The following is a 72089-nucleotide window of genomic DNA, read 5'->3' as shown; positions in this document are numbered from 1 at the left end:
AATTATTCTTTAACTAGTTATCGCCTGCGGCTTCGCTTGAATTTTAGGAATTGATCGTCATATATTAGGCATAAAAAAATCAGCTTATGAGAAAATCCTTGGAGTTTAAGCTTGTTTCATAACAAATTTCATCGAATTCGGTTTAGTGGTTTGGCCGGGAAAGAGTAACAAACAGACGTACAGACAAAGTTACTTTCGCATTTATAATATTAGTATAGATAATACGTATGATAATGTGTAATATATTATACACATTTTACGTAAAAGGAAAAAGTGAAATAATAAAAATTAAATATCAAATATTATCGTGTAGAACAAAGAAAACAAAATTAGTACCTAGTTTTGTTTTGGGCAGCGACGGCCTAGTGATTTGAATAAGTTACTTTTAATCTTTCGGAGCCGGGCGAAAACATTTTCATGCGCTTAATTTGCGTTTGTAATTTATCTCGAAACTTGTATGCATCGGATAATAATCTGCCATTTGTAAATCGACTACATTGCATTAGAGTCGCGTGGAGAAATAAGGTGTAAATTTCCTTCTTAATTATGGCTTTAGCTCAGTCGAAATTTAAATAGTTTTTAGAATTTACAGAAATCGAACACTTTTTTTTAAATTCTATTGTATTCATACAAAATACTAAATTTTAAACCGAGGACAGCAGGCAGATAGCAGCTGCTATAAAATAAATCTTATAACCATTTAAGCTCCAAATTAATATCGTGTTATAGCTTAAAGCTTAGTGAAACTCTATGTTATTACGTCGTATTGAAGTTTAGTGAATGTAGACTAAAATCGATCGCTTCATATTTGAATGCTTCTACCAATATCAATATCAGTGCGAAGTATCATATAATACCAGGGAATTTACATGCATAGCGGTTACTCGGTTTGTTTTCATAACCGAGAACCGCTTGACAGATTTGCAAATTCGTGTCACGAATTAGAATCAAAGACTAAAAGAAGTATTATAATGTAGAAATTACATACGAACCAATGTTCTACTTGAACATTTTTATACTCTTAATGTTACTCTTTAGATACGCGGTCACGTGAAACAATTTTATTTATGTAAAATCGTATCGACTCGTGTGCCGTGACGGCGAAAGACACGACTCTCTCGTATTCCACCATGACGCTCTACTTATATTATATGCGCAGTGCGTACACTAAATATACATCTTTGCTGTAATTATATTCGTATAATAATAATAATAATTAAAATACAGTATTGGAATAATTCCAAATAATCTGCACCATAGTATTAAGTTTTCAGGATGGACCAACAACTTATTTACTAATTAAGTACACAAATAAGATCATTTACTTAGCCATATCCGTAATTTTCTTTTAAAATAAAATATTTATTTTGTTATACGTCATGTTTATTTATAGTTTTATTTTAATCGATGATGCTCGACGACAAGCGTTCGAAACGGCTACCTTTTATAATGTTATATTTTAAGCATGACTTATAAAGAACCCACGACTTGTTTAGACAGTTGCCCACGTTGAAAGTATCTCTAGTAACATGAATCTTGTGTGACTTCAGAATGTCACGTGACCGTCTGTAGTCGCGCGAAGCTGTGCGTTGGTGAATATACATTTGTTTGTCAATTGTATTTTATATAATAACAATGATTGAGGTAATTATTTAAGTTTTTCGATTATAAGTTAATCAATCATAAGAATCAATATGAAACAAAATAAGGATATTGGAATCGTAGCAACTAATTGCAAATCGTTAAATGGTCTGAATACCGCTTTGATGTTCAAGTATTCGGATATCGCGGTAAGCTTATTCAGTGTCAATAAAACGAATGTTTTGCTTTTAACTTATTCTAAACACCATTTACCGATTTTAATTCATTCAGTTTTATTTTTAAACGAGCTGTGCCCCAGACTTCGTTCGCGTTTGAATTTAACAAAAAAGTTATTGTTGTAGCCTAAGTTACTCCTTATTACATCAGCTATCTGCCAGTGAAAGTCCCATTAAAATCAGTTTAGCCGTTCCAGAGATTAGCCGGAACAAACAGATAGACAGACAGACAAAAATTGAAAAAGATGTTGTTTTGGTATATGTATAGATAAACATCTATATAACATAATTCCTATTTGTTTTAATTCTTGGTCATAGTTACTCATATAAAATTTTACTGCCTTAACTCGTATAACAGCGTAGGGTTTGAACGAACTGAAAAGAAAATAGCTCGTCAAACAGTTCAGCTATAGCACACCTAGAACGTGAAGCGGCTTGCCCTTTTATCGTCTGGAAATTAACCACAAACCACTGAGCTTTAATTATTTCTAACAACTTCAAATTACTTATATGATAATTATTTTTTTCCATTACCATAATAACGTTATAAAAAGGGCAAACTTTTATGTTCTCTGATATGTTGTCGCCATTTAAAATTATAATAAAAATGTATTCGGTACGAAGTTGGCTAGCCTGTTTTGACAAGTGGCGAGATCTGCACCGAGCTTAGTTCGCGTGATCGACAGATGCTGAATTCACTTTATTCGGCGCCTTAGCGAAGGAAACATTACAGGAGAGGCGTTTTGGGTTTAAGTAAAACTGGTCGTTGGTATCATTTTTATTTATATAAACATAGTTATTTTTAAGATTGTGATTGTGTGGATAATTTGCGAATTAAAGTATAATAAGTCAAACGTTTTGTATATTGATTTGGAGTTGTAAAGTGTAATATGTTTGAAAATAATATATGTCGTAATTTAAAGTGAAACTTATTAGTGTTGGAGATTAAATAAATGAGTGTTTAACATTGTTGTTTTTAGATATTTTATTAAGTAACTTTTATTTTTTGTAAATTACATAAGAAAATAATATAGCTTTAATAGCTCCAATATATTAGAGCTCTAATTGTAATGGTTATAATAAATAATTAGTAGATATATTTTGGAAAAGTGTCTTTATGTGATTCAAAATGATCTCTAACTGTCTTTTTCAACGTTATTATGAATAATATATTTAATGTTTATCTAGTTATGTCTATATTTTATGTATTTAATAACTAGGTCAAATAAAATTTAATATTTTTTTAAAAATGAGATACTTATGCAGACTCTTCTATAAAAAAAATTAAAGTTTGGTGTATTTTATTGGTGTGTAGCTTTTTATAGATATTAATCACCTAAACTAATTATTAAATAAGAAACTAAATAATAAAAACTTTGTTTCTAATGCAAACAATTTTTGGACATTTATGTAAGTATACATGTCAAATATACCTAAACCTATTCATTCGATCACATACCGTGTCCTTGAAATAGCCAATCATATTGCGCTTGTCCGCCAAATTTGTCAAAGAAACAAAATGTTCAATACGCGACGTCGCTTCGCGTAATCTGTGGATAAGGGAGGTTCAGTAATGATAACAATTTCATACAAAAGTTATGTAAAAAATACGGACTGTAAGTGTCCGTTGGTTTGGACTACGCTGCTCTAATGCAGATTGGTGGATACACGTAGCAGCTTATTCATCCATCACATGCAGGTTTCCTTACGATGTTTTCGATCGTCTAATATTCACATATTTGGATGTCCACCGAGCCATCCCAGCCATCTGGGTTTATTATTATGTGACTAAGAACAAATCAATAAATTAATTTGAATTAGGTGCTTCACATTGAAAGATTCTGTAAAACCACATTCCGTTTCTTAAGTTTTCCAGTCTCGGATGTCACGATGCCAGAATTAATACATGATGATAATTATGATGATATATAAAAGAGCCGAGATGGCCCAGTAGTTAGAACGCGTGCATCTTAACCGATGATTTCGGGTTCAAAACCAGGCAGGCAACACTGAATTTTCATGTGCTCAATTTGTGTTTATAATTCATCTCGTGCTCGGCGGTGAAGGGAAACATCGTGAGGAAACCTGCATGTGTCTAATTTGAAGGAAATTCTACCACATTTGTATTCCAGCAACCCGCATTGGAGCAGCGTGGTGGAATATGCTCTAGAGGCCTTAGCCCAGCCGTAGGAAATTTACAGGCAGCTAATGTAATGTAAAAAAAATGTATGATAATTATAAAACGTATTTTAACACTTGTCTTCAGTACATTATATAAATATTAAATACACTATATTACTGTTAACGGTAGAATACAAGGATATACATCAAACGTTTATCGTAATAGATTTAACTCTTTTGATGTTCACAGCCTGTTAAACTCCCAGTCGGCATGATTTTCTTATATATGCTTAAACCAAACCTTTTAAATCGTATGAAAATCTATTTGATATTTATTGAGTTTATCGCGTTCAGGCAGAGAGAAAAACAGGCACATACGATCGATAGTGTCGATGCAATTTAGTCCCTTGGTTGACATTGTAAAATTTTGGACAAATTACTTAAAGAAAACATCGAAGAATTTACAGAAGAATAATTAGTAGGAAATTATAAAGCCGTTAGTCTATTAAAAAAAATCATTCAACTAATAAATAACTACACTATTTACTCTTGCGAGCATACTGATATTTTGAACACGATTATAATTACGTATGTTCGAAAATTCACCTACTACATACATATGTAAATTAGTTACATTAGAATATTCAAATATATGTAAGAGCCGTCTAATTAACAAGTTTAAGTTGTCGCCCTAATTTGTGCGTGTATAAATGGTACATATGAATTTCCCAATCTCAAATTCAATTAGCTATTTCTTGCTCATTTCGCAAAAATATCTTATTGGATAAAACATGAGCGATTGACGACCTCCGTGGTCGAGTAGTGTGTACACCGGTTTACATGGGTACGCCACTCCGAGGTCCCGGGTTCGATTCCCGGCCGAGTCGATGTAGAAAAACTTCATTAGTTTTCTATGTTGTCTTGGGTCTGGGTATTTGTGGTACCGTCGTTACTTCTGATGTCCATAACACAAGTGCTTTAGCTACTTACATTGGGATCAGAGTAATGTATGTGATGTTGTCCAATATTTATTTATTTATTTATGAGCGCTTTAGCTTTAGGGGTCTAAGGTAGTCTAAGAACGAGCTAAAATTGTATCTTAAAAAAAGTACTCGTTAAAAAAATATGATTGTAAACCAAAACAAACGCTATTGGTGTTCCACAAGGAGGAATCCTTGAAACACTTTTCTTTCAAATATATATAAATAACCTACCAAACATAAATGACTTTTAGTGACTGATGTATTGTTAGCCCTGTCAAAGTGAAAAACATGTGACGTGAAATGTGAAATGTTATATACAGCCAAAATAGTAACATACATTATATCGGTCTAGTGATAATAACACAAAATACATTCAATTTGTTAACAATAACAGGAGAAAGAAGCTGTACCTAAAATTTCAATTATTGTATTTTTAGAAAGAAAACTTGATCACATCGACAAGGTTATTTAATACAACTTTGAAAAAAGATAAACTCATATTATTATACAATATGGATATAAAAAAGATATCGTAGCTTTGACTTTTGAGACGGTCCTCGTTTAGAAATACGTCATATCTTAATGAATTATTCAATGTTTATTTTTTTAAGTTTTTGAATTATACATTTATGCATGTATTATAAGTCTAGTAATAATTATACAAAAAAGAATGACAATCTGTTCCTCGAAAAAATAAATGCTCGATTCAGAGCAAAGCAAATACGGTTTTAACCTCGTCATGTATTTTGATAATCTGTAAAATATTTTTTTATTTACAATTAAAAAAAAATTAAAGATCCAAATTGTATTTTTTAAATTCTCATAATCGCCCGAAACGTTGACACTGTAAGAATTACGAAATATTACCTACAATGCGCCAATTACATTAACACACATACCTTTCAAATCTATATTAATAAATTTAGCGATAGAATAATTGTGCCTACTAAAACAAGCTTGCACAAAGCTCTACCATCGAGTGAAAATTCCACCTGTACACAAATATTGCAGATTTTTATCCGACACATGTAAATTTCCTCCCAATATTTGTCATGCAAATGGCGATATTTAACTGCATTCATATGTAGAGATTAAAATTGTAAACGGCTTAATTTTCACTTGCATGTAGGAATAAATATATAATGAGTTTTCTTGTCAGGCATAATACAAGTCTTGAAAATTTTAGATCCTCACATTTTTACTTATAACTTCAGAACATTAAGATTTCTAGGAAAATAATATTGCTTTTAAAATAATTCGAAATGAATAAAATTCTGATCATAATCTGAGAATCTAAAGAAAGTAAAACTATTTCTAGTTTTGTAATATTTAATCAGCCCACAGATCTGTATTGCTTTTTCTATTTAATAGAGAATCATTAAGTCGGCAACCTAAAATGTCTTTAAATTAATTTAGGACATTTTAGTTTCTTTTTTTTATGTTAAAATGAAATGGATTTAATAGTAAAAAAAAAATCGTCTTCAATATCAAATATCTTATACGTATATATAAAAATTAAGTTTGTATTGCTATTTGAGATTAATAGACTTCTAAAATATAGTATTTTAGTATAATATTGACATTATTGTAACTCGGCCCTCGATAGCATCAATTTCTTTACCGTTGAAACAATTGCCATTTGCAATATTCGAGTATTTAATCAAAAACGTCATGCAATGAAGATAATTAATGTCGATTCTATGTGTGTTTTGTGTATGTGATTTAATAATTTTCTTATAAAATTCTGTAAGTTAATAAAATCATAACGTTTTTGCAATTATGGTACAAGGAGTTAATTTTGATTCTTACAGCTATACCGATGTCTATAAACAAAACTATCCTTGTACCTTCATGTTAGACTATTCAGTCTGCAAGATAACAAATATACGTAGTCTACGTAAATTAAATGGTAAGAAACGACGAACTGTTATTGTGCAAGATATCTTACATAGAATATAATTTTGATTGAAGAAAGAAAATTTTAGATAAATGTCATTACACGAATGAGAATAGTGAAAGCTTACATATGTTACTGTTTTGGCAAATAGCCAGAGAGCGTCTTGAGAACAACCTCATTCTGTCGAACCATTAAGTTGAAACATTATTCTTAATTTTTATCTCCAATTAAATAAAATTTAAGCTGATTTGGCCTACTACTTTGAAATCATAAAATTGGGGCCAAAGGCACTGTATTTTCATGCAACTTATTTGTGTTTATAATTCAGCTCGTGTTCGGTGATGAGGGAAAATAACGTAAGGAAGCCTGCTTGTTTTGACTAGAACTAAACCCTACCATCAAGTGCAAGTATTAATTAAGGTTGAGTTGAAAGCTAATTTGTTGTACATCCAGAATTAAACTATAAATTAATGTTATTTTGCAGCATAGTTATTCTAATTGTGCGTCAGTGCCAATATTACCTGAAGAATTAAAAGAGAAGACCCTTCTATCACTACACATAAAACAAAAAATATATATTATTTAAAAATCATGATCGCGTGGAATGGTGGCAAGAATGCCAGCAGCAATTCCGATCCTTTGGGCAAAAAATTAACCAGCTCTCCTGTCATCGATGGAAACCATAAGGCCAGGTGAATAATTAATATATTACTTATTTTCATAAGATACTTTGCTTGCATGATAAGGATGGATCTATTATTATTATATCTAGTGTTACGATACATTTGAAAATGACATTTTTATTAGAAGATTGTTTTTACTTAGGCCACTTTTTTGTCTTATTTACTTATGAACTACATATGTTTAAAAAAAACAATTCTAAGCAAAAACGCGTTATTCATGGAGTCTGTAACGATTTTTTTTTAATTATAAATATATGTACCGAATAAATTAATAACATTTTTTAAAATTGTTTTTTAGATTTTGGATTTGTTGGATGGATTTGTCCATATGTACATATTTCATGATTCGCGTCAAAAATACGTCTCTATATATAAAGCAACGTAAACGCAAACGAAATAACTAGGTGAACTCGTAACGTATGTATATGTAATCTGAATCACAAAGAACATAAAAAAAAATTACATCGGATACGCATCCATGTGTGTAAACGTTACGTAAAAGTCATTATTTCTACGTTTTCTTTGACAGGATCTACAGCAGTTGATAGATCATAGGAAATGGAGCTATTTGTTTGATTTCCAAGACTTTTGTTCTTAACGCCTTAAGCAAGTGATTTATGATAATGGTTGGAAATATTACATGAAATATCTCATAGGGAACAAAGTCTGTTCTTTGTTAGACATTTTAGCAATTATATTTGAAATAGGATGCTAACTTTTTGTCAACATGGTTTGAACAGCTTAGTTTAGTTTTTACTTCGTGGTAGTTTTGAAGAGCGAATGTTATTGGTATATACAGGGACAGTGAATATTCATTCTCAGTTTACAAGACTCGTTAATATTTCTTACAGTGCCAAAGTCTATGTACGACAATGACCACTTACCATCAGGTGCGTCACCAGTATGCCTTCTCATTTTAAAATAAATAATGTTTTTTTCAGCTTAACTGACAATTTACGGCAGCATGAAGAGAGCCGATTTAATCTTATTCTGATTTTGATCGATTCGAAGTTTTCCAAGCCACAATTTAGTGTCAAAATATAATAAATTACGCCTAAACGACGCTAATGGCCTACGAAATAATGAAGAGTTTTCATTTTGTGGTTTATCTCGGAGAAGTTTCGACTATTCCACGAACCTTAAACGTACGGTAATAAAAATGGCTATAGTTAAACTTCCACTGTTAAAAAGTACCAACTACAACTTTTAACTTACTTTAATCAATTACCGCTGATATTACAGACTTTAAGGAAACCTGTATTTAAATTATTGGTCTAATGGTTTTTGAAGCAGTAGATCCCGAGGCCCTGGGCTCAGTCCCCGAGTCTAGCTAGTAAAATGTTTTGGTTTTCCCCGTCTAGAATCGGTCAGGAGTACATCGTATTAAATATAGTACCGAAAGCCAATTTACCTATCCTATATTGATTTATTAAACGTAATTTTTGTACAGAAGAAGAATTTAAACTTATTCTAACATGCGTACGCATCCACCTATAGGTATGCTGTCCAAAACTATTACTAAGACTATCAGTTATTCAGTGTAGTTTTACTTTAATTGCAGAAATGAAAACTAATTGAATATGAATTTATTTTTTAATTCATCGCAGTAGACAAATATAGAATTGTGGTTGCAAACCTGAAAAAACCTCGCTAAAAAGATATTTCCAGCAAGTGTAAAAGCCGTAATAATAATATTTCCTGGATTTGATAAACAGCTAGATTATTTGTAAAATGCTACCATTTAGTAGATAGGTTTATATTTATAAAACATAGGTAATTATATTATGTACATTTTTTTATTATATTATAAATAAATAAACAATATTTTGCAGCTATAATTTACCTGGAATGCCACTTTTAATAATACAAACACTATTATTTGTTAATTTATTAAATTGTACTTATTACCTTATATATATATACAGCCAATATCACAGTTAAATTCAGCAGCTAAAATTGTTCCTTGGAACATTCCCCGTGCTGTATAAAATGCAGAGTGATCCAACATATCTACGCAACGCCAAAGCAGGTTGGACCGGGCTTGATCGTCGACAATTCAAGCCACTCTGCGTTGAATACGGTCAACGGTACTGGGGAGTAGTACTCCATGTGAGGCCGAATATGCGGCTTACGGTCTCCCCCTTCAAGCCTGTTGAAGGTACGAGAGCAGATATCACTTCTGAGAAAGCGCAAACCCTAGTTGTTGGTACAAAAGTGGTGAAATGTTCCAGTTTGTATCTTAGGTAGGAAATGAAAGTGGAATTACCCGGAGAGGATTGCTTCTTCTGGTGACAGGAGAAGGGCTGCTTTATTTTTTGGCCAGACTAACGGAATTGCGATTCATCGGGGCTGCTGACATTCCTGCCACCATTTCACGTGGTCATGTTTTGTACAGTGACTTTTTTTAATATTTATTTGTGCATAATTAAGGCTGTATGTTCATATTTTTTATGACTTTTGAGATTAAAACTATCTACTTCGGATTTTTTGTTATAAAGTATTTTCAATTAACTATCAAATTTTCTTACCTAATTTAATTTTAAGGCAAATGAAAAACGATCAGTTCAGATCAGAAGCTATGACCTTTCGTTACACTTTTATCTACCGCCTAACCTTTACAAACCGATCTCAGCGATACAATATTAATGCTCAGTTGCATAACTAAAATGACCCAGTTATTATTTAAATATCTTTAAAAACCCTAACGATTGCGTCACATTGTATCGTTTTCGTAGATATTAAAAATTGCTTTTGAATAATATTTGTGGTATCACATTTAACAGTTACCGATATCAAGGTTGGTTAAATGTGGCTCTTTATAAAATATTTAAAGCGGATATGTGGTTATAATAGTGCAAGTGCATACAATATTCACTCTCACAGCGAATTCAACTAAGAACAGTGAATTGAGTAGAAATTATGCATGATTGTCTCGTTGGTTTATTGGACTGCCGATCCCGAAGACCTGGGTTTAGACTTCAGCTTGGGTGGGCAGTATCAAGTTTCTGGGGTTTTATGTTAAGAATTATCAATGAATCCGGATTCTGGACGTTGGAAGTGTACTATATTTGCCATCCCATCGGATAATCAGAATGCGCCTGTGTTTGCCTAACACTTTCGAACTATAATATGCTCTGCGTAGTTCTTGACTTGCTACTACTTTCTGGTCTTTCTTCAGATTGACTGCCGTCATTTTATATGTTTAAAGTGCCTCGTTAGTCTAAAAGCTAGCTTATATGACTACGGATCTCGTGTGAATGTTCTATTTTTTTTTTTATGTTAGAGATGGCAAACGAGCAGGAGGCTCACCTGATGGAAAATGACTACCACCGCCCATGGACATCTGCAACGCCGGGGGGCTTGCAGGTGCGTTGCCGGCCTATCAGGAAGGAGTACGCTCTTTTCTTGAAGGTTCCCAAGTCGTATCGGTTCGGAAAAACCGCCGGCGAAAGCTGGTTCCACAAAGTGGTTGTGCGAGGCAGAAAATATATTAATAATCTATATTAATATTGTGTAATAAATTTAGGAAAATGTCAAGATGAGCTATTTTATCATATAAAAGTGCATATAGTAGAACAATATACGTTAAATTTATTTATTTACGTACGTTTCGTTATGTACGTACGGTCTACATTTGTAGCTATTTAGCGTGAACATCATGTTAGTTACTTCAAATTTTAGAACTGTGTGTTTATTATTGAACGCCTATACCCAATTTCATGCTTATGGTGTTGGCTGTTCAAGAGTGTACTAACCGGGAGCGAACCCTGAGCACGGTAGCTATGCCAGGGCAGCATTTAAGGCGGCCTTTCAGATTTGAACGCGTATACAAAATTTTGTGTCCGTTCTGTTAAGGAGTTCGCTCGCTAGGAGCAAACCCCGAGGGCAGCTGTCAAGTTATTTAAACTTATAACTATCTAACATAAATAATAAATTATTAATACACAATATTGTCTCTATACTATTAATAGTTGAGGAGTTCTTTCGTTTGGAGCCAATTCTGTGTGTGTCAGGTTATTATTATCATAGAAATCCATGTTTTCAAAATTTAACCAATAAATAAATGCTTTTAAATTCAATTTTTATTACATTCTAAATATATATATAATTATAAGAATAGATTCAACAACAGATTTCATGAATAATCATGAATGTCAAGTTTCAGAGATAATGTAAATCAGATACTTCTAGGTATGAACACTTTCAGATTACTGAAATATAAAAATATTATGAGGTTAAGAAAAAACACACATACTTATCCAAATAAATTGATACAAATATCAACGATTTATTTGCCTCTAAATCATCTGTAGCAACAGTTCTTCAAATTACATTCATATATTTATGAATTTGACTTCTATTTATTAATAATAGTTGTTTTAATAGTCATGAAATGGGTGTACAAACTAAATATTATTAAATATAAATATATTATAGTCAATTTAATTATTCTGTTTCATCACCACCGCAAACATACCTCATATTGTACTTCATCGAATATTGATTCAAAATTGTTGATATCAATTTTTAATGCATTGATACCATTTTCATTTGTTTAATGTTCTGTCGTCACATCATTAGAAACACACTCCTTATCATATACTTCTAATAAAGCTATCACAGCTCAGTAATAGCTCTCTCGTCTCCAACAACCTCGTTAACTCGATGTCCAACTTACAGAATAGTTTACAATGCAATGTGATATTACATTCTACGAGATGTTCGCTTAATATCGTTTATGAGTACTGTATGTTTTTTCACGTTCCATATTATATAAAAAAGAATGTTTTGTATTTGCGATCAATACCATACCATTCATGACTTGCGAGTTCGTACGACGGCTGTTCACACTTTCGTAAACATTCCTGGTATACCGTAAACGTAAAATAGGCGTTGTAGTGGTGGTGGATGTAGCAGTTAATTATGTATGTAAAAGCTTGAATAGACATTACGATCCACAACCATTATCAGCTATTCCTAACTGAATCCAATAAAGTATTCTGTAAAATTGAATTGAAACTCAACGCAAGAACTCAACGGAATTTGATCGTGTTCTATTAGAAAGTGACCTAATTTATTGACTACATTATATTACGTCTGTAATAAACATAACTGCGGGGTTGCATAAGACCTTCAGGCATTCGATTTCAAAATGCTTAGCTGATGAACAATATGCCACATGTGAGAAACTAAGAAGGACGTTAAGAATTGGGTCAGTATTCGAGTATTCCTTACCATTCTCACCATATATTCTGCCGCCAAGCAGCAATACTTAGCGATACTTACTTGAAGAGTGAGTGACAAGGGACATATTAACATCTCAGTTCCCTAAGTTGGTATTGGTAATGTAAGGGATTGTCTAAATTTCTTACGGTACCAATATCTATGGGTAATATTGATCATGTATTATAAGATGTCCCGTCCGTCCATAAAATTTAAACGTCTTGTGATCTCCTTCAAATAATGGCATACAAATAGCCTGTATATCATAGCTATTGTCATATGATTGTTCCCGTATTACACTATATACTAGAAGCTTATATTAACAGGTATAGTATGAAACAGATACTAGTAAGTTGGATAACCCCTTTTGTGCGAGGTACAGACATTTTTATCGTAGGGCGAGACGTTCAAAAAGGATACAAGCAGCTGAGTTACATCGATTTTCAATTGATACGATCAATTTGGACTTTTAAAAACGGACATGCTTGCTGATCAACTAAAAAGGAGCCTTACCACAAAAAAAAAACTATATTTACTTGGTGGTAGAGTAGGGGTTTGTGCTTTGTGCTGGGTAGGTACCACCTACTCATCAGATATTCTGCCTCCAAGCAGCAATTCTTGGTATTGTTGTGTTCTGGTTTGAAAGGTGATTGAACCAGAGTAACTACAGGCACAAGGGTCATACATTTTAGTTCCCAAAGTTAGTGGTGCATTGGCGAAGTATGGGATGGTTAATATCTCTAACAGCGTCAATGTCTATGGGCGGTGGTGACCACTTAACATCAGGTGCTCGTTTGCCGGATTTTAGGATATGCAGTGTTTGTTATTATGGTATATTGTGTCAATGTTAGAAGAATAGTTTTATTATCAGTTTTTTTTTAATAAAAAAATAACGTCGAAATTTTTAAAGTGTCACCCAGTATCTAGTATTTCTATATGCCATATTCACGTCAAAAAAACTCACGTCAATTTTCGAAAGCCGAAAAAATGACGATCGACCATTCTGTACCAAAGTTCAGCTAGAAAAAATAATTGAGTTTGGGTTTTATATCAAGTTTCGATGTTAGACTGTTTGTAGTTGAGCTTGACAGTTTAGATATTAAATTGCTAAAGACTTGTTACGAAATAAAATAAAAATGCAGCAGTAAATCATGTTACTGTTTGTGGATTCTAGTGAGATCTATACTAAGTAAAACTTTCTTTTAGGAAAACGAAACATCTTAAGAATAAAAAAAAGTAAAAAAAAAAGTGGTATAAGTGAGATTCGAATCGAATCAATTACATGTAACTATTAAATGAAATGATTTTGATACAACAATGTACCACTTGTGTTACACGAGAAAATCGGCTGTTGTTGTTGTTATTTGGTCAAACTCAACTATTTAAGATATTTCATTTACACAATCATCGCGTTGCGTAGAAAGACAGATAAGATATTATTGAGCCACCGACTGTAATACAAAAATACTAACTAAACTGTAAACAATTATGAGTTTTGTTCTTAAAACGCTCTTAAAGATTTCTTAAATATCTGCTGTTAAATTGTTGCTGCTGAGCTACTATCCTTGAAACGTAATGAACAAAGCATTGCTTTTAGCGATAGAATGACTAAATGAACGTTTAATTACTGTCGTAGTGGCCGTAGAGCAGATGTAATAGTAAGTTCAATGCTCACCTATTAGATGGTCTAAGTGTTTGTATTTTGTCTGTGGTAGGCTTTGGAGCAAACTCGTCTAAGTAAGTCATCATCATCATCCTCCTGCCCTTATCCCAATTTTACTTGGGGTCGGCGCAGCATGTCTTCTTCTTCCATACTTCTCTGTCGGACGTCATCTCACTAGTAACATTCTTTCTAACCATATCGTCTTTCACACAATCCGTCCATCGTTTCTTGGGTCGTCCCCTACCTCTATATCCATCCACATCCATTTTCAAAACCTTTCTCACAACATGGTCATCATTCCTCCGCATAACATGCCCATACCAACACAGCCGGTTTCCAGATAGCTTCTCGGTTACCGGTGCCACTTTCAAACTTCCTCTTATGTACTCATTCCTTACTCTATCCATTCGCGTAACACCACACATTCCTCTCAGCATTCTCATCTCCGCCACATGCAATTGTCTTTCAGTCATCCCTTTTATAGCCCAACACTCTGATCCATATAGAACAGCAGGTCTGACCATGGTCTTATAGATCTTCCCCTTAAGTTTAAGAGGAATACTGGGGTCACAAATTATTCCCGTAACCTGCCGCCATTTCATCCACCCTGTGTTAATCCTGTGCTTCACCGTTCGATCTATTTCGCCATCGCCTTGAATGAGTGAACCGAGATACCGGAAGTCGGAGCAGACTGGAAGGGCCACGCCATCAAGCGCTATGGCTTCAGGATCGGAGAGACCGCCGAAGTCGCAGAACATATATTCAGTCTTCGTTCTACTGATTTTCAAGCCAACATTCTCCAATTTCTGTTCCAATCTGCTCTGGATCTCAGGTCCGTCTTCATTAACCAGTACAATGTCGTCGGCAAAAAGCATAAGCATCACCAACTAATTACGAATACTATAACTAAACAGTACTTAGTATTTTCGTGTTCTCGCTTTAAGGTTGAGTAGTCCAGTTTAAAGATTTACTTTACATATAGAAATGTCCTTTGTAATCGCTTAATATAAACTGTTTGTGTACTCTCATATGGACTATTCTCATATGCAGGTTAACGTACAACCTGCATATGAAAATACTTCATCATTATATCTGTCCGGTGTCCAGTTCTGTACAGTTATTTTAACTCGATGGTTTAAGACAATACTCACAAAAAACTGAAAGTCTTTGGTGGTACCGAAAAGTGTTGCGTTACGCTGAGCCAAAAAACGACGAATTACGGTGATATGTAGGTAAAAATTAACGCACTATGTATATAGTATTATAGTACTAATATATTTTAAGTTATATACTGCCCAGGTTTCAAAATTCAAAGTCCATTAACTCTTTATTATAAGATCTAATTTTGAGATAAAATTAATTGAATCGATATGATTATCGTTAACAAATTAGCGTTAATTTAACACCTTATGGTTGATTGATCAAACTCAATAGGCTGTTTAGTCTAATCGTTTAGGTTATATTAATTAAATTACTAAATGTCTTAACAGTCAGTATGATATTCGATAATTGGAATATAATTGAGGTAAAACCATTTATGTAACGTTTCGATTAAAAGGGGGATGTATTGAACCAGGGCTGATGAGGTTAAAACCTTTTCAAAGAGTTCCAGTGGTGTTACAGCATCTCTTTGAATTTGGACATAAATATACATACATTAGCAGCCTGTAAATTTCTTCCTGCTGGGCTAAGGCCTCCACTCCCTTTGAGGAGAAGGTTTGGAGCATATTCCACCATGCTACTCCAATGTGAGTCGGTGGAATACACATGTGGCAGAATTTCGTTGAAATTAGACATATGCAGGTTTCCTCGCGATTTTTTCCTTCACCGCCAAGCACGAGATGAATTATAAACACAAAAACACATGAAAATTCAGTGGTGCCTGCCTGGGTTTGAACCTGAAATCATCGGTTAAGATGCACGCGTTCTAACTACTGGGCAAACTCGGCTCATAAATATACAATAAATATAAATAAGTACGGTATAGATGATTTTGAGCTTTTACCCCGGCTCCTTCTCATTTACTAAAAACTTTTCGTTTACTTTTAAGCGAGGCCAGCTTTATGTGGCTCTGTCACGTGTTCTCACTGCAAAATAATATATGCTCTAATCCCCGACGGCACTTCGTGTAATATATATTACGTAGTTAGACAAATATATCATAACTTTTTAACATTACAAGATTAAATTATAAATTTACATACACAGATGTGTCAACCATAAAATACCTCTACTTTTGAGGCATAAAGTCATGCGAACGGAGTCGCGAGCACCAGCTAGTTTCATAAATCAATAATCTGGTGATAAATAAATCTTTGTAACTAAAAAAAATAAATGTAAAGTTTTAAAAATATTTACGTAAGACCGCTTCGGTGGGTTCAGTGAGTGTGGGTGGTGGTGAATATTACTATATATTTTTATTCACGAAATTTCAGTTCATAGGTACGGATTTTCTCTCTCGATGATTTGAAGTTCAGTATTGCTCAGTACTTATTCCTTAAAGGCCGGCAACGCACCTGCAACCCCCCTGGTGTTGCAGATGTCCATGGCGGTGGTAATCACTTTCCATCAGATGAGCCTCCTGCTCGTTTGCCCCTACAAAATAAAAAAAATCACTTTCCATCAGATGAGCCTCCTGCTCGTTTGCCCCTACAAAATAAAAAAAAAAACTTTCCATCACATGAGCCTCCTGCTCGTTTGCCCCTACAAAATAAAAAAAAAAAAATTGCTCCCAATTATACGAAACTTGTATGTTTGATTAAGATCCACGTATCCTAAATAGAGTAAGCTATTATATCGTAATATTAATATACAATATTCACATTTTTTAAATAAAAAACATCATGTTTTACTTGGTGGTAGGGTTACATTTTACAAGTCTCTCTGGATAGGCTCCCGCATTCGTGTAGCCCTCGCCATTCCTATCACATAATATTCTACCGCCTAACAGAAATACTGAGTATTGTTAAGTTCCGGTTTGAAGGGTAAGAGAATCATTGTAACTACAGGCACCAAGGATATAAGAACTTAGTTCCCAAGGTTGGTGGCGCATTGGTGATATGAGGAACGATTAATAGTTATAATTAGTTGCTTTTTTTTTATTTCTTATACTTTTTATAATTGTGTCATGTCCTAATAAACATTTCTTTCTTTCTTTCTAATATTTCTTACAGTATCAAGTTCTAAGTGTAGGGATGACCGCTTACCGTCAAGTGACCTATTTACCGATTCTCCAAGCCATGACATAAAAAATACGAAAAGATAACTTAATAGGTCATGCTGATTAGATCAGGTGTTTTCCACGAACAAAAATATATATATATATTTATTATTATTATTCGATTCCACAAATTATTATCGAATTTATACGTATCTTATTTGTGAATTAAATACAACAAAAATGTCGAATAATTCAATCGGTTTGTTTATTCGAGTGTATTCGAATAACTATCACTGACGACTTCAATTATAGAATGTGAAAACCAGGCACGTAGCGACCGATCGACGCGATTCAGTGCGGTTCTGCGGTTGCACGCCTTTAGTTTACTTGAACAAAACACAATCGACACGACCAGTTACGGGTGTTATTGAATTCGTTAAAAAAATATATTTATGTTTCTTATAAAGATTTTTTTCTTTTATATTACGATCGTAGACGAGTCAACCTAATTTATAAAACAGTAGTGCCTTAGTCTATATTTTAGCCTTTAAGCCTTATTGATATTGTAACAAGTATTCATGTAATATATTGCTTATTTAGATTCAAGATGGCGCATTGGTTTTGATGAATTATAACCGATGATTTCGAATTTAACGCAAGGAGGTATCACTGATTTTTTGTGTGCTTTTGTATTTAAAATTCATTTCATGCTCAGCGGTGAAAAAATCCAATATTAGACGTTTTTTTTTTTCATATTGACTTTCAGCCGCATTGGAGTAGTGATGAAAGAAGCCTCCAGGCTTCTCAAAAGGACAGGATACCTTTGCTCGGTAGTGTATTTACAAGCTAGTACTTTACTTAAAAAGGTGGAGCTTTTTCTAGTTACTATATATATCCTGATGCTCTGGGTTCAAGCTTCATGAGACCGATAAAAAGTTATTGAGGTTTTCCATCGAAGTCTGTAGACTCCCTGTGCTTTGGTAAACAAGTAAAGTCTTTGGTCCTGCGATTAAAATTGTTCCCTTGGGGGGCGATTTTTCGTGGCATCATATTATGTGAATGAGGGAAAAAAGAGTGCACAATTGCACACACACTTGTGCAATTTAATTTGTCGTAGTGTTGTATAGATTGATGCTGTGACCGAAATCGGGACGATTTTATCATCATGATTAGGTGATGGGGCTAGATCGATATTGAATAAAATAACAAAATTTTAGGTATATTCCATAATTTAATGTATGTACTAAAAAAACAATTGCGTAATTGTGATACTCGTAATATTGCAAGGGACAAACATAAACTAATTACTCTTGTTACTCTGGATAATGTATACGGATGTACAACAGGGTCCCCGAAAACATTAAAAGTTGCTAAATTTATGAAAATTGTTAGACAACGCTTTTTTGCAATAAGTTATGCAATTATAGATTTTATGGATAGTGTTCACCTTCGAAACGAAATAATCACCTCCTGGCTGTTTCTATCTCATATCGAAAAATAATGAAAACACACTGTACTTCTTTTGCTGGTTCTGACCGGTGGTAGTGTTTAAGTTGACAGTAAATAAGTACGTGTAATGCTTCTATACAAATGATTTAGAATTTGTATTTATTAAAATAATGACATCTAGTTGCCTTTTTATATATAAAAAAATATGTATTTTAAGCCCTGCAATAAATTTTCTTTTTATTCATCCAGACATAATTACGCCATAACCATTAAGATTACATTTATATTTTGCGAATTATTATACTACTATTAAAATATTGCTCGATTAAAATACATAAACATTAAAAAATAAACCTTATCAACTAAAAATACAGTTCAAAATCGATAAACGATTTCGTGTCCAATCCACGTAAAATATTGGTCCTATAAAAGAATCATGAACTCGCAAAAATATAATATCGCTGAAAGCAATCGCCCGGTTAATTAATTAACCCAAAAGCGACCACTATCGGTGCGTCAGTGGTTGGGTCGTAGAGACCCTTATTAATTTTACACCACTTTTTCCACTCCAATCTCTTAATCGATTGCTGTAACGAGATTCCAGCATATATTATTTATGGGTTAGGTTTTACAGAGATTGATTCATTTTTTTTTTTTGTGATTTCGGCCTCCATTCTTCTATATTGAAAAAGTTTTTATGTTACAGATTAAGTAATCACTATAATAAAAGGCCTGAAGACTTTAAAGCATAATGGTATGACCTCGATGTAGTTATAAATAATACCTTTATGAAGGTGAATTGTAACATTAAAATATATAAGCTGGAATAACCTTCGATAAATTGGATTATAACATGCCTTAACTTAATTCTGAGGTAAATTTATAATCTTTCGAATAAAAGCATTTATTTTTAATAAGAAAATAAAGTGAAACCGCAAAAATGAGTACATTAATTTTCTTTACCAATTTATCTTTAATTGGTTACTCAATGTGACGTCTACTGTCATGTTAAATTGCCAATAACGTCATAATTATAAACTAAAAGAAAAACTTTTAACACAAAGTTTTCGTCTCCGCAAAGTCGCAATTCCGCAAAACAGTTAGCTTTGCCGATTAACCAATTTTAATGATATAACCATACTGATAAACAATGCACATTAAAAAATAAAATATTATAAAAATTATAATAAAAATGATGATAAAAAGTGTAGACTTGACATTTTTTATTTAAACATAAGTATGTTTAAATAATTCGTTATTGGAAAAACTAACTCTAAAATACTGAGGTTTCTTCAAATCTAATTGATTCATGTAAAATGACGATTCAAAAATACTTGTAATAATTGACTTACTTGAATAAAGTATATTTTGTTTTTTCATGGCGATATTTCACCGAAGTCTGTGAAAGTACTTTAAGATGTTTTACAAATGAACAGATTAGTACAAAGCTAATGAAGCTTATTGGCTTGGCTTTATTTTAAATGGTACTTAGGATATAATTTTAAGAGTGAATTTATAGGACTAAACTAAAGTACCGTAAATGAAATTCAAGCATTGATCGATAGATGTCGCTAGTTTAGTATATCAATAATTTCTAAAATAAGCAAATCAATTTATTATATAATGAAAGCACCATTTTAACTGTATTTGTATTTAGATAATGAAGACTTCTTATTACAAAATATGAACAACTGTATAATATTGCAATTGAATTAAGAAATTGCTTCTAAACTTAGCAAAAGAATACTTTGTAACGAAAATACTTTTTTTATATATTCATTCACACTAGCTAGCGTCCGTGAATTTGTTTGGCGTTTCCAGTGGTTAGAACGCGTTAATAGATGATCGCGAGCGAGTTCGACCCCAAGCACCACTTATATTTTATAAGATTCGTTCGTGTTTATAATTCATCTCGTGCTCAGTGGAAAAAGCAAGCGTGGGGGAACACGGGAACACGGGAGCGTCACATTAGAGCAGCGTGGTAGAAAATCTTCTCCTCATAAAACGATGCTTTATATCTATATTTAATATTATAAAGAGGAAAACTTTGTTTGTTTGGTTGTAATGAATAGGCTCAAAAACTACAGGACCGATTTAAAAAAATCTTTCAGCATTCGAAAGCTACATTATCCACGATTAACATAGGCTAAATTTTAATTTGAAATAAATAGGGTTCCGTAAGATATTTGGGTTTTTCGCATTCAAGGTGTAAAAAATGAACCAAAAAAGTTACTTATTTTGCGTACGCTGCCTAAACTATAAAAGATAAAACCATAAAATGTTCAAATTAATTGTAGATCTTATAAATATCTACAAAAAAGTCCGCGACACACAACACCGATCTATGTCGAGTGAAGCACAACAACCATTTTTTTATTTAAAAATCTTGATTTTTTTTGGACTACATTTAAATTCATTTATTTTACTAATGCTCTTAATCCTTATCAAAATAATTTCTGCCAGGAATGAAACAGTCAACGAAAATAACAATTTAATTATGCAGAAAGTACCGGGTGAAGTTAAGTGCTATAAATCCATAGACACCGTCACTAACATCGAGGTCACAGTGCACTACCCCCAGGAATTTTTAAATTCTCTTAACCCCGCTGGGCTACCACCTCATGAACTGTCGTTAAAAGTTGGCAGGCCGATAATGCTTCTCAGAAATTTAAACCCCCCCAACATGTGTAAGGGCACGAGACTTCTTATAAAGGAGCTAAAAGATAATTTAATAGTAGCGAAGATTATTATCACCGGCCCTGCAGCTGGTGAATTAGCTCATATACCAAGAATACCCATGATTCCTACTGATTTGCTTATATAAAATATAAAAGGCTCCATTTTCCAGTAAAAATTCTTTTGCACTAACGATAAAAAAATCCCAGGGCCAAACATGCAAATTAGTAGGAATTGATTTACGAAAGGAATGTTTTACGCATGGGCAACTTTACGTTGCTCTATCACGGGCCGGGGCTCCCGACCATCAGTATATTTTGTTACCTGAAAATAATTTGACATCAAATGTTGTGTATAGAGAAGCTCTACAATAATCGCTTTAGTTATCTATCCTAAAACAACGGGTTGCGCTCCGGGACTGCCGGCAGAAATGAAAACTTAGTATTAATTACATTTAAATATTTTCATCATTAACAACTTTAACATCTACTTAACGAAAATCTATGCAGCCTGCGGATAATGATTGCGTTATCGATGTTAGTGTCGGTGTCTGTGAATTGACCTGGGAATAATTTTGCTGACCGTGTCTTTCCTGGGTAGGCTTTATGCAGCGGTAACCGATATCCACGCGGGCGGAGCCGCGGGCGACCGCTATTAAACATATAGCTTTGAATTTTCAATAAATATTCAATGTACACCTACAGATTCGGTCGATTTACTCCTTTATTGTATGTATAGAAAAAAATTGTCGGTAAATAAGTTTACAAAATCAAAAATCAAGTCAACAAATAGTTATTATGTAAATAGATATTATATCTATTTACATAATAACTATTTACATGACATCCATGATCTGTATAGTGTTATAAAGTTTTCATAATTTTCGCAAAGTTTAAAAAGTTCATCTTCTTTTTTTTTATGGCATTGGTTGGCGGACGTGCCACCGCCTATAGACAAAGGCGCTGTAAGAAATATTAACCATTCCTTACATCACCTATGCGCCACCAACCTTGGGAACCAAGATGTTATGTCCCTTGTGCCTGTGATTACACTGGCTCACTCTGAATTTACATGTGCTTAATTTGTGTTTATAATTCATCTCGAGCTCGGCGGTGAAGGAATACATCGTAAGGAAACCTGCATGTGTCTAATTTCAAAGAAATTCTACCATTGTGTATCCACCAACCCACATTGTAGCAGCGTGGTGAAATAAGCTTCACCACGCAGCTTCTCCTCAAAGGGAGAGGAGGCCTTAGCCCAGTAGTGGGAAATATACTGTTATTACTGTTTAGTATTTAGTTACTGTTATTCTTATTAAAAAAAAACACAAATTTCAAAAGTCTTATTAACATAAAATAACAATATAAAATAACAGTTTGCTTAAACAAAACCAAATACGAAATCATGAAAAAAAAACTTCCAACAAACTGCGTCGAAATTCAATCCCGGGCCAATTTCGATTTAATTTATAGTTACCGAATTGAGTAATAGCAGTTGACGCAAAAACCGACTGAATATACGCAAATTGACCACTGAAGAGTAAATTCGCTTTTAAATTCGAAATGCATATATAACGAGCCTAAATTTAACACAATTATTGGATATGTTTTTATTTTTATTCGTTTTACTTTAAGCTTATTTTAAAATATACAGCCTAAGCTTTATACAAATTCTATTGTAATAATTTTACCAAAAAGGTTTTATATCTCCCACGAAAAAGGGTGTTATCAATTTATACTGATTCATTGTTTTTTTTAAGTGATGTATGATCTTTATTTATTTGTTTTAGTATGAGAGTGTTACTAGAAGCTGAATGAAGTGCTGTTGTTTTAGTTTAATACCTTATCTTGAAGTAAAGTTTTTATATTAATAAATTAATAATCAAAATATTTTCTTTCGATTCAAGTAGGCTTTAGCACTTTTGAATCGTAATTTTATAAAAATTTTACTAAATATAAAACTACTACTGGTTCTACTTTCAAGGATTATGCTAAGCACTGGTTCTATGGCTCCGTAAGAAAATTTAATCATTCCTTAGATCACCAATGCACCACCAATCTCGGAGACTAACATATTATGCTCGATATGTCTGTAATTACACTGGTTCAGTCACCCTTCAAACCGTAACACAATTACTAAGTACAAAGTATTGCTGCTTGGTGGTAGAACAACTTATGAATAGGTACCTACCCAGGTGGGCTTGCAGAAAGCCTTCCCAATTAACCAATTAATTCATCATCATTGTAATATTATTAATAATACACATTTTATTGTTTGGTTTGAATGGTGAGTGAGCCGGTATAACGGCAATGTCTAATTACAATATTAGTAAAGACTATTTTTAATGAGCCGAGATGGCCCAGTGGTTAGAACGCGTGCATCTTAACCGATGATTGTGGGTTCAAACCCAATCAAGCACCACTGAATTTTCATGTGGTTAATTTGTGTTTATAATTCATCTCGTGGTCGGCGGTGAAGGAAAATATCGTGAGGAAACCTGCATGTGTCTAATTTCAACGAAATTCTGCCAAATGTGTATTCCACCAACGCATTGGAGCAGCGTGGTGGAATATGCTCCAAACCTTTTCCTCAAAAGGGAGAGGAGGCCTTAGCCCAGTAGTGGGAAATTTACAGGCTGTTGATGAAAAGACTATTTAAATAGTATCAATCCTTTTCCAACATGTCGATAATATTATCATTTTGATATACATTTAGATATCCAATACCTATATTTTATAAGGTTTTTAATATAAAGCTATCACCGGTTCAGAAAGTAGTTTCTATGAGTAAAACCATTTAAAATTTCAGTAGTGACTATTACATCGATATGATCATTAACAAAACTTGCACTGTTAAACATATATACGTATAAACTAAGTAATTTCAAACCTTTGCTTCGGAGTATTCAAGTAAAATCCAACAATGGGCTGAGATTTTTTTCCCCTTATATTCTCAACTTGGCAAAGTTAAGAAAAACATAAAACACGATATGATTGAGCAGAATCAATGCATTATCGTATAATAAAAACACAACAGAATTACGGCGGAACATTGTACAGTTTAAGAAAATATTGAATATATATTGTTCGTAACTTATAAAGTATATTTTTAAGAACATTTATCTAAATATCGTACCAATTCAGCTAAAATTACCAAGTCCTCATATAACAATTTTGCGTTATAAATGACGTAAAACCCGCCAATTTGTTCTTAAATTTTCAGACTTATTTTCATGTTAATACATAATATTCTTTTCATTTATATTATTAAGAAATTAATTTGGCTTTTATAACCCTTGCAACCAAATGAAAATCAGTATAAGTTCTTTTAAAATTGCTTTACTGTGGGAAACAAATCACAAACTCGGAAAGTAAATAAATTAAGGAAATAAATAAATTACTTTAGTTTTGCGTCATTGTTGCAAAAAAATATGACTCTTTCGACTTTGTACTCATGTAGAATTATTCTGGATAGGGCACGTGTCTATTTGCACGAGAACACAAATATTAAAATATACCTGTGTTACAAATTAAGATTAAAAATAAATGTTTAAAATCTTGCATCTCACATTTCTCGAAAGAAACACTCTCTACAGGGATGATATACGTCATATATTTGAAATCCATCTCAGTTCTGAAAACTATTAAAAGCAAGAATATTTTATGCAATGCAAGCTATATCATACGTTTTACTTCTGAAGAGATATTTGCCAAGGGATGGAAGACCTCGTCTTGTTATCATCAAAGATTTTCATCTTAAAAATATACATATATAAGCTCTAGTCTGAGAATAATTTTTTGTTTGCTTATATTACATTATATTATAATGCTATAACCGTCAAAGATTCATACTAAAAATAAATGAAAGGTCATCAAAATCAATCTTGAAATATCTTCCCATCGCTGCCAAAAAACTATCTTTAACTTCTTTTGTTTATAGCATAGCTAGACGGACTGGGAAATGGGTCAACTGCTGGTCCACCACTGTCCATATCAGTGCCGTAAGAAATTTAAAAATTCCTTATATCGGCAATGCGTCGGCTCTCTCATCCCTCAAATCGAAACACAACAATTCCAAGTATTGCTGTTTGGCGGTAGAAAATGATGAGAGGTAGGTACTAATCCTACCCAGACAGTAGCACAAAGCCCTACAGCCAAATGAAATTAAACAAAACATACATTTCTCTTCATTGTATTTGTCTTAATCCCATAATGCAGTAGAACATGGTTTATTCACCGATCTCTAGCGAGATTGACGCATCGTTTACTCCGAGCCCAACCGTTCTCATTCCGTTTCAGAGCACTAATGATAACCGTCCGCGTTCTTGAGATCGCGGATTTCATTTGAATATATCATAAAATGTTATAGCATTCGGTTTAAGTAATAAGAGTTTATATATATTATTATTTGACTTCCATGCTATGAGAGCAAATTAAAAATCGAATCTGATTAAATCGTTACATTTTGCAAAGTCTATATAAAATGATTACTGTCTTGCCACACTTAATTATTTTAATAAGCGGGGTAGGTCTTCATAAGAATTTTCCACTAAACAGCAATACGTAGCATTGTTGTGTTTCGGTTCAATGGGTGTTTGAGCCGGGGTAACTACAGGTTCAATCGACATAACATCTTAGTTCCGCATTAGCGACGTAATGTTAATATTTTTTGCAGTGCCAATGGGTATGATCGATAGAGATCACTCATCGTGATGGCTCATTTGCCAGTACGCTTAACTATTTGAAATTTTATATAAATGATAGATAAGGCATTTTTTCACAAAATCAAATAATAGTTTTAAGTATTAGCAAACGTAGAACTAACCTTTTTATTGGTACAATTACAAATGACATCTTATGAATTTTGAATTAATAAATTATAATGAATTTATTTTTTTCTTGTAACTTAAGCCACAAACAATATCTTTTGTTCTTTCTTGTTGCAATATCGCTATGACAACCAGTGTAGCTAGAAACCTTGAATTCTTGACACAGCATTGTAATAGACGAATCTCAATTTATTTCTTTAGACAATGAGGTGTCTTGTAATCTTGGTTTATCCAGACTAATATACATCTTGATTCTAGTTGTAAAATTTTGGAACGTCCGCATCTTTTGTTTTGCGATTTTTTGTTGCGGTATAATTACTGTTAAACGCCTCGGTACGATAAATATTATTGCTTAGTAAATATATATTTTACTAGTTTACCGCCCAGTTGGGGAGTGGTGGTAGGTACATTTTTCCAAAATAAACAGTAGCCTATGTGCTTTTCTAGACTATAATCTATCCATGTGTCAAATTTCATCCAGATCCGTTCGTTCTTTCTGGTGCGAATGAATGACAAACATCCATCCATTCAAACTTTTGCAGTAGTCTTTTTAAAAATTAATTAAAAAAGAGGAATAATCACTACGTTCTAACTTCTTATCAAGCGACATGTCATATTATTTGTTTAATGAAATGGAGAGTTTAAATTTTTTATGCTATCAATATTTTTACTATACCAAAATTAGAAATTGCAAATGTCACCAATATTACCCAAGCTCGAGTATGTGGACGGCGGACGGGACAAAAAAAAAGTAAAAAGTATAAAAATTCGTTAATAAATCCGTTTACACAATATTTTATTTAACGCTTTATTACACGTACCAGCAAAAAACAAATATACAAAACATGTCAAAGATTACTTATTATAAAAGGCAAGCTTATCCTTTGAAGAGATTTCTTCGACCCAAAAAGGAAGGAATAAAATACAGATAAGATAGAATATCTGATGAGTGGTACCTACCCAGGAAGGTTTTTACAAAGCCACCATATGAATAAAATATATTTTATCGTATAGGCTTATTAAAGGGAGTCTTAGGTCAGTCAATTTAAACAAAGTAATTACTTTCTCTAACAATTATTTATTATAACAATTTATGGTTGTGTCCTCGTTGAGCGCTCAGACCAGAATGCCTCCCGTTATCCAGCCGTTCTCAACTATGATCAAGTCCTCGCTGTGATTGGCGAACGCTTCTGATTGGCTATCGCAAATTAGTCAAATTAACATCCAATAATCGAAATATTAACTGATCGTATAAAAACACAATGTTTTACATACTAACAAAATACATAACAATTTTAACAAGTATATCTATTTAAACCTTACATTATATTTAGTCACCTAATAATATATATATATTATTAAACATGTAAGTTGGATACATTTTCGTTCTGTATTAGTACGGTAAGTGTGCTTCAATCAAATATAATTGTTTTCGAAGTAATTTACATTGTTCTAAATTACAAATAGCATTGCCGTTTAATTCAGTCTGCTAGTAGCAGATGCCAGTTGATATAAAAATTACATAACTAATAAACTAAGTTTAATTACTGATGATAATAACACTAAATTTTGGTTATATACGGCTGAAACGGCCTTCTTAGCTCACAATATTGTCATACTATACATTATATACTACTTCCTTCTAAGTTTGCATAAAAATGAATTAAAAATTAATAGAATTTTCAATTGACGATATCAATAAAAAATGTTATTTAAAGAAATCAATATTAATATATATTACAATAAAAATTATCATAAAGTAAAATAAACTAGCCTTGATTAGATTATTTTAATTGCGTATGTAATTAGACAATAGATTAATTCGACTTTATTAATTGTGAACCTATAGGCTAATTATTGTAAAGCGCCATCTAAACATAAACTCCGGAAGTAACATACAACGTCGTACAGCGCCTTTACTGAAAACATGAAGATCCCAGCAGTTGAAATATTCTTAATATTCTGAAATCTATAATAATTATTTTTATTAAAAATATATATGAAGGACTTAAATAAGTATATATGAATCATAATTAATGATTCGTTAGCTACCAATCCGGCAGGAGTAAGGTTCTATATACGACTTATAAATTGAAAAACAAACCCACTAATAAATTATTATTTTTTCCGGCTAGCTTAGTTGAAGTTCCCGGTTATTCTCCTCTTTTATTTTATTAATGTTATTACATGTATAATACTCATAAATATTCCTCTTGTGTCAATATATTTAGGGATGAAAATCGCATTAAAATTAGTTGCATAGTTTAAAAGATTAAGCGTACAGACAACGGAAAGCAACTTTGTTTATCATACAAATCATGGCTATGTGAAAATATTAAACTTCGCAGAATATTTTCTATAATACGATTAATCCAGAAGTTAATCACTTTACTTATGATGTGATTTATGATGTTTTAAATTTTATTAAACATCACTTTAATCGTATTATATACTTTTTAAAACTAGTTTTATAGAATAACGTTATTAATAAGTACTAAAGGTTTCGAATATAATAAATATCTGGTGTTCACATATGAATAGTAACACCAGTTACTATTCATATGTGAAGACGCAATTACGATTGAAATATAAAGATGTTTTATTTAGTCTTAAAAAAGCTTAAATTCTGATCCACATTATAATTTTAAATCGACCTAAAAATTAATGACTTATTTTTTTGTGTCGAAATATTGTATGTTTATTATTCTAGTAGTAAATTAAAATGAAATTTTCGAAGTATAGAATATTATACCTAGCATAGTATCACTTTTAACCCAGCTTAGCTTCTTAAGTTATGCCGCACTACGCCTTGCAAGCTGGGCCTTCCATCGTATGATACACAAAGGAATTCCTATTACATCTTGCATCCAAGAAACAATTGTATCGTTGGAGAAGGTAATACATTTTTTAAAATTAGAATTTTTATATTACATTAATGACAATATATAAATCTAAACAATATTTGCACTTAAGTAATTCAAAACATCACTTAAAATATTTCTATATGTAATACTAGTTAGTGGATGCTTATGTTCAAAATGTCACTTTTCTAGAGTCAGTAGTGTTAGCTGTGCATTAATAATATTCGAACAATGTCTCAATCAAGATGGCAAAATAAACAGGATTCAGATCACAGGTGAAATATGGATAAGGATAATTATTGGCAATAGCGATAAAAAAACTATCGTTACGAGCTGACGGATATAATATAAGACAATTACAGAACCAAAATGTCGATAAATAGTTATATTAAATATAGTCTAAGTTCTGATATCTTGTATTGGGTACAGATATTTATATTTGGCGTAATCGAATCCAGGTAAGTCTCGATTAGAAGGTATTGACGTGTACCAAGAACAAGGTAATATTGTTTATGGTACTAGAGTCGAGCGACTATAATATATTTTGATAGGAAAAAAATAAATATAAAAAGTTATATAGTCACTAACAACAATAATAATATAATTATTGTATTATTTGACTGAATAGCGCAAATATTTTTATTCCTACTCAACTTTGGTGTCGTTAACACGTATTGGTCACAAAAATAGTAATTACTTTAAATATCATCTATTGATGATATTTAAAGGTATATGGCAAAGAGTTTAAGCATAGAAATTACAAAGTATTCAATGGAAATACCATAAAATATAAACACTTCTGAAACACAAGTAATATGGTCTGAATTATTTACATATAACTATTAAATGTTGCATTGTAATATTTCGGTTCATCACCTATAACGTTATCACAATACACGTTATCGCTTCGTTAGGAAAACATGTTTACATTAACAGTCTTAATTAAACTACCAATTTAGGTTACCCATTATATAATATGTGATTTTCCTGCATCGTATAAGGGGAGGACAGATTTGAAATAGCTTTTAAGATTAATGTATTGCTAATATACTTGAACATTGCTCTTAAAAATATGGAGTAAATGCTATAACAGTATAAGAGTATTGTTTTCTTTAATTAGAAACTAGTTGTTATCCGCGGTTTCACTCGCGTTTTAGGGGTTGCTCATCAGGGGTTAGACATAGCCTATGTCCTTTCTGGGGGTTCAAGCTTGCTTCGTACCATTCATCAAATTGGGTTCAGTAATTTGTCTGTGAAAGAATATCTGACTGACAGACAGAGCTACTTTTGTACCTATTTATAATATTATCATAGATATTTTTTTAAATTATTGTTCGTTTAAAAATGTTAAAAAGTTAAAGTTTCAAAGTGGCTAAGAGTGTCTAACGCGTCGCGTTCTGTATAAATGAAATGTAAATTCAGCAACGGATCGCAGCTATAAATTCAACTCATATTTGATTTCATGAATGATTTTATTCCAAGTATCGTTTGGAAAAACCGTAATGACAGTCGCATATTTCGGTCAGTTTTAGTTCCAAAGGTTCACCTCTTATCTTGATTTATTTTTCGGTCATAGCGTCAATATTCATAATTAAAAATATAAATAATGCCAACAAATAATAATAATAATCATACATTTCAGTTATAACGTATTATTCAGTTTGAGCTCTGGTATAAAGATATATATTCAGAATTCCAGATACTAATGTTAAGTCTAAGATAAGCCTAACCATTGAAAAGTTTCATAAATATATGTTTGATTCTATAATTATTTCAAAAATAAAAATACAATTATTTCATACCTTAAATGATTATTGAATTCTTCTATTATATTTATGCCCAAAGTCTTCACGATCCCCAGTATTTTTTATTATTTCTCTACACGTTTTCCTCTATACACGAAGTAGACACAACTCATGATGATAATATATTTAAATGGGTTTTCTTAGCGTACAATATAGAATAAAAGTAAAACCAAAATTATCAAGATTGCCAAGATAGATTTTATCAAGGGACTCGATCATCAAAATTATTAAATTCGGGTTAAAGACACTGTTTCTTAGTACATCAGGAGTAAGACATGTCTGTGGCTTAGTTGGAGGCGTTTGGCATGAAAACGTTGACAGTATGCTGTGCCAGCATTGAACATGTCTAATGAAACCACAGAATAGAAGCAATATAGAAGTGGCGCGTGTTGTTAATTTAATTTTGCCACGAATTTAATGTATATTTAGACAGATGGACGGTATTTCGCATACAGACGTTGACACTGTAAATAGTTAATCATTTTTTACTTTTTCAAATTAGCGCCAATTTTGTGCTTTAGGGGGTGATATTGTATATGCCATTAGTTCTTGCTTGATATTTATATTCTTGCTTGAAATTGTCGACCTCGATTAAGACAAAATTAAAGTCCACCTTGAAAAAAAAGGGTTGAATGTTTTTTGATATAACTCGGCTATGCGTCGTGATACAGGAGTTCCGACAAAATATTTTTGGTTGCTTCATTTACGTTCTACTATTTAGGTCCTATATATTTTTAACCTACCGTTGATGGTTATTGAGATATCGAGCTCGTTATACCTACCGTTATTCATTGTCCAACTATGTAAATTCCTAAAATTTCAAGTTTCAATTTGAAGGCAACTTTTTTTTATATGTAGCGTTTGTGTAATATGTTTCTGTGGCAAAAAACTTATCACAACGTTTTACGCCTTGCTGTGTATATAATACACATTACTATATAATTTTATGAATGACTTATGATTGTCTTTTTGCCCTCTAAATTTAAAATATTTTATTTATTTCCCGTTTGAGATGACAATTTTACCTCTGTATATGTTCTGTGAACGAAAATGTAAGCTTAGTACACTTATGTGTAGGACATTTCGCTTTCCATCTAAACGGGAATTTTAGGCTAATTTTATTTTATTTCACACTTTCAACTTACGTGGGATATGACTTTTTACAAAACAATTTTTATAAAAACTTAGTTTAAGTAGCGCTGAGTCTCGTCGGCTTTACACATTTATTACATAAAATAGTACTTATCGCTTTTATATAATAAATTTAATTCTAACAACTGCTGACGCTACTTATCTAATAGCGTCACCAGTTACATAAATAATAATTGTAAAAAAATATTTTTTTTTTTACTAATTATTATTAGTATTATAGTATTTTTTATAATAATTATAATCACATTATATACATACATAAATATACTAAAAAAGTACTTAAGGAAAACATCGAATGTTTTTTCAAAACACCATTTTATACGAGGCGAAAGATACTCGAAATTTTATATGCCAATTAAATAAACATTAATAATATTCTAAAAAAAATAACACAGTACACAGTTGTTCAAAAGCTAAGTTTCAAATGCAAAATACATTAATAAAATAATAATTTCAACATCATAGTATAGTACCCCTGGTGGGACTCGAACCCACAATCCCCGGCTTAGGAGGCCGATGCCTTATCCATTAGGCCACAGGGGCTTCTGATAATACATATGAATATGTAGCCTGTAATTTTTTATCGGTCACTTTTAAAAGGGCTGCTCTGAAGACAGGGATGCTAGTTAATTTATCGTTCTTTTAATAGACATTGCAATTCAATTAAAAATCATTGCCATCATCTACACTGTCATACTTTGCACAGTAACTTATATTAATCTATAAACATTATATTTTTATAGATAAAAGTACCATTTAATTAATGAAATAAATATAGCTTTCTGTCTATCAAAATTAAAGTTTTTACCATAATCACACTCGGAATAATATTATGTGAATAATAATCATCATCGTCGGAACCAGCCGAAAAATGTTTCCTGGTGAACAAAGGCCACCCCCCAGGATTTGGAGCGTCCCACACACGAGGGGCCGATCAAGCACTTCAATAGTTTCTTGCAACTCTTACAAGATCGTCAGTACAAGTTTAGGGAGACGTGCCCACGTGGCATCTATTTGAGACATCATATTTTTAGAGATATCACTTATTTATCTATTTATAAACTTTATACCAAAAAATACAATAGTACATCATCATAACGCAGAATATACAGCAATTCAAAAGCATGCAAAAGCGGTCTTATATTTTCCCACCAATTTTTGTGACAGAAATTTATCTATAAAATATAAAGGAATAAGATAATCTTAAAATAGTTAAAATAAAATAACTATTATCAACATTTTACCTTCATCGTCATCTTTATCAGCAAATCTCAATTCACTGCTGGACATAGGCATAATCCAAATTGCAACAAAGTTCCCGATATTTTCACCTTGCCCACCCAGAGAGGTCTTACCACATTCTTCAGGTCGTTGATCCACCAGCCAGGGAGGAGTCCTATGTTATATTTGGCAAATCCATGGTCTCCACTCTTGGTCTGTCTGCTAATCACTCATACTCTCTCGATAACTGGTGTTCTCCGGATAACCTTGTTTTTAATTTTATCTTTTAAATATACTCAGAGTATAGCTCATAATAAAGCACGTGAATCGACCTCTCATTTGTGAACTAGACACCGTAAGTACATCCACGATTCGATTCGGCTATGTCATGGCAAACAAATTGGTTCAATGATAAAATAAAATTATTAAAAAGGATTAGTTTGATTCTATCTTATTTTGAGTTTTAGAACAAACCGAATTTTAAGTTAAACAATTATATTCAATAACTGATATTACGTAACGGAATAAACAGTAAAAATAAATATTAACTTATATTTGTTCCATTTAATTGTAACGATTAAAACCCAATTCAACATGAAGCATGCGTTCTGCTTATTATTTAAAACAAAGAACACTATCCTCTAATAATCCCCTAAAAAATGTTATGTTTTTTGTAGGTAGGGTTAGATAGAGCTTTGCGTGGATCTGTGTGATTAGTTACTGGGCATTCAGAAATATTTCTAATGAAGCTCCTAGTTTCAACCCCGAGTCAGCCATTAAAAAGTAATTGAGTTTCACCATCAAAATATTCTAGTAAGTAAGAAAGAACGTAAAGCCGTTGGTCATGTGTCTAAACTCTCTTTTATCGTGTCAGATCGCTGTTTCAACAGATTTCGAGAGTGATGACATAGAAATTTTTCGTCTGTTTGCACATACACTTCTTCACCATAACGTTTTCTCAGTTCTGCTCAGGGTGCTCAGCATAAATATTAGCGCTGTAAGAATTATTAATAACAATTCAATGTAATGTCAATATACCAACAATCACGGAAAAAAGATAAATATTTTATTATAATATTAAACAAAAGTAATCAATCATAACATTGAATATTAATCAAAGCAGACAAAATTTTCGAATCGAAAATCATCAAGTGTTTTCAAGATAAACGAGGCAAAATAAACAGAAACGAACTTTGATATAACAATTGAACATTACGAAATCTCTATAAAATATATTGTTGAAACTAATAGTACTAAACTTGAATATAAAGTAATATTTAAACGTTAAGTTAATAAAATATATTAATTAATTAAAAAAAACAGCATGGTTGATAGATCGCGCATACTACCCCTGGTGGGACTCGAACCCACAGTCCCCGGCTTAGGAGGCCGATGCCTTATCCATTAGGCCACAGGGGCTGATAACTTTTCTCATGAATTTGTTTGTTCTTATCGGCTTTTTTTATAAATATCCTCCATGTCATAGGGAAGCCTCCCTATGACATGAAACCTAGAATTCTAAGTATAATTTCACAGGTTCATATTTGGTAAAACAGGGATAACAGTTTGTGTGCTATAGATTAATTATAAATTTCGTGCGGGTAAATCCGCAGGTCCAGCTAGTTATATATAATATATGATAGTTTTTATCGGAGACAAATCGTATATATAACGCGAGTCACGTGACGAAAACCTTTTCCTCGTCTGTCAGATATGAAAAATATTGCTATGTAAAATTTATTGCTTCTGTTATTCCGTAATATGTTATAAATTTATCATATTTACGTGCAGAATTTACTCTTTATTTGTGATATACTCTATGCCATTTTAAGCTCACTGATATATATGGGAAGTAAATGATGATTTTAATAATAAGCAATATCCATTATTCTAAAAAATCTGTGGCTATGGTTTAGGAGTCTTTAACGCCGTATTGAATGATTTGCAATGTTAAGCCATAGTGAAAATAATTTATTTATCAAAGGACTTACTTATAAACTTTACTTACGGGGTTATTTGTTAAAGAATCTTGTGTCTTCCTATTTCAAATGTTAAATCACTGATAGCAGTAACATAGTAAGCAGTCTTTAACTAACAAACCTGTTAATAGAGTTCATAAAAAAGGCAGTAATTATTATCATACAATATCTTTTTTTAATGAGAATGATTGAAACGTGACGGACGAAATCAGGCAAGAGGAAAGAGTGTAATTTTTTGCTTTATAAAAGTATTTACTTTTGTATATAGGTATGTATGTCTTCAGCATCTTTTCCTCATTCTGATCTTTAAGGTAAATGTAACTTTGAGTCCAAGTTATTAATTCTTTATCCTTTCATCCGAGGCATAATTGCTTATCCACTGATTGAGTTATCATTCAACTTGTATTATGATTTATGTAAGGTGTATAGATTATTCTGGAACAAGCTGTTTATATGTCCAATATATTTGAAAAAAAAAAATGAAAAACTTGCTTATGTCAAATGACATGACATGTGTATTCTATAACTCGTAATTAAATAACTAAATATATATATTGGACAACATCACATACATTACTCTGATCCCAATGTAAGTAGCTAAAGCACTCGTGTTATGGAAAATCAGAAGTAACGACGGTACCACAAACACCCAGACCCGAGGCAACATAGAAAACCAATGAACTTTTTCTACATCGACTCGGCCGGGAATCGAACCCGGGACCTCGGAGCGGCGTACCCATGAAAACCGGTGTACACACTACTCGACCACGGAGGTCGTCGAAATATTGCACATCACATTCAGAATTAACACTTCTTCACCGTTTCCCAGTAATGTCATATAAGTAAATATGTTATGTCACTGGTAAATAGGATACCTGACGATAAGTGGACACCACAGCCCATATACTGGTACTGTACAAAAATATTAATTTTTTGATAACTAAAATTTTATAGCCGTCTGGTTGTTAGTTACAATAATTCTAATTTCTCGTAGACCAATATTTATTTTGTTACTCTATTAAGTATTTTTATACTATATTTTAAATATATTTGTCAAAATAATAATATTTTAAAACTAAATAGAGTCATATTCGTTATTATAAACACTCCTCTCATTAAACGAATTACAATTGAAGAGGAAAGATAACGATCCATTTTTATGTGAAATAAACCTAACGTATTTATATATTTTGATGATTCAATGATATCTTTATAATAGTTGTTTGGTATACAAGCTTAAAATATTTCGTTCAATGTTTTAGGGTTTATATTTAGGTCTGTTGCACCTGGATAACGAATTTGAACGTTTCTGGCCAAAGCTGAGCTTAAGTCTCCCAAGAAAGCCGTTTCACAACATACGTGTAAATTTTCCTCTAATGCCTTTTGCCACCAGTGGTTACCAACATTTTCATGTGCTTTAAAGTTTAAATTACATAAAAAATAATATTAAATTCATACATGGTAATTTGTAAGCAAAATGAAAATAAATTTGTAAAAAATTTGAAAATAAATGTACATATAAGTATACACTACATAAGTACATGATTTATTCACTGGAAACATTTAATAACTATTTACAAAAATAGGAATATTAAAAAATGTAATATTTTTCTTGTTAAGGTAAAGGAGCATTATTCACAATGATGCTTTGCACGACTCAGAACTCAGAGAGTGATCATTAGATCGAAAAAAATATATTCGCCTCATCTTGGCAAATATTTTTATTATACTCTTGTTAGTTTGTATATCGTTGTACAAATACTGCAATGTCTCAGAATTCTGAATTCTGTACTTTAAAAAAATATTAAATGTGATACAAGGAAAACATCAATATATCGCAAAAAGTTTTCTCGTCGATCGAGTGTGAAATCTTAAAACACTCCTGTTTTGCGAAAAAAATCACACACTGAGATTTTTTTAATACATACGTTTTAACAATTGTAGGTCTTGCGGATAGCTCTATTACTCGAAGTCGTTTAACTAATAAAAAACAAAAGACTGGTTTTGTATATATGTAATAGTATTATTTCGTTTAACTATTGAGATTTGACAATAAATAAAATTTTGATTTAATTTCGATTGAATGAGCGTTATGGACTTTTAGATATTTCAAATTATACAATTGTTGCATAATGCTACCCATCTTATATTTGCTGCGGAACGTAATTACACGTATATATCGCAAACATAAGGACCGTTCTAATCACTTCCAGTTCCATTTCATTCTTTGAATCTACTTATTTAAAGTCATATAAAATTAAACGATACGCTGAAGATATTTTAAAATATAAAACGTCTTAATGCAACAGGCTAATACTTTATAATTAAATTTGAAAACAAAACAAACTGTTGAGAGCAACCGACAAGTCTACAACGCAGTTTTATTTAAAGTCTTTGAAACCGCAGTAGCGACAGATTTAGATGTAATTTCAGAGAGGATTTCAGAATTTCCTAGCAGAGACAATGTTTTACGTGTTACAACAAATTATGTTTGTTTGTATATAGTTTTAAACTGTCCTGAAGTAAATTCAAGGCGAAGTTAGTTCGTTTGTTATGTTGATTTTACAATCGTAACAGATTTCTTTAAGTTTCGTTTGTAAAAAACGTCGTAATTATGAGCTGTATAAGATTTATTTTAAGAATATATTTATAATTCAAAGGCTTTTAATAGCATTCTGTTTCGGTCACTGTCAGTGGTTTATCTATCCGTTAGCGCTAACGGCTACCTTATCGATAGCTTTTGAAATTGATTCCGTGCAACGTAAGATAATCTCAGTTTGAATTAAGATCAACGTAACTGACTAATGTGTATTAATTTGTTCTATAACTACATTATCTTGTTAGTGATTGAGTATTATTCCATCAAATATTTAGTGGATAAATATCAAAAACTAAATAATATAAGCTCGTATATATTATAAATCATTTAAAATAGTTAAGTGACTTTTTAACAGTACTCTCAATAAATCTATATACTTCAATTAGTAATTTGATATGAAAATTAACCCTTTAAAATAATAATTCAAAAGTGCTTGTAAGAGCCTACTAGAAAAAAGTTTAATCTGATTTAGATTATTTTAACACAAGTAATTAGAGAACCTCACTTCGTATCTTATTCGTCGGAGAGCCGAGATAGCTCAGTGGTTAGAACGCATGCATCTTAACCGATGATTACGGATTCAAACCCGGGCAAGCATCACTGAATTTTCATGCGCTTTATTTGTGTTTATAATTCATCTCGTGCTCGGCGGTGAAGGAAAACATCGTGAGGAAATCTGCATGTGTCTAATTTCAACGAAATTCTGCTACATTTGTATCAAGCGCATTGGAGGACCTTATGATATGATATGTTCCAAACCTTCTACTCAAAGGGAGAGGAGGCCTTCGCCCAGCAGAGGAAAATTTACAGGCTGTAAATGTTGTAATGTAAAAAATCTCATTTGTCAAATATGGAAAGCCGACTAGTTGTGATTTAAATTCGTTATTAATATAATATATTTATAGTCAAACTTTTTCAAGTTTTTCAACTTTTTTATAATTTAACATAAGTAAGCAGACTGGCTATTTACCTGGTAAGTCACTACTCATAGATATTGGCTATGAGATTATTAACGACTAGTTTTCGCTTTCGGCTTCGCCCATGTGTGTGTATGGTGGGTGCTAGATACATTTGACCGAGATAAAAACAACCAATGTGCTACTCCGAAAACGAGATCTTAAATACTTTGGCAGAGAATTTGGACTGTTCCATATTTAAATATTGGCTCTCAGTGCAACAGGAGGAAAATAAAAAAATAGACCTTATTTCATTTTTATTGACATAGTGGACTTTATTTAACGTGTTTTTAATTGTTAATTTAAATAAAAATTAAATTATTATAATAGCAAACCATCCAAATTTCACATTTATAATATTAGAAATATTCGTTACAACGATAGACTCGACCAACTGCAATTCAAATGTTTCAATTCTCTCGTAGTTATACTGGTTAACTCGCCTATCAAACGGGAACACAAGAATACTAAATAATACTATTTGGCTGTACCTACTCTGGCACAAAGTCCTAATACCTAGTACAAAATTTGTTTCTTACAGAATGGCCCTTTTATGATAGCTCTCTCTCTGAACATCAGAGAGTGCTTTACGGCCGAATATTTTTTATGGCCTCACTGCGGTAACGATTATTATTAACATATTCTCGTTAGTTGATTCAACTATTTAGCAATTTTTGCTTCAAAATTAAATTTTACAAAAGATAACAAACAAGAATAAATATAAATTGGTTCATAAATGATGATTTCTGAGGTAACAAACGAAAAACACTAGTGGGTCGCCCGCGAAACTTCACGTTTATTCAATAGAATTTTAGGAATTTCGAAACCTATGACAGGTTTTTAAATTTGTTAAATCGTAACAATTTAGTTTGCAATCAATTGAAATCAAGAATCCTTATCCTCTATATTCCTTTTTTCTGCACATCTATAATGGATCTTTTACGTGAAGATATCGTCCCATAATAACTGGGACAAAAATCGGCTTAAGCTATTAATATGTAAGATATACAACTGAATTGATAACCTGGTTATTTTATTAAAGTCATTTAACACACGAACAATTTAAGTATATATATCTGAACGACCAAAGTCGACAATACAGTGATATGCGATCTTGATTATAAAAATTATAATATTTAAATGACACACGTACCAAAATAGCATATAACGTTAAGCGATTTCAATCATCTAGCGAGTGACATACGCAGTAAGTTCTTAGAGAATAACAATGCCATTCGTAATGTATTGCCAGTGCATTTGATTATCGAGAACAAACAGACTGATCTAATGTAAACTGGCCGAGCCTCCGTTATCAGTGTCATGTGTCAGCAAATGTACTTAGGATTGAATCATTCGAAGCCTTGAAACTGGCGATGAATATATTTTACAGAGCATAATGACATTTCGGAAATTGTGGAATTAATGGTATGGCATTCCAAAAGGACTAAAAAGAGTTCATACAGCGACGGTTTTAGGTCTAAATCCACGACCTCGGGATGTGCAGAATTATAAGCTAGCCATTATACGAACGAAGCAATCACAGTTCTAAATGCACAACTTAATCATTTATGTGTTTTTAATCAGCTCGTGTTCCAACAGCAATAAAGTAAGCTATCGTAAATAAGCTTAGCCTTGTCTCAGGTTTAAAACTTGGTAAATTTTTCGTAGAAAAATATAAAGTAGCATGCCAGGTAAGCTTATCTGGATTTTATTTATTTACCAACAATTTTATAATCAGATATTAAATATTTTTGTTGTTGTGGTTAGGCTATGAACATTCATACCATTGGAATTTAATATCATACGTAATGTACTGCATTGGCCGGCAGTGCATTGACATAATTGATGAGTCATCCATTCAGCGAAGCTCGTTCAATGAAAATATTCATCAGATTCGATTCACTATTAGCGAAGATATCTCGTAATATTAACACGAGGATTAAGGATTCATCTAGATTCAGTGTATCAGCGCAATATAATGACAGCGCAGCCGCGCGTGTTTCCGCCACATATTACAAATTTACAGACAAACGCAGGGATATAGCGGTTTGTATTGTCTAATGACTGAAAAACTGTGAACGTTGTAAGACATTCTGTAGTATATTTAGTATGCGAAGCCGGGGCGGGTCGCTAGTGTTATATAATTTGTGTAATACTTATCGATTAAATATAAGCTGATGTTTTTAAATATGAATTGAGTTATCATGTACAAAAGTTACAACCTAAATGTAAATGATCCGCCAGCATAATGCAACCGATCGTGTGCGCGCCCGCTCGACATTCCAACAGGTTATAACATTTAGAATATTAGTTATGTGCGTGGCAGCGCTCACTTAGGATGCGTCCTGAATGCAAGCATAATACAATAGTTCGTACATTTCGAGTGGTATTTTGGTAATGGTATTTTTATTGTTGTACATACCTATATACAATAATAAGGAATGACCCTTTTTTTAAACCTAAAAATAAAGTATATTTTTTTATTACTAAAAATTGCTGTTTAACAAGTAATCACCCGCAGTTTCGCTTGCATTTTAGGGGTTAGTCGTCTGGCGTCAGGCGTCAAAAAGAACGCCTATGTCCTTCCTTGGAGTTCAAGCTTGCTTCATACCTTAACAAATAAAGAGCAGACAGACAGAAAACGTTACTTTCATTTACAATATCAGTATAGATGATTAAGTGGTACCTACCAAGAAGGTCTTGCACAAAGCGCTGTCACAAAATAAACTACTGATCATTATGTTATTTTTACTTAAAATCGCTTAGTTCCTGGCGTGATATTGTTCAATTGTATTCTATGTGGCTATCTACGGGTGATCCAATCTGACTGATCTATACATACAGCACATTTCAGTAAGAGGTTAGGTTTGTTTATTTTTTTTAATTGCTATAAACATTCATTGGTAAAAAGTTAAAATACAATATTATATCGACTGAAGTTAACCTAATTCGGTTTATCCGAGAAATAATCGTATCAAATGGGTCAAGAGCAATAATTAAATATACGTTTTTGATCTTGTATTGCGTATTTGAAGCGAAAAGTATGTAATATTGAGAAACGGTAAAAATGTATAATTATTTAACTTAAAAGTAAAACAAATATACTACTAATGTTCTTTAATATTCTTAGAATACGAGTTTTAGTATGTTATATCTGACGTTTAATTAAAAAACACATAAAAATTATATTTAAATATTTTATTCATACTAAGATCGATAATTCGTTATATTTGAAATAAAATTATTTGACACGGCTTATTCTAATTAGTGTGTTATTACAGGTGTTCCCCGAACTAAATATTTTCTATTAATATACTCCGGAAGTAGACAGCGGGAAGTCTTGTCCGATACAATGTTACTTACTAACTGCGAGGACTGTCAATGTCGTTACCAATTACTTACTAAAGCGAGTAAGTCGAAATCGATATTCGAATTGTGTTAAAAGTTTTATCCTGGATTATTGCCGGAATGGATTGATATACGTTCTGAAAGGGTTGCAAAATCATGAAATCATTACATATTATAAAACAAAGTGGCTTACCGGTTCATGTGTATGGTTAGATCTTTAAAATTACACAAGGCATTTTGAGCATTTTTTTTTTTTAAATATTTTTATATAATGCTTGCCCTGGTCTGAACCCGCAATCGTCGGATACGAATCACGTCGTCTAGGCTCGTATGTACAATGAGTTGATTATTCTAGAAAATAAGATTTTCGATCAGATCTAGCGTTAGGATAAAAATTAACCGTTCTTATTGCAATACACAGCGAAAATGTGTAATTCTTTTTCGACATCTGTCTTTCCTGGGCATTCTAAGGCTGGGCCTAAGCGTTGTATGTCAATCATGATTAAAAAAAATTATAATAATAGAGGCGTCGTTGGTCGTCCGATTGGAATGAGAAAGCTTTTGCTATATATTTTTTTTTTAAATAATAGACACAATCAAATAAATTAACACCGATTGAGAATAATTAATAAATGACAAGACATTAAATTGATGTCAATAACCTCGTGTGAATAAAAACAATAACAAAATGTATGTTTAAATAATGTTATATTAAACCGTTTAGAATAGAAAGAGATATTGAGAAAGATAAAGAGAAGGAAAGGTCACCCGGAGGGGGCATAACGGTTTTTCCTTACGTGACGATTTCTGCCAGTTCAATCGACTATAAGCCGCGTAAAAGAACTTTATTCCTATAAATATACAACCTTTGAGAATAATAAGTAAATGGCAATGACTGAAACAAGTTGGTTTATATATATATATAAATAATAATAATAAATATTGGACAACATCACATACATTACTCTGTTCCCATTGTAAGTAGCTAAAGCACTTGTGTTATGGAAAATCAGAAGTAACGACGGTACCACAAACACCCCGACCCAAGACAACATAGAAAACTAATGAACTTTTTCTACATCGACTCGGCCGGGAATCGAACCCGGGACCTCTGAGTAGCGTACCCATGAAAACCGGTATACACACTACTCGACCACGGAGGTCGTCAAATAAAAATAGTATTATATAGATATAATTGTATACAATAGAAAAAATTAGAGAGAAATGTCGCCATTTCAAAAACTAAGTTATATGATTTGGACCCTTATTAATTCATAGGTTAATATCGCTTGTATTTGTATTGTATTTATCATTTAAAAACAAACTTAAAACCATTATGTGACAGTGGATAACAGGTTACCTTCTCAAACTGTGTTGTAAACACTCAAAAAGTCTAATAATATAGATCGAAGTTTCTTTATAAAAGTTGAGAGTCCCGAGTATTTTGATCGTTGCAACGGAGACTTAAATCTCCTTGTTATTTTTTGTACATTTTCGTTGGAGCTATTAAAGAAGTTCATGGTTGAGATTTTTTTCTTCTAAAACTGAGAAACAAAAATATATACCAGATGTTGTTTTAATTTACCAATAGTTCTATATAAAATAATAATAGGTATGTAGAACATGATTCTGTACAATTCGAGTAATTTTGAATACTTGTAACAGTAATTTGGGTTGTCTGGAAGAGATGGCTAATTAGCCATAAGGCTGCCCATTGTACGACACATGAAATATATACTATTTTAATTTTAAGATTTTGTATTTTGTGTTTATGGTGTACAATAAAGAATAAATAAATAAATAGAAATAAATAATTTCGAAGGCTTCTGATCTACACTGAAATTATGAAAAGGTAGAATTTGTTTGTTTGTATGAACCGATTCTAAAAAAATTGCACAGATGGAAAGCTACATTACTCCTCAGTAGTGTAAGATACAAATTATATTTATATTATTACATTTTCTTTATAATTAATAATTGTAACCGTATAAATCCGTTCGGGTCACGAGTCTTTTAAACTATATTCATACATATAGTAAAATTATATCTGATTGATATATATAGATGATATTTGAGAAAAACTATTACATTGGGGATCTACTGACACAATAAATCATATAAAAAATATTTTTAGAATTTTTGTCTGTTTGTCTGGTGTTTGTTACTGCTAATCTCATTAGGATACGGTAACTAAAAAAAAATAATTAAATTATATGTCATTTTAAAGAATTCCATCTATGTAAATATTTATTGGCAAAATTTCGTCAAGTTGATTTAGCTGAAACTTTGGTTAACAATAGTTTCTACAACGGTGATAAAAACTTGGTATAAGCACAAAGTTAAAAAAAGCTATCATTGATGTAGTCGACGTATTAAATGGGGTTCAGCTTAGGCTGGTATAACTTAGTATTTGTAAATATTGATCATAAAAATCCCTCGAAGAAATTCGAACCTCGTCCCGAATCTTAATAGATTTGTGAACTCTCAAAAAAAGAGGTACATCGGCAACAATTGCAAACACCTAAAGATAACTATGAATCCGTCAGAGTGAGGAATTATTAATTAGCTGAGAAAGAAAGATTAAATGAAACACAGTCACGAAACTCTAGAAACTTCCATTGTTCCATGGTTTACCAAAGATAAATCAAGCTTTTTGTATCCGTTTAAGATTCAGCTCGATTTAGAACGTACATAAATATTTCAAGAAACAATGCTTAGGTTTTGTGTGATTGTCTACGGGTGATCCAATATGACAGATCTATACATACAAAATTGTGAAAGAGGTTAGGTTTGTTTATTTTTTTTAATCGTTATAAACATTCATTGATACAAAGTTATAATATAATACTATATCGATTGGTTAACCTAATTAGGCTTATCCGAGAAATAGTCGTACTAAATAGAGCAACGCACCTGCAAGCCCCCCGGTGTTGCCCGGTGTCCATGGGCAGTGGTAGTCACTTTCCATCAGGTGAGCCTCCTGCTCGTTTGCCACCTATGACATAAAAAAAAATCAAATAGGGATCTTATAATATCGGAAGAATGCACTGTGGCAAACCGTAAAGCAGTTGACTCTATCTATTATAACACGTAGAATCAGGGTACGCTTACGCTTACCTCGCTAGGTTAAAATATTTTTAAAAAGTTCCAGTCTGTGGTGTTCTGTATATACTCTGTATCTGGTAATAAATATACGAGCGCGAATCTGAGGTAATGAAAATGGACAAGAGTTTTCGGATTACCTGGTACGTACGACGAACTCCCTCGAGTCCGCCACTGGAGGCTGGGCGTCAACGAAGCTGACGCCCTACGGCGGATAAGATTTAATATATTTTGATATGAATATTTTGACCCTAAGCAACGTAGATGATATAGATTTTATCTCGATCAACAGAGTTCTGAAACAGGACGATTTGACTAACTTTCCAGTTGCTTTTACTGAATCACTGAGCGCTCCCGGCCTGCCAGCTCATAAGATTAATTGAAAAATAAGCGTACCTATAATAAACCTTCATAAAAATGAAGCCCCCTAAAGCTATGTAACGGTACTAGATTAAAAGTGACCAATTTACAAAGTCACGTGATAGACGCAGAGATTTTGACAGGGTGCGGTGCGGGTGAATATATGTTTATACTCCAAGTATACAATACAAAAACTTTTCGTTTACTTCTATACCGTTCATAGAGAAGCGGCCAGCTTTATGTGGCTCTGTCGCATGTTAACAACTCCAGAAAACTTATAGCTTTAATCTCCAATAGCACGACGTGTAATATCGTGAACAGGAAAGCAGTTACTATTATGATAATTAATAATTGTTATTGTAATCACAACTCACTAATTCTACCCTTTGTTTTCACATAACGTTTTACTAACAAGATTAACTAATAAAATCAAAATATCTAATTGTCACTACTTCTAGTAACGTACTTCTATAACTTTTAAATTGCTAAGCTGATTTTTATCGAACACCGCGAAGAACTCGAAGAATTCTCAAATAAGTCAGAATGATCAATTCATGCGTTCATGAACTACGATGTCACGATAGACACACATATTGACAAATATATCAAACTTATAACAACCCCATTTGGTGTCTAAACCCACGCGAACGAAGTCGCGGGTACCAGTTATTTTGTTAATAAAGTAAAATATTCATTTTTTACACTTACTATACTATACATATGCAAATATAAGTAGTATAATGTATAATATAAATGACAAGTGCAAATGATAGTACATTATCTCAAAAGATATACATATTATGTACGTCATAAAAGATTATTTAAGATAAAACGATCAAAATTTTATTAAGCTCAAATTTCAAATTTATCAGTGGAAAATTTACAGACTTTAATTTTCACTATGTATTTTTTTAGAAACCATCAACTGAAATAACTGTAGAATGAGGTGAACGTCTACACAGCTGTTACAATCTCATAGTTCTATATAGGTGATCAACATTCGATTGTATTAGACAAGCGCTGCATGTTTTACAAAACTTTGATAAAATTGTTGGATAGATTTTAAAATTAAAACAGACGCTATTTTTCCTAGTAAGTGCTGATAGTATTTATTAATTGATGCAAACGGCGATGCGATAGTCTGTTCGATAACCGGAACACGTTAGATTGCTTATCAATACTAAAATTTTATGTACTATAAATTTATACGTTACAAGTTTTACATACGTTTATAACTCTAAGTTTACTTGGCGACACTCGGACATTTCCAACAATAATCGGCATATTATATTCAATGCATTTACACAGAACCATAATGATTTATATGCCTAAAGCTTTTGCATAAATCTGTCCATACCTTGGTAAAAACCGTATGAAAATCTATTATAGGTAGATAGGTTGTTTTTGAATTAAGTAACAGTAGGAACGAGATGGAAAATATCGTAAGGAATATGTAGAATTTAATTATGCCACATTGTGTATCCAGCGAATGCAGCTTCTTGGAATATACTTCAAACCTCCTCAAGAGCAAAGAACGAATATAATATGCGAAGTAAAGGTACATAATTTGCTACTTAAAATATAAATTATTATTTCTAACCGACTTCAGAAAACGATTCGAATTTGACCGTTTTTATGTATGTTAACTAAGAATTCCGTCATATATGAACTGATTTGGAAAAATATGTTTAATTTAGGACGGCGTACTTCCCGATTGGGCTCATATTTCTCATGGGCTCGACTTTCGCCCGCGACTTCAATCGCGTAGAAGTTGAAAATATTTTTAAAGTCTAACCTACATTAAGGAGCTGTATTAGTTACATCATGCTACAAAATGACAAGGTCTTATAATCTTAGTATGTAGGTAACTTATTATTTTGTAGAACATGATCATAGTTTGTTGCGTAGTCTTTTTAAAACTATGATATCTCCTCAAATATTTATTGATATAAATTGTTGTAAGGGTATGTTTTTAAAACGCCTACGCAAATAATACATCATTCTAGAATTATATTGATTACCATAAAAAAAGGTTACAGTGAGCCAACCTTAAAAGATAGAAGTATGCTATCGCATACTATTTTTTAGATTTTTTAAAGGGAAAAATTCTGTCATATTTGATTTTTGCGAAACTTTAACCGTTTAGGCATCCCACGAAACGGAAGCTCTCAAAAGGAATAATTTTCCCCCGTTTTTGCGGCATTTTTCATTTATACTCCTCTCCTTTTGGTCGTAGCGTGATGGTATATTATGTAGCCTAAAGCCTTCGTCGATATATGGACTATCTAACATTTAAACATTTTTTCAAATCGAACCAGTAGTTTCTGAGATTAGCACGTATAACCAAACAAACAAACACACATAAGCTTAAAGATATTAGTATAGATTTATGTTTGATGACCTCCGTGGTCGAGTAATGTGTACACATGTCCCAGGTTCGATTCCTGGCAAAGTCGATGTAGAAAAAGTTTTCTATGTTGTCTTGGGGTTGGGTGTTTGTGGTACCGTCGTTACTTCTGATTTTCCATAACACAAGTGCTTTAACTACTTACATCGGGATCAGAGTAATGTATGTGATGTTTTCCAATATTTATATTTAAAATTTATATACTCAGAGTATTATTTGAATATTTTTTTTTTGTTAATTAAAATTTAATGTATATTTTGTTTTTCTAGTAAAACAGCAAATGTTCAAACAATCTATTGTCTTTCGTCCAGTAAAAAAAAAAAACAATGCTTATCATGAAAATTACAAAATATAGTTTATTCGCATAAATGAAACAGCTATGCACGGTAGCGCAACAAATAAGCTTACGGTCCAAGCCGGGATATCGTTTGTCATACAATTAGGTACCAGCGCGCTCCCAACCTTGTTAGTGGCTGGGAAGATATATATTCACTGGAACTGGCTTTATATTTATATTTAATATAATATAATGTATTTATTTAATAAGCCATTTCAAATTTAATAGATCGCAATGACCACTTAAACTTGAAATTCAACAAGTATTCTTTTATTTTTAACGTAATGATATCGTTCGGACCAATATTGGCCTTAAAGTTGGCCATCTTGGCCGTGTAATGTATCTCTGCGTCATTTTTTTCTCATTATCTGATGAGACGGTTATCTGACATGACTGGTGATAGATCTCTAGAAATGAAGTGACCCCTATGTCAATCAGCAAATTTCAGCAAGGTTGCTTTATTTTAATATATATTAAAAAATTATAAGTTCTTTAATAAATTAGTAGATTTTTTTTATATAAGTTAACAATAAGTATTTTACATGATTGATTTTATTATTTAAAGGTTAGCCTACTAGTCGTAAGCTAACTTTATTATTAATAATAACAAACGTTGTAAGATCATAATTGTTTATTAACAATTATTAATTAAGATGATTTTATTGCTAAGAGAAAAATTGTATTTAAGATTGCACCGAGTTCAGACATTTTTGTGGTACATATTAAATCCCTTTAAATAAAAACTAAATTAGTTAATTCTCCGCCTGAAGCTTTTACATTACTTTTAAAACTTCACTGGCTTCGTAAATAATTATATTATTATAAAATCTACGAATCAATTCTAGAAGAAAACATAAAATTATACGTCGTTTATTTTACTTTATTTTTACACACTTATCATAATGGAGATTTTTAAAAGCCTTCAGAACTATAATTTTTAGTCCAGGCGGTCTTAAAACAGTTGCTTAATCTGTTATTTAATAAATTTTGTTATATAAAATAAAATGAAATTCTTTAATTTCTGTAGGAAATTAATAGATTATTTTTTAACTGACCTGACCTTTTAATTTTTGAAGCTGACCTTCGATGAGTTGAGTAATAATTAAATGAGTTGAGTATTAATTAAATAATTTTTATTTAATTTTCTATTAAATAACAATGACTTTCCGCCTATTTTTAAATTAAAGTAGAGTAGTTTACTTGTTTGTAAGGCTTCATACAAGTATGCTTGGGTACCACCTAGTCATCAGAAATACAGCAGAATACCAAACAGCAAGCAGCATTGTTAGGTTCCGGCTTGAAGGGTGTGCGAGCCGATATGACTAAAAGCACAAGATACATTTCACGTCCTAGATCCTAAGTTTCATGTAAATAAATAAATAAATAAATAAATAAACAGGTTATCAGTTTTAAGATATACATTAAGGTTTAAGATTTGTTTTGTATGAAATTATTTTAGGTAGTGCCTTTATTATTATATACTATATACATAACTGAAGATACATAAAATTAATGATAGTGGTACATTTTGCACGTAACTGTGTGTAAAATATACAAAAACAAACGTAGAGTGAAACTTTTAAAAGAAATAAACCGTAAAGTCACATCCATACGCAAACTTTCTGCGAAAGTGGTCTCATAAAACTTCTCAGTTTAGTTCCCGCACTAAAAACCAAGTTGTGAAATATTTTTACAGAGTGAAAATTAAGTTTAAAACTGCTTGTTTAAAAGCGAAATTTTACGTCACAGCAATTTGACGCTTGCATAATTATCGCTGGAGTAACTGCGCTTTGTGGTGCCGAAAATCAAATGGGAAATAATTTTAAAAATTCCATTCGTAAATGCGAGTCATTTACATGAAATATGGATATTTATAATCTATTTAGTGCATATATCTTATGTCTGTAATTTTTACCAAAAAAATAATAATAAGAACATAATTATTTTTCTATGAGAAAACTTCAATTGAATAATATTATGACATGAATAAGCTCCAATTGCCTCTACGCAATAGGAAATAAAGCCCAGTATTGCGACGTCTAAGGACGTTTAATTTTATATACATATTTCAATAAAAAACCCAAATCAAAATTGTAAGACACAACCACATAATACGTTCTAAATGAATATGTCAGATTTTAAAGTCAACGTATGGCTGGTGGATCTGCAATATCAAATGAACTGATGAATCTACGAGTACGAATTCATCGTATTTTCAATGAAAACTTAAATTTGACTATGGAAAACATGTAGAGCAAGCATTCATTTCATAGCTTTGGTCAAAAGTGGAACATTAAAGGCCACAGTTATATAAAAAAAAACTAGTTATCGTCCGCGACTTTTTTCGTGTTTTTGATTTCCTTGGAGTTCAAGCTTGCTTTATACCAAAATTTCAAAAAAATCGGTTCAATGTTTTGGTCTTGAAAGAGCAACAGACAGATATAGTTACTTTCGTAGTAATAATTATTTACATAGTAAATTTGATCTTTAATCCTATTATAGTATAAAACTGAAAATCTTTAAAATACGCGGTAGCCGTATTTACACCCGCTTCATCTTTTTCTGACATATTTATGTTTCCACGCCTGCTCTATAACTCTTTAATGCTATTTGCTTTTTGTCGTAAACACACTATGAATAAAGTATTTTCTATTCGTTTCGTTTTGTTTTCAATATTGAAATTCACTAGCTCTTGAATTTATTGCCGTTGGACTCTATTGGAGTCATTATTTTTGCATTACTATGTATGATTTTTAAAATATGGACGTTTGAGAACGTAGTCACTGTGATCTGATAAGAATCGAAAGTACGTTCTCCAATTTCGATGCACAATAATACATTCAATATATGTAATTTGGCCAAGGTTGTTTTATGTACACTTTCTGCCTCGCACAACCACTCTGTGGAACCAGCTTTCGCCGGCGGTTTTTCCGAACCGATACGACTTAGGAACCTTCAAGAAAAGAGCGTACTCTTTCCTGAAAGGCCGGCAACGCACCTGCAAGCCCCCCGGTGTTGCAGATGTCCATGGGCGGTGGTAGTCACTTTCCATCAGGTGAGCCTCCTGCTCGTTTGCCACCTATGACATAAAAAAAAAAAATGTGAATTCCTCAGGTATCTTAGTATCCGGTTTCTAATGGAAGTCGCATTGGACATGCAAAATGGAAAAAAAAAAAAAAAATATCCCGCTGAGTTTCTTTCGCCGGTTCTTCTCAGGTCCGAGGTGCTAAATTCCGAACCGGTGGTAGATTTTTGACAATCAATAAGCAAGTGTAAACACTTCTATATTGAATAAAGATTTTTGATTTGATTTGATTTTGATTTGCCTCGAAGTTCTTTTACGTAGCTTGCAGTAGAGTGAACTGGCAGAAATCGTCTTGTAAGGAAAAAGCGTTGTGATTCTTCTAGACTACCTTTCCTTCTCTTTTTATTTCTTGTTCTTCCTGTTTTTTTTTATATGGTTTCATATAATATTATTTTTTATTTAACAATTTTGTCATTGTCATTGTGTCTGTTATTTCGTACATAATACATATATATCGAAAGCAATCTCGTTCCAACCTGGTGTTCAACGACAGCACGCGTTTTTTTTAAATATCACACCAAATCACTTAAAAGCAATCAAGCTCACAAGCCGCCCATTTCGAATATTGAGAAAACTAACTAACGGGGTTTTCCATGTAAATTCATCATTACTAAATCTAAGGAGAAAAATAATTACATCTAAATTCAATGTTTGAGAATAGTGTCTTTGGTTATCTCTTCTTCCACTAACGACAACAAAACCATACCATGATGTCATCACGGTTAGCAGAACAACAATTAAAAATCGGGCTTTGAAATATAAGTTCACAATATCGCATTTAACATGCGTGTAAAAATATATATTATTGTATACTAAAAAATAAAATTAATTTGAGTATATTTTCTTATATTCTTAAACCTAATGAAGACAGAAATGATATTTACAAATAGAATACCTAGACTGTTAACAATAGTGTATTAACAAAATATTACAAAGATGTTTTACTATAATAATATTATTAATACAACAAAATATTACATAATTAAACGATAGAAGCCAGAAGAGGTTCATACATAATGTTATGTGGTGATCAATGATCAAAGAATATCAAAGCTTCCGGCCAAGATACGAGTCTTATTATTGTAACGTGTAATTATTAAGAATGAGCAAGTAAAAATCGAACGGAATTTTCTCAACTTAACGACAGTGATTTTATTTAAAAATCGATAACAAAATTATGAGACGCATTCGAATAAGTGGCAAAATTTAAAAGAATCCTTTTTATTGCTCATTTCTATGCCACTTACAGCTTTAATCAATTGCATTAATTACATTTTCTGTCGGGCGTGTTGTTTGAGAAATTCTTGCACTCGTCAAATAAAACGATGTCATATCAAATTCAACTTTAATGTACTAGAAATAAGCTTGTAATTCCTCTGAATTCATATCGTATAAAGGACAATTTTATTTTAATCGTTCGTATCGAGCAATCGAACAGCACCACAGACAATGAGGTGTAATTACTTCGTCCTCACTGTGACAGATTTTTTTTTTCTTTCAGTCCTAGTGGCGTGTAAAAATGGTTCAATAAAAGCTTAAAATGTGCTGTGTTGGATTTAATTTCAATCACAAATACTTTTTATATCTCGATATTTTTATTTAAAGATTAAATATAATTTAATAGGCCTTTTACGAACACTGACCATGTGAATTAAAAAAAAATTTTTTTGAATTATCTTATTAGTATTGATCTAATTATTATATTACTCGTAAGAAGAAGAACCATTAATGTTGTATACAGATACATTTTACAAAAAAAACAAAGAGGATTTGCAACGCAACGCAATACATAAATTGTACTAAGAACCGAGATTGCTTACATATACGAATTTTATCCCAAAATTATAATCAGTTTCAACTTTTATATTCATCATCGTCATCCTCCTGCCCTTATCCCAATTTTATTTGGGGTCGGCGCAGCATTTCTTCTTCTATACTTCTATGTCTGACGTCATCTTACGAGTAATATTCTTTCTAAACATATCGTATTTGATTCTGTTATTTTCCTTTATTACTCGTATGAGTAATAAAGGATTTCACCTGCGTCATTACCCCACCTGGCTGGAGGGCGCTTTACGCTGCAATGCTCAGTCTCCAATGTTTGACTCCTTTCCTCCAAATACCAACGTTCCTTGTAAATTTTTATTACATCTTATTTATATGAAACTGGTTTCCAGACTCGACTTTGCCCGCGTTCGTGTCTAGTTTCCGTTTGCCCACAGTACATTTAAAAGCGAGTATGAAAGATTTCATCGCAAACGTTTAAGTATTTAAGATATAAAAAGTAACAAACAAACCTATAAACGATCTCATTTTCGCATTTATAATATTAGGATCAGTAAGCCACGTGTTAATATCCCCGTGAGCAGAATGTAACTGGTGTAATACTTGAGACAAAAAAATTACTCGGTTTAAATAAATACGAATATGAACTGCTTCATATAAATCTACAAAAAACAGATATATCCATTAATAATTCCGAATAGTGCATTTCCCTGTGCTGTGTGTGCGGAATCCATGATTTATATCGACTGCAGCGTTTGATAGACGGCGCAATTTATTACCGTCTCTGAGGGAACGTCTCTGATCTTCGGAAGCAATTACTTGGAATTATATTTTTTCTCTTTTAAAATATTTTTTTTATAGATTCGTTTAATTTCGTAATGTAGGTTTTTAATATATTTTGTAATCATTTATTATTCAACCGACAAGGTTACAAATCTTGGTTACTTTACAAAATAAATTTGAGGAACTATACTTTTTATTGTCTATACAATAAGGGTGTAATTAATTACACTTAGGTTTTGTTTTAATCTAATTTCATAAAATATACTTATAAATAACTAGCTGTGCCCGTGACTTCGTGCACGTTTGAATTTAACAAAAAAAAATATTGTACAGTTTGCAGATTTTACTGTAACTTAACAATTATGTATTAGGCAGCTTTAGTGATATTAAGTCGTTTTTGGGAGGAACGCGACGTGACGGCAGCGCGAGGCCTGCGCGCTGTACTGGACAGTATTTAGATATTGCAGCGTGTCTTTATTATTATTTTATATATAATTTTAAATTAAAGGTAGCATAAGTTACTCCCTGTTACATAAGCTATCTGGCAAGCAGGCAGGCAGGTAGGCAGGCAGGCAATCATTTAACAAACTATTTCGAATTTGTTCCAGATCTATGAAATCACCTTACATAGTAAAAGCCATTATTTTTTTAATTTAATTTATTTAACCCATTAACAACTTAGCTTAATACTAATATTTTCAATAAATACATATATGAATTATTTTACAAGGTTATACCTTGTAGTAGAAAATGTAACTCTAAGTTGTTAAAAATAATGTATAAAACAAAGCAACAACTGTATAATATGTGTACCTATTATATTTTACACATAAATACGGATTGGTGTGAATTACACAAAGGAATGTGCATAAGGTATATTTGTTTTATAAATATACATTAAATTTCGACAGAATGACTAAATTGTAGTTAGCTTAGTCATTCTAAAAAAAACGAAGCGTAAATTATACTAGAACTCATGGTATACGAAATTTACATCCTGTTGTAAAGTAAAAATACAATTTTTCATTTTATTACAAGCCGTATTCACCTGCCAGCGATTTATTTTTAAAGATCTTTTGACTAGTCGAGACTCAAATGAAAAGGTGGCTTAAACTACTAAGGTTTCGATACTCACTATCAAGTCACACTTATTTCTTTAAATATAAAAAAAAAAGTATTTTCAAAAATATTATATAAATTACTAACATTATCTAAAACGGGATATTTACCATGTTTTTTATTTTTCACCACTGTCACTGTGACACGGTAGTGGTAACCAGTGTTTACGCAGCAAACGTACGAGAAAGGAGGTAGTCCGATATGGACACTTCTAATGCCGTCAACATCTACCCGCAAACGTCAGTCTCGTGAACAAGACATTCGTAGATAATGTCGAAATATCGAGCTCCACCAAATAAAAATAAAAAACATGGTAAATATCCCGTTTTAGATAATGTTAGTAATAAAAATAACCATGTTAATTTAAAATCTTATTATATAAATATACGAGAACAAAATATCTAGTAATAATTAATATATAGAATTAGTTAATTTTATAGATTTTTATTCTTGGAACTACGCTGATAATTTACTTGCACTTTTTAGGCAGTGAATACTTGATCACATATGATAGTCGAATATTTAATTATTTTTAAAAAAATTTTGAAATAAAAAAACAATGAATAAACTTTAACTTGTATATTTAAAATAAGTTCTTATTCAGTTCCAAAAATATTTTGGATTGCCAGATAGGCGAACAAAATAAGACATACTTTTTATGTCATTTCGGTATGCGGACAGGTCAATGGACCGTCTGTTAGTAAGTGGTCACCACTGTTCATAGATATTGCTATTGTAAGAAATAATAATAATTCCTCATATTATTACTGAGGCGCCACCAAACTTGGTGTTACACTGTAAACTGTAGTTACTCACCCTTCAAACGAGAACACATCAATAGTTAGTACTACTGTTTGGCGGTACATTAAAATATAATCAATACACAATATCTGCTATGTTAATTTTAAGATTTTTATTGTATTGATCAAGTGGTGTTCGAATTATGTAATTAATAGATTGGATTGATATATATTTATTACTTTTATTGAAACTGATATGTTGTTAAGTATTTATTTATAATTTGGTTATGGAAATAATTATCTTATATTCTCAATGACAGCCTTGCTCCGAAAAATCTACGCTTTGCCTCGAAATATATTGTTGAACAGTTTTATTTAGACTATGTGGATAATTAATTTAATTTTTCGTTCTGGTTTGACATATTAACATGGGATTTGGTTTTGTTTAATACTAAATAAAAATATATTGTCAATGTCTTTAATAGGAACATCGACATTTTACATAAAAATAAGCGTTTTGCTAAATTTTACGTAATAAGATTAGATAATAGAAAAATCGAGAAAATCATACAATTAGTTCGTTTATGTTTATTATTTTTTGTACATTATATGTATGGCAATAGATTGATTGATTGATAATAACAGGGTTGTAAAAACCTTTATCGTGAACCAAATGAGTTTCAAATAGAAAGTAAAGTGAGTTTCAATAGTAGGGACTCTCGTCTTTTATCAGAATACGTAATAATGAAATTTTTTATTACTTGTTTTACGTTACTTGTGTGGTCACATTTTTCCAGTTTACTTTGTAACTTTTATTTGTTTTAAACATCGTGTACAAGCACTTTATAATTTAATTCTTCTTTGCATTTGTATTTCTTCTTTTATCATTTAAAACATTAAGCTTCGAAGAGCAGGGTTAATAAATAGAAGTATATATTTTTATAAATATAATAAAATATTAACAGCGACATTTTATTTTACAGTATCTACCAAGCGAAAATAACGAACGTTTTTGTGGGCGATGAAAAAATATTTAACTCATAATTTTCATGCTATATTGGTAGGCGGACTGGCAAATCAATGCTCCACCAACCTTTGAAACTAAGACATTATATACCTTGTGCCTGTAGTAAACTGGGCCAATCATCCATCAAGGAGAAACATAACAATATAAAGCGTAGAATATAAAGCTTAGCGGTAGAATTTGTGAAGTATGTGTGTCTACCTAGACGCGCTTGCACAAAGCCCTACCACCAGAACTATTATGGGTAATGGCACAGGATCTTTAATTCCAATATTATACTTTAAATAAATGATAACCTATAACCTCCTGACTTATTTCTGCCACGACGTTTATTCTAAATATATTAACCTCACAAGTGTATGCTCGGTATTATTTGGTTTCCCATCTATTTTTACATAACTATTACTATAATAACAGATAATATAAAATAAAATCATACACAGAGTAATACAAAATTATTGAAAATCAAACACGACTCGCTCGAAATAAATTAATGTAAACATTATATTACGATTTCATTGGATAAAGAAAATAGCTGTTAACATTCGTAACTATGTGAGACCTTATAATTTAAGTAATAAAATTATAATTGTATAACGTAATCAAAATATTTTAATTCGTTTTAAAAATATGTATATAAAAATATGCGACGTCAAAATAACATAAATAACAAACCACATAATCCAACCTAATTAAAAGTGTACTCGGAATCGTAAATCGGGAAACAATCCATCACGACCGGAAAGAGTTCAGACGCAGAGCCAACGCCCTCACATGGCTCTACCCGGGATTTAAAACCTGGACCTTGAGATTCCAATCTACTCGGTAGTAGTACATGCTCGTCTGGGTAGGTATAATCCAACCATCACATATTTTACAGCCACGCAGCAATACGTTGTATTGTGGTGTTTCGGTTTGAAGGGTGAGAGCAATTGTAACTCTATAGCTGACTCATTGTGCTGAGTATTATTAACTAAAACTAAGTACTAACCTAAAATATTCATATACCAAAGTTGGCAGTGCATGAGTTTTATACGGGATGGTAATATTCCTTACGGCTCAAAATCTTTGTGCGGTGATGACTACTTATATTATAATTTTTTTTATATAAAATATCGGATACGCTTTTTTTTGGAAAAATAAGTTAAGTTTATAAATTTTGAAACGTCCACTTTTACGATTTTTCCTTTCATTACGTCTAAAGAAATACATAATTATATTTATTAACTAACTATTCTATTCACTCAGTTTACTTAACGAGACTGACATAGATCGTCAGACTGAGTTGACTCAAGCCACAAACTCACTGCAGGCAAGTTGCAGCTCAGAGTTAATTGTTTTCATCAACAACTTAAAGTTTTTACCACAAGCGCCGGCAAATTGCCTCCGAAACAATGAAAGTAAAAACTGTAAATTAGATTTGTATTGAAATTTATTAAGTTTGTTTCGAATTGCTTTAACGTTTGTTTGATTACAATTTGACCATTTTGTTTCATTTTGTTTTGTATATAATTTTGTTGGTAAAGTATATATGTAATAGTTGTTAATAAATAGATACGATTTTCAAAATTATATATATTTTCGTATGCTTTCTAATCTTTTTTAAAAATAGAGATATCTTGTGATGTAACATTGTTATATTAAGGCATAGCCAATAAAGTGTAAATAAGAAAAAGTTATTATTTGTATGTCTATATATTTATTTACTTACATAAACATTGTAAAAAGGGACTAATAGATGACATATTTTTAAGTGAGTGAGACTTACATTTCAAGTGAAATGAGGCATTTATTTTATTAGAGATATTGATCAAACCGCCTCGTTGCCATAGTGGTTATACATAAGGTTGCAGATTCCGATCTCCGAGGTTCAAACCCAAGCCGTGCCGATAAGAAGTTATTAGGTTTTCCTATAAAATAATTCTCAATAACAGTCCAGAGTTAGGCAATTATAAGTGTGTACATATCTATGCCTCGGAAAACACGTAAAGTTTGTGTGTGAAGTATTTTCAGTTCCATCGGATTATGAGAGGGGGGGGATAGAGAGTGCACTGTTACGCACAAACTTGTGCACTATATGTCTTGGGAATCGGTTAGGACGACACTTACACAAACTGATCTAACTGATTCTGTTATAGTTATTTTAGCAACCAGAAGAGGTTGTTTTGATTGGAGGTGTTGTTGATTGGATAAAATAATGAATAGTTTTTTTGTTAAACTTTTAGTTTTATTGATACCGGACACATTTTTTGTTACGATGCAAAATCAGAATGGGAGACAAGAAAAAAAAGAGTATATACATATAATATTGTGCGAGATATTTTTTCAACGCTATAATAGATGGCGCTACGTGTATTTACGTATTTATTTATAAGATTATAAAATTTACCCAATTACAACAGAGGTAACACACAAAAAAGCGGCCAAGTTCGAGTCGGACTCGCCCATGAAGGGTTCCGTAGCAGCAAGTTACAAGGTTTATGTTTATAAAATTAAATGTTTTTTTTTTTTTTATATTTGAGTTGATTGGTAAATTGCGGTTTACGATTTATGAAAATAAAAAAAATAAAAAAAAAAAACTACTTACTAGATCTCGGTCAAACCAATTTTGTGTGGAAGTTTAAATAGTAATGTACATCATATATTTGTTTTAGTTTTCTAATTCTCTTATTTTAGAAGTTACAGGGGGGGGGGGGACATACGTTTTACGACTTTGGAAGTGTCTCTCGCGCAAACTAATCAGTTTAGAAAAAAATATCTTAGAAACCTCGATATCATTTTTGAAAGCCTATTCATAGATACCCCACCCGTACGGGCTTGATGAAAAAAAATTTTTTGGGGTGTGAATTTTAAGTATGGGAAACCCCCAACATTTATTGTTTTTTTTCTATTTTTGTGTGAAAATCTTAATGCGGCTTATATAATACATCTACTTATCAAATTTAATCTGTATAGTTCTTATAGTTTCGGAAAAAAGTGGCTGTGATATACGGACGGACAGACAGACAGACATGACGAATCTATAAGGGTTCCGTCTTTTGCCATTTGTCTACGGAACCCTAAAAACAACATGCCGCAGCCTTGCCTAATTTTTATTGTCATTACAACTGAACTGTACGACATTCAGTAATTCACTAATAAATGTTCAAAATACAAATGTAAAACTAAATAACAAAAAAATAGCAAAACGAAATGGCTCACGTATACCAAGCAAATGCGAAGAGGTCCGGTCCGTGCGATGTCGGGAGAAGGAAGGCCCCAATCATCGCTAAGCACCGTCCTTTCATATGTTTACTTGGTATAGAATGTTAACAAAATGAGGGTACATCTTATACTATAAATAATATGCCGTTACTGGGGATAACTAACTATTTATTTTAACTTATTTATTTGGGATCAAAGCAAGCAATTGATATATGATTGAAAAATATCTGCTTCGGCTCGCTAATGCTTACCAACGCGATGCATATTTTAATTCGTATAAGATTTGAAATAAAATTACTTAAAATTTTAATATATCTGTTTCTGTCATCGTTGATTTCATCCGTAAGAAATCACTATACAAGATTTATAGATGATAAAATTTGTGTCTATGAATAAAAAAAAAAAGGTTAATTCATTCAGGATCGAACTAGAAACGTTTATCTAAAACTAATTATAATAATATTTGATTGTTATTGATGTTGAACATCTATTGGCGCGCAATGTGTGTCTCGCTGACACTGTGAGAGTGTGTGCAATGGAAAATGACGTATCGCTTTCTTAATAAAGTGCGGTCATGCTTCATAATTAGTTGTTACTTATAAATAATAAGAAAAAAATATACTAACGAAAGTCAATATTTTTAATTATTTTATACAATATTTATTTATTGGTTCATTTAATTATATATCTTTTCAATTTGAGTCGTATGTGGCGTCCACATTTATTTTGATAGAAGCTAAGATGTTATTATTCAATATAAAATTATTTATGTATTATGCAATGAAATAACCATATAATTTTAAATACTTTATATACAGTTCAGAGCTTAAACTATCAGCGAAGGAGAATTTATTTATACAATAAATTTTATAAGAATAGCACTTAAAATAGTCTTCGTAGTAAAAATCATAAGGCATGTGTCCACTTCGAGGTTGAATAAAAAAGGTTTTTTTTTTATTTTGATAAATTATTTTTTTAATTGAATTTATAAAACCAACTTATAATACATTTTCTAAATGTCAATTAATTTAGAAATAACATCTGTTGCCATAATTACTACAATTATCGATCTTATTAGCTAAAACGTATAATTATTATTTAGGTATTCATTAGATGCGTGTAAGTTACATATTACTAAAAACAATAGACGATCTTTTTTAATGTCATAGTGGCCTGAGAAATGAACCATGATAGTAATTGGTCACCACCGCTCATACAAATATACTGATATATTAATCATTCCTAATATGTCCAATGAGCCACCAACCTTGAGAACTAATATATTATGTCCTTTGTTCCTATAGTTAGACTGGCTCTTTCAAGTTGATAGACAATAATACTAAGTATTACTATATGGTAGTAGAATATATATGTTGAGTAAGTACCCAGATGGGTTCGCACAAAGACCTGCCATCAAGATTGATTCTAATGATCTCTTCAACTAATTTATGTTATTATAAAAGTTGTATGAAAACCTAATTTATATTAAAGAAGTAGATTGTAGTCTTTATAATTTCAATTTAATGTATTAATTATTTTAAAACAAAATTAATATTGCTTTAAATAGTTAAAAGACGTGGTCGCCTCGGGACGCCATCCATATATGAAATATCGAAATTGATAGTTATTGAGAGAATTCATAAAATTAAATACAACCAATATATAAATGCGAAATAATAGTAAATAAAAAACATATTTCACACATTAAAATAATAAACAAATATTTCTTATATATATATATATATATATATTATATAAAATAAGGGCGACGCAGATTACAGGCCGTGCAAACAAAAAAGAGTAGGAATCGGCAGCGGAGATCCAGCCCGTATAACAGAACGTCGTGGCGTTTTTGTTACACGAGTCCGCCTTACCCCCAAAGCGTTTCAATATATTTCACATCAAAATACATATATACGTGTTATTTTATTAAGCTACATATCATTCATTTAGTACGAAAAATTATTGCAAGAACTTAAAGTCCAGAAATCAATCTATAACAAAACATTTCCTTAACTTCAGTTCCATAAAGACGCGAGCAACATTAGCGACATAAATTTTCTCTCAGTGGTCGTATTCCTTTATGACGATAAGGCTTAAGCGGTCCGATTCGCTCGGGAACAAAATAAATTTCCCTGATGGCCCTAAGTACTGCCTCGTACCTCTGTTAAGATACCGAAACCTTCCTGAAAGGATTTCGTTCGATATTATTATATTGGCAGCTAATAACTTGGTTATGAGAAATATTCGATTTTTCTATGCTCAAGCCGGGATGGCCCAGTGTTCTTGTTTGATGAACAAGTGAATTTTAGCCTAAGATTGCGATTTTAAATCCAAACCACTGAATAATGTGCTTAATTTGTGTTCATAACTCATTTCGTTTGCAGTGAAGAAATATTCATGTGTCCATATATATCTCCATTATATATCAACCGCGTTGAAAATGCGTAGTGGAATAAATTCTAAGCCTTTTCTCAAAAGGTAACGACTTTAAACCAGCAGAAGGGCATTTACAATTTACTTTATTTTTTATGTGTTCAATAATATGAAAAGGCCGCGAATAATCTGCCTTAAAGTAGCCCAATGCGAATGGTTTATTAAAACAATTATAATTATATAAATAACATTACGAGTATAACTTATATATTTCTCTTTTTCTTTATTATATGATAAATATTCGACCGATGGCGGTCAACACGATACGAAGGCATTCCCAGCGGAGACACGATAACCAATCAGGAGATATTATTGATGTGTCACATGTGTGTGTGTAAATATAAATGCACGGTCTTTTACACATACACTCAAAATCAAATAAACATTAATTGAATTTACACAGTTTACAGACTCTATTAATAAAATACTCATAGGACACTCGTAATTCATTATATTATAGTGTTAGTAACATTCTTAATATGTTAGTATAATATTTCGTAGGTATATAATTATAAGTATATATAATATGAAATAAGTTAAAATTATTGTGTAACAAAATGTAAATACTAGTTACGAAATAATACTTATTCAATTTATTATCAATTTATGGTAGGTATATTTGATTTCTTGTATACTTAAATATATTATAATTAAAATATAATATATTGGCAATATCACGGTACTGGGTTAGTTATATATATGAGGAAAATAATGTCATCTACTTCATATTCCTCGCTGAGGTAAAATCCGTAATATGAGAAGCTTTACCCGGGAAATATCTGATCTAACCAATCCAGCGTTTGCTGTTATGTTGGGCACGTGCTCCACAAAGGTTCCATCTACGATGAGAAGGGTTAGATTTATAACTTTTTCAAAGTAAGATTTGTGATATTATTGCCGATTTGCGACTTTCCTTTGCAAGAGTATATTTTTACATATGGAAACTACAAGGTCATTCAAAGATTTTATTGTTGAGACTTAGGATGATAATTTTATCTCTTAAACATATATTTATATTAATTAAATAAGCTTATATGCTTTAATAGTTTTAGTTTTGCAATTTAATTTTCTATTAAGTAAGAGAAGTAAGGCTGAGTCCTGAGATTCACAGTTCAAATCCCGGGTTGAGATATTATTGATTTATCCTGCTAAATATTTTTTAAGAACGTGGCTGGAGTTCCGAATCTTGGAACTGTCACAATGTTTAGTTCCTGCTGCTTGTGAACTTTATATGTCCGGCGCAGTTGGTTATTATCCGTTAATATATTTTTTTTAATATCAGAGGGTTGGCAAATAGGCTACCTGATGGTAAGTGGTCACCATTTCCGCTAGACATCAAAGCTGTAATATTAATGGTTTGTCACATTACGAATACGCCACCAACTTTGGGAACTAAGATGTTATGTTCCTCGTGCCTGTTAGCTGCACTGGCTCATTCAGCCTTTAAACCGTAAAACAACAAGACTAGATTGATGATGCATGGGTTGTATTTACTGGACGGCCTTGTAAAAGACCAACTAAAGCCGCTGTGCTTGAAATTAGATGAACTGTTTCGTTTAATACAAACAATTGAGCATCCAATATATAGGAGTTGGAAACAATAGCCTCCATTTAATACTACAAGTTCTTATGTCGTAGAAAAAGTCAAATGATAGCGTGATTTAATATACTAGTAGCGCCATTTATTGGTTGAAGGATTAAAATAAACCGCCCGCTACAACAAATGTCCATCTACAACTTCTCGATTTCAAAACATAATAAACATAGACTCAGATTAATTATTATTTATAATTATAATTCACCTTATGAATATATATTAATCACTCATTAAAACTCATTTTATATTTTAATTAAATATGTTTTATTCAAATATATACAGTCTAAGATAAAAATTCGTAATATAAATTCATAACAGATAGACAATTATTTGCATATAAATAGGGATTAGTACCATAATATCGTCTGTAATATGTTACTGAGCCTGACGTTTTTATCTCCTTTACGCAGATAAGTTGATTTATGACCGAAAATTGGATTGCGAATTCGTAATTTGAGTGCCATTTGCAAGGTTACGCTTTAGAAGCGTTCAAAAATATCATAAAGGAAGATTTTATTATACTAAACCGAAGCGGTGGATAAATTTGTGTGAATATTAGGCATTTGGTTTCAATGAGAAGATGTTGTTTAATTATATATATATATGTATTATACTAGTTATACTAGGTTTAGGGTCTCGTCGTCGGGTTTCAAGTATAAAAAGCAGCCAATGTTCCTTTTTGGTGTTCCAGCTTACTTTGTACCAAATTTCATCGAATTTAGTTCATTGATTTAGCCGTTAAAGAACAACAAACAGACAGACAGGGCTACTTTCCTATTTATAACATAGTTACGGCCGTGCAAAAAAAGTCATAGCACATTAGTAATATCTCGCCGCGCTTGGAATAAAGATCAAATGGTTTTTTTTAATATAATAAGTAGGCGAGCGGGCAAATGGACTCGGATAAAATGTGGCCTTACATCACACCAATACGCCACCAACATTGGGCACTAAGACAGCCAATGTCTTCACTCACCCTTCAAACCGGAATACAACAATACAAAGTATTGCTGTTTGTCGGTAGAATAACAATGATTATACTTTATTACATTGACTATTACATATAATATAAATATTTGACAAAATCACATACATTACTCTGATCCCAATGTAAGTAGCTAAAGCACTTGTGTTAGGAAAATCAGAAGTAACGACGGTACCACAAACACCCAGACCCAAGACAATATAGATAGCTAATGAACCTTTTCTACATCGACTCGGCCGGGAATCAAAACCGGGACCTCAGAGTGGCGTACCCATGAAAACCGGTGTACACACTACTCGACCATGAAGGTCGTCAAACAGGATAATGACCGGGCCTTAAAATATTGGGCACAGGTTGACTTCACTTGCTTAATTTTAGACGGTATGAGGGGGGGGGGGAGGGTTCAATGAGAATGGCAATACTGTATACAATAGCACAGAGTGCAGAAGTCAAGATAACAATATTTATCTAATAACTTCGCTAAACTACAAACCGAGCACAATAGGGAAACAAATGTAAATAAAACGACTTAATACGCCCCCCCCCCCCATCCGTATGAAGAACGACCATGGTAGGTATTTTAATGGTTAAAACCCAAAACAATCCGGTTTCCTGCTACGGCCGTATATTTTACATTTCCTCTACGTCAAGAAAAAAGGATACAAACTGTCGTATGTCACTCCTTTTGAAAAGCTGTCCAAACTGTGCATGGTTTTGTTTGAATCTATTCGTGACTATAAAGAAATTTAACTAAATATTTAATTCTAACGATTATAATAATTCTACTGATTCTTATTGTTTATTTAGTCAGTCTGGAAGTGAGCAATTTATCTCCGTGTATAATGATGTATATAACTGTTGACCCAGTTTATGTAATTTTTTTAAACTTTACTTGTTTCCGATGGGATTCATTTGCTTTGCAAATTTTAAATACAGATGCGATCAGAAGAAGGCATAATTGACGCTACCCGAAAATATGATATTATAATATATCTCAATATTGTGAGCACTTTAAGTTTATATTGCATATATAAACTTAAAGTGGCAGATTGGGGTGTCGATGGGAATGAAGAAAAATGTTGTGAGGAAACTAGTATAATTGTAGTTTAGATAGAGTTCAACCACAAAACTATCCGCCGATGTTCGATTCCAACAAGAAAGTTAAAAGATTCAATCGTTACATGTTTTATAAATATCGTTGAAAGCGCTTATTATTATTAAACAAAAAATAATATTATAATCATTTCAAGTGACCAAATAATCAAAATGTTAATGCAGAAATTAATAGTTGAATTAAATCGTACGGAAAAAATCCAATATTTATTCTCACTCAGTCGACAGTCGACACGGTAACCGCGTAATAAATATCAAAATTCAACTACAATCGCACACAATAACATTTGCACAAATTAATTGTAGCGCAAAACATCACGCGCAATAGTCACGCACGCTACTAGATTCCGGTCGCTAACAGGTAAAAAAAAAAACAAGTCTGAAGTCGTAAAGCTTCGTACCAAGTTCATCGTGCTAGCTGATTCAATTTCCATCTTAATCCATGACACATGTTCCTTTGTAGCTTCGCTTGTCCAAGTTGTATTTTTTATTTTCTGGACTTGTTTTGCTTAAAATTCAATAAGCTCACGAATGAGATCAGCTTATGTTTTGCTAAAGCTCGCCTTTGTTATAGAAGCATCTCTGAACTACGTCGAATATACAAAGATAAGGCGAATCCACTTTTAATCAAACTACTATGGAAATAGGGGTTTAACCAAGCCGTCTTTGAACACGAGACTGTTAGTTTTATATGTGAATCTTAGGACTTTGATGAATTGTTCTGCTTCATCATTGAATGTTTAAGGCTGTAAAGCAAATTACGTTTTTGGTAAGGATAATAAATTCTTCTTTAACTTTACGCATAAAATATTTTTAATGTAGCTTTTTTGTTTACGGAAATTGTTTTAATAAAATTTCTTTGGTATCTGCATTAATAAAATCTTATCTTTATAAATACGAATATGATTCCCATTCCTTAGTCGTACGAATGAAAATACCAAAACTATTACTAAAACTATACTAAAGATATAAGTCATAAAAATTTAAAAATCGAAAACATAAAAATCAAACTAGATTTTAATCAGTAAGATATTATCTCATTTAAGACGACCAAACACCACTTTTCACATTTCAATTAGCGGAATGGACATTCCGAGTACAGTCAGGAGGAATAGTGGGTGAGATTAGAAAAATTTACGTGATCTTAACTTAGATAAAACAAACGTTTGGAACGGTAAAGAACTTGGACCACTTATCTTGAAAGCTGACAAGGGTGTTGGATTTATTTGCCGGCTAGCTTCGTGCAATTCAATTTTTGTAACTGACTGTACTTATCTTTGATTTTGGCGTCTCGAGTGTACAATTTATGGATTTTGGAACTGTGTTTTAAATTTAAATTAAATTTCGAATACGTATGTTGTGTTACACTCTTCGGATCTTCAAAATAATTGGATTTTGTGAAACTGTTCCAAGGTTTTATATACACTGTACGACTTTAATTACTTCGGGATTAACATTGTATAAATTTAGGGATTTGATTGTCACACGATGGCTTCCATAGTAGGACAAATGAGACGATTTGATTTAAGTAGTGAGGAAGCTTTAATTTAATTTCCTATGATACAGTAAAATATAATAAAAATCTTCTCTGCTAAAATATATCACGCAGATTTATTGATAGATTCTTTTTTGACATAGTTAAGTGGCATTTGGTGGTGATTGATTTAAATATGAATACAAAACGCAATAAACTACGTTTACATTTAATATAGAACTCAAAACTATGTAATGTAGAAAAATAATTGATTGTTAATTTCAAAGTTAATTTTACTTTTAAACGACTAAATTCTATAGACAAACTATTATAAAATTGAGCAAATAATTTCCTGTTTGATTTTGTAGAACGTGTTGCATTATTGAAATGGTATTGAAAATTCCGACCAAACGCTAAGAGACTGGATAGGTTGCGGTTATAATAATTAAATTAGTACCACAGGGTAACTATGTACGGGAGCGTTACAATTTCATATTAAAAATTTTGTAACACGTTTCGTTTATTTTTAGCAATAACTTGTAGATTTTCTTTTTTAAATACTAGTATAATTCAATAATATCTGTTTCGTTACGTTAGGTTCTGTAAGGTTTTTGGGGGCATGAAAGGAAACGAGTTAGGCGTTCGTCGCTTGAGGTGACTTGCGCCAAACCATTAGCAAAGCGTAACAGGAAATGGGCTGCGATATTTTTTTTTATATTGGAACGATATTATAAATATTCCATAGTCCTTCCAAACATTGTCATAAGACGGCCATGGTTTATATGAGTAAAGAACAAAACTCAAAGGTCCAGACATTACAGAAACATTCCCTTGCTTAAAAATAAATGGCCACGTGCAATATACACGTCGCTTTAGTTGTATCCAGCACTATAGAGCTATGTATAGTGTACTTGGCAATGGATGACAAATTCATGATAATGACAAATATATCTTATAATAAAAGTTTTTTTTAGAGTTATATTATTTTTTCTTAAATGAAAACTATAGATAAAGACTATAAAAATAAATTAAAGAAAATTATAAGGACGCTATTGCAACGCGGACAATTTAAATTATATGTACCTATATTAACAGTTGTAACAAAATTATTTTCGTATTATTGTATTTTATTATTCTGTTAATGTCATCGTATTTTCTTTTTTCCTAAAACAAAATAAAATATAATACATAGTTTCGAAACTATATAATATATAGTACTTAGGTTATATTTAATCGCCGTATTTGTTTTTTTTTAAGAAATGTAGTTTAGTATTTTAGTATTTAGTACTAGTAACAATGTTGCTTAAGCAAACTAATTCGAATTTTATTGACAAAGTTTAAATCACACACAATCATGCCTTTATATGATTCTATATAGAATACTTTTATGTAGTATCTATATCATATTCCAAGCACAAGAGGACAGAAGCCAAATAAATAACATTTGACATCGAAATGACGCAACATCATTGGTCGAGAGCTAGAATATTAATTAATATCTATGATATTCATTATGGAATTGCAAAAAAATTGCGTTTTAAACGTCGACGAATCTGATATCGTAACTTTGGGAGCAAAATTAAAGCAGATATGAGTAGTTAAGTATTGTATGATTAATAAAGATATATTTATCAAGAACTGTTAGCTAAGCTATTATCATATTGCATGAAAAAAGTAAAAAGGTTTGTTTATCTTTATTATTTCTTCGATTGGAATGGGCTGAATGACAAGCCATTTTCTTTTGGTAACATTAAACCGCTTTATTCTATCCTATACAATGCAATACTTGCTTGCTACATATTGCTTTGGCGTTCGTTCAATTGAATTTAAATTATAGATTTGTACCTAACGTGTAAATTAACTTAACCCTATCAAAGTATATTAGTTCAATCATATTTTTGCAATGAATAATAGGTGAGCAGATAGTGTATAAATTTAAAACCGTTGAAATATTATAAATGAATGACTCCGTAAATGGCTCTGTGTGTAAGTTAATCTGTACCCTATAACGTACTACCGGATTGAAGAGTATATAAAATTGTCAGCAAAGTGAGTTGAAAAATTGACACCAACGAATCTCTTTACCTGGGCTCCATTACAAAAATTAATGAATGTACGCAAATTAATATTATATGATACATATTATCACTTTTCTCGGTTTTTGCAATTTAAACCTTATTGTAACAGCAATAGATTCTAAATTAACGCGACCCAAGATTATATTAAAGTCAATAATGACGTTAATTTAATTATTTTTAATAAAACCATCCTAAAGTGTAATTTATACGACGCGACCGTAATTCCATTATATAAAGTTTGGGTTATTTAATAGTTGCGAATATTTGCAACTGACGCTGTACTTAATTTTACAGTAATTATTAATTAATCTATAAATATAATTACCGTTATATTTACTTATTAGTACTTAGTAAAGTTTTCCATAACAGTCGAAGTATCTTGTTACTAATCTGATCCTTATTGTAATACTATATAGTTCACATACGTTCGAGGGGTTGGTCGGAAGATGTTCGACATAAAGAGAAGAAGAATATTTCCTTTGGAGTTCAAAATTACTCCATACTAGTAAAATTCGGTTCAATAGTTTGCTCATGAAAGAGCAACAGACAGACATACAGAGATGCTTACGCAATTATAATATTAGTATAGATATAGTATATGACGAAGTAGTTTGTCACAGCTTGTTTAAAAAAAAAAACATGACAGCATTGCTTACGTTACGAATGTTAGTGTTTGGATTTCTATCCATCCTCGAAGGTATGAAATTAAACGCATATATTTTTCTTTGATTTATTTCAAGCTGAGGAAGTCCGAACGCTTTTTACCGATTTTTTTTTTCTGAATGATGTAGTGCTGTTGGCCCTACTGGCCTTTACAGCGTCACCGGACGTTGGGGCGAATACTAGACTCAGCCTTGAAGTTTGAGCCCTTTCGGGCTCGGAGTTGACGTTCATCCTCAGGGTGTCTTCTATGAGATATTTATGGACGCTAAAATATTTCAGACTGGTTTAACATCTCAGAATTCACTAAATATTATTAATTTAATAATCAAACGGTTTTCAATAATTAAAATAATAATTTCCGGACACGTGTTTTTCTTATCACGCTATTTGCCTTGGGAACTAATATTTTATATATCTATATAGTTAGACTAAATTTACAAATGCAAATCAAACAATCCTAATTAGGTATAGCTATGTGGTGGTGCATCGTGATGAATGCTCTAAGAAGTCAAGCATAATTTGATGTTTAGAAGGTTGTTTAACCAAAAATATTTATTTGAATTTACCTTTAAAGGAATTTGTAATTGCATTCCAGATTGTGTACTTTTTTATGTATGATATAATGAACTAGTTGTGTGTGTTACCAGTTTTACACGTGGTCGTCAACTGTCACGCAGAAGTATATCCTTTCTTGGAGTTAAAGCTTGCTTTATAACAAACTTCATCATAATCGGTTCAGTGGTTTGGTTCGGTTTATTTTAATTTGTTAAAGATCCGACGATGAGTCGGAGACAGATAAAGGGAAGCTTTTATAAATACCAGCAAATCAAACGTGATTGCTGTTATATTAATGTTATACGGTATTGAAGTCAGTTTTTTTGTTAAAAAAATTTTTACGCATACAGAAAATATCAATTTACGAACACAAACATAATTTATTATAGTACCTACCTACGTATAATTACTGTTACTTTAAAATAAAGTGAGCCGAGATAGTCCAGTGGTTAGAACGCATGCATCTTAATCGATGATTTCGGGTTCAAACCAAGCAAGCACCACTGAATTTTCATGTGCTAAATTTGTGTTTATAATTCATCTCGTACTCAGCGGTGAAGGAAAACATCGTGAGGAAACCTGCATGTGTCTAATTTCAACGAAATTCTGCCACATCTGTATTTCACCAACTCGCATTGGAGCAGCGTGGTGGAATATGTTCCAAACCTTCTACTCAGAGGGAGAGGAGGCCTTAGCCTAGCAGTGGGAAATTTACAGGCTGCTTATGTATGTTATATATGTTATGTAAAATAAAGTTATTTCTAGCTATACTATTTCTTATTTACATAAGAATTATTAACATTAAGTCCTTAAATATACAA

At 31.8% G+C, this 72089-nt stretch overlaps 1 protein-coding gene and 2 non-coding genes across 3 annotated transcripts; 1 reads left to right on the top strand and 2 right to left on the bottom strand.

Moving 5' to 3' along the window:
• Positions 1 to 21493: 21493 nt before the first annotated feature.
• On the top strand, positions 21494 to 21820 carry LOC135193663 (uncharacterized). Its single transcript, XM_064217198.1, has one exon. The coding sequence runs from the start codon at positions 21494 to 21496 to the stop codon at positions 21818 to 21820; it is 327 nt and encodes a 108-aa protein (XP_064073268.1).
• A 10968-nt stretch (positions 21821 to 32788) lies between these two features.
• On the bottom strand, positions 32789 to 32861 carry Trnar-ccu (transfer RNA arginine (anticodon CCU)). The gene has a single exon. It is a non-coding gene; the product is annotated as a tRNA-Arg (tRNA).
• Positions 32862 to 34885: 2024 nt separating this feature from the next.
• On the bottom strand, positions 34886 to 34958 carry Trnar-ccu (transfer RNA arginine (anticodon CCU)). Its single transcript has one exon. It is a non-coding gene; the product is annotated as a tRNA-Arg (tRNA).
• Between the last annotated feature and the right edge of the window lie 37131 nt (positions 34959 to 72089).

The sequence above is a fragment of the Vanessa tameamea genome, chromosome 15 (genome assembly GCF_037043105.1).
Source record: "Vanessa tameamea isolate UH-Manoa-2023 chromosome 15, ilVanTame1 primary haplotype, whole genome shotgun sequence".
NCBI lineage: Eukaryota > Metazoa > Arthropoda > Insecta > Lepidoptera > Nymphalidae > Vanessa > Vanessa tameamea.
The sequence above is the reverse complement of the archived record's forward strand: the minus strand, read 5'-3'. Positions and strand labels throughout refer to the sequence as shown.

What these genes read in the sequence shown, in the direction of transcription:
- LOC135193663 (XM_064217198.1), top strand. Translation starts at nt 21,494, where the DNA reads ATGCAGAAAGTACCGGGTGAAGTTAAGTGCTATAAATCCATAGACACC.